The sequence below is a fragment of the Miniopterus natalensis genome, chromosome 7 (assembly GCF_054644295.1).
Source record: "Miniopterus natalensis isolate mMinNat1 chromosome 7, mMinNat1.hap1, whole genome shotgun sequence".
Lineage (NCBI taxonomy): Eukaryota > Metazoa > Chordata > Mammalia > Chiroptera > Miniopteridae > Miniopterus > Miniopterus natalensis.
In genome coordinates, this window is record NC_142087.1 from 15,355,926 (window position 1) to 15,426,130 (window position 70,205).

The 70,205-nt window shown below is 50.8% G+C and overlaps 2 protein-coding genes across 3 annotated transcripts in view; one reads left to right on the forward strand and one right to left on the reverse strand.

Moving 5' to 3' along the window:
• The first annotated feature begins 23,399 nt into the window (after positions 1-23,399).
• On the forward strand, positions 23,400-34,914 carry FAM110A (family with sequence similarity 110 member A). Of its 2 annotated transcripts, none has more exons than XM_087818827.1 (2): positions 23,400-23,530; positions 33,292-34,914. In XM_087818827.1, exon 2 carries the CDS (start codon positions 33,388-33,390, stop codon positions 34,270-34,272), a length of 885 nt encoding a protein of 294 aa, XP_087674953.1. In that variant the 5' UTR covers positions 23,400-23,530; positions 33,292-33,387; the 3' UTR covers positions 34,273-34,914. The 2 variants fall into 2 exon arrangements, with proteins under 2 accessions (XP_087674953.1, XP_087674954.1); XM_087818828.1 differs by lacking the exon at positions 23,400-23,530 and adding an exon at positions 23,540-23,695.
• An 18,733-nt stretch (positions 34,915-53,647) lies between these two features.
• Positions 53,648-70,205, reverse strand: part of ANGPT4 (angiopoietin 4) — a 31,397-nt gene continuing 14,839 nt past the window's right edge. Inside the window, exons 3-9 of the mRNA XM_016200592.2 lie at positions 69,370-69,491; positions 66,408-66,640; positions 64,135-64,250; positions 61,991-62,092; positions 60,379-60,545; positions 56,923-57,053; positions 53,648-56,255 (exon numbers count right to left, since the gene is read on the reverse strand). Of these exons, the coding sequence (XP_016056078.2) occupies positions 56,095-56,255; positions 56,923-57,053; positions 60,379-60,545; positions 61,991-62,092; positions 64,135-64,250; positions 66,408-66,640; positions 69,370-69,491 (1,032 nt within the window). The 3' untranslated portion in view covers positions 53,648-56,094. The remainder of the gene's footprint in view (positions 56,256-56,922; positions 57,054-60,378; positions 60,546-61,990; positions 62,093-64,134; positions 64,251-66,407; positions 66,641-69,369; positions 69,492-70,205) is intronic.

The following is a 70,205-nucleotide window of genomic DNA, read 5'->3' on the forward strand; positions in this document are numbered from 1 at the left end:
TCCCCAGAGAAAAGTTTGAGGAAGTGGTGTGTGGGCTGCCGAATTCAAGTGCAACCACGGCCAAGGCAGAAGTGAGCTGGAGGTAGAGAGGAGGGGCTGCTGGGACTAGAGAGGGGGGCAGAATTTCTCCCCCTACCTTGGCCAAGGCAGGTAACGTAACGGCTGCAAAATCAGTGGAGTGGAGGAGGGATAGGATCTCTTTCAAAGACCAGGAGCTCTGGCATGTGAGGGCAATCTGGCTGGGCCATCTGTCACCCCATTGATCTACAGGGTTGATTCAACTGATCTGGCTGTCTAGGTGGGTGTCACCTTCCTCTCTCACTACTGCCTGTGAGACTCTCCCAAAGCTGCGCTCTCTCTAGAATAGGATGACCTTCCTTGATAGAGGAGAGGACTGTTCTTTGGACAAGTGTGTACGAGTAGCTGTGTTCTCCTGCTAGATCCTCCAAACAAGCTCTCAAAAACCAAGAGCTCTGGTGCCACTTCCCAGCTTCCCACTGTACTGTCCAAGAAGACCCAGAAGCAGGTGATGGCTGCCCACTCCACCTGAGACCAGAATCTGGTGTAACGCAGGCAGAATGCCACTGAAGAAAAGCTGCATGCCAACTCAGGCAGAGTGCTGGTTACAGTTGGTGAAACAGTATGGAAGGAAAAATAGAACATTGTTTGATATTCCAAGGCTGAGGCTTCTAGATGCTCCTCAATGGCCATTCTTTCCTTCTTCCTTAGTTGTTACAGAGACTAGATTTTTTGGTTGGGCAAACAGCCACCAAGCTAAAGGACTACATCTCCCAGCCTTCCCTGTAGCTAGGCATGGCCATGTGATCAAGCTGAGGACAGCAAGGTTATAAGGGACTTAAGAAATCTTAGTGATAAGGGAATGCAGAGTTCTCTTCCTCTGTTCTGCTGTCTGGAACTCAGATGTGATGGCCAGAACTCCAGCAGCCACTTTGCACTATGGGGGATGGTGTGGGGCTGGATGGAGACAAGACCTCCTCTGAACTCTGTGGTACAGAGTGGCCATACCAGCCCTGTTCTGCCTGCCACTGAATTATTTTGTTTATTTAGTGTTGTTAAGTTGTAAATAAGCTATTTTGTTTGACACTCTTATTCTATATACAGCAAAACACTGCCTAAGTGTACAGGATGTATACTGACCAATTAGAGTAACCCAAAACTAATGAGTATATTTCTCTCCTTTACTGTTAATGACCCAACTAAAAAACTCAGATCCTGCCCCAACCAGGATTTGATACAAAACCAAAATCAAACAAAATTAGTTATTGAGGGACATCTTAAAGAAATCCTGAAAGGTTAGGAGTAAACTTGGGGGCAAAGGTCTGTCCCAGGCCTTGCCACCAGAAGCTGGTGGATGTAGAGGAGGCGATCGATACAGGATATGCCTAATAAATAGGGACAAGTAAATAATTAAAGACAGGAGGCGAGTGCGCAGAAGCAGGTTCCCTTTATCATCTGAAAAGCTATTAAACGAATGAGAAGTTGAGCAAGGAGGCCAGTTACACATTTACAAATATGCAGTTTTCTGCACAGAACCAGTCTAGAAATAGGACTTGCTATAGAGTCGTCATTTGGGAAAAGCAAATAAAGCTGGATCTCTTTCTTACTTCTTACCCCCCAACACCCACACCGCCAAAATCCATTCCAGATGGATCAAATGTTTAAATATGTTTTAAATTAAAAAACCAGTACAGTCATGCACCACATAATGTTTTGTCAACACTGGACCACATATGACAGTGGTCGCATTAGATAATGGAGCTGAAAAATTCCTATTGCCTAGTGACGTCTCAGCACAACATATTCCTCACGTGTTTGTGGTGCTGCTGGTGTAAACAAACCTCGTGCATTGCCAGTTCAATAAGAGTACAGCACACACAAGTATGTATAGTACATAATATTTGGTAATGATAATAAACGACCGTTACTGGTTTATGTATTTACTATACTGTACTTGTACGTCAGCAGCAGCCTTATCTCTTGATTGCATCATTCCTCTTGTGCGTGATTTAACATTGTGAGGTTTTGTACAGTAACAGGCTGCACATGCTGGTAGCCTGGGTGTGCACGTTATACTATCTAGGTTTGTGTCACAACAAAAAAATCACCTAAAACCACTTCTCAGAGTGTCCCTGTCATTAAGTGGCACATGACTAATAAAAATTCCGGAAGAACATATAGGTAATAACAGATTTTGCAAAGGCCCTGGGACAGAAATGAGCCTGGGCCAGTATGGCTGGAGCAGTGAGTGGGCTTGATGGGAAGATAAGGGCAGGCAGGACAGGTGAGGAGCCTGGACTTCACTTACGGGCAATAGGTCCCCCACACCGAAAGCCTAAATCCCCACGCCCCATGGAGCTGAGCTCTGGATTCTCATCTAGGCCCCACCACAGCTGTGTGATTTGAGGGAAGTGATTTGGCTCTTTGAAGCTCTGTTTACTTACCTGGAAAACAGTCATGGCCCAGCACGCCCCCTGCCTTGGCCCACTCTTGGCCAGCCACACCAAGTGCCAGGTGCTCCTGGACTGGGGGACACAGCCATCAATGGCAATGAGTGGGGGAATGTCTTGGGTGAGGGAACTGCATGTGTAGAGGCCTGGTTGTTTTCAGAGAACTAAGGAGTAGCTCAGAATGACTAATAGAATACATTGGGATATATATATATTTTAATGACTATCTCTGTTTTCTACTTTCTCTTGTTCATTCATTTAACCAATATTTGTCAGGTACTTCTGTGTGCTGGACAACAATTTCTGCTCTCAGGGAAGTGTGAGAAGCAGTCACTAAGCAAAATAACAGAAATGTCAAGCAAGTCAACCACTAATCAGGGCTATGAAGAAAAGTGAGGCTGGGAGGATTGGGCAGTCACGGAGGTTGGCTGGAATCACAAGTGGGGTTGTCCGAGGGAACATGAAGAAAGGGTAGGAGTGAGCCGTGTGAGGAGAAAGAGTAGTCCAGGGGGAGGGAACAAGGGCCCTGGGGTGGGGCCTCACCTCCATGTCCCAGAAACAGATGTTGGTGTTGGAAGAACAGCCAGGAGGCTGCAGCAGTGTAAGCGGAGATGGGCAGGTCACGTAGGGCCTTGTAGGCGAGAGTTGGGTGGGATGTTTTCTCCGAGCCAAAATCCTCACTGCTAAGCAGAGGTGGGACCAGCTCTAATTTAGTTTTTAACAGAATCATGTGGGGCCAGGATGGAAGTAGGAGTGAAACCTATTAACCTGTTAAGAAGCTGGTGTAGTAATTCAGGTAAAAAAGATAATACAGCTTTGCCAGGCCCTGTGCTAAGCACTTTACACACATTATGCATCAAATTCTCTCAACTGTCCCGAGGTAGGCATTATGATTATTTCCATTTTATAGATGACAAAACAGGCTCAACGAGGGAAAGTGATTTACCTGAGGCCACACAGCTAGTCACTTGGGAGCTGAGATTTGAGCCCAGGCCTCTTAACCAGCCTGAGTAAGGGCATTATGAAGAGGCTGCAGGGACCAAGCTGAGCAGGATTCTTTTTCACTAACCCCAGGCCTCCCTAGCACTTGGGCGGGGAAGGGGTACAGGCCCTAGAGAACCTGAGAGAAGCTTTAAGATATACCTGCTTCCTGGGGCCCCTTCTGCCATTGTGGGAGATCAGAAACCTAAGGCTTTGAATGAGACACTTAAGGCACTCCCATAACAGGTAGGCAAACAGAGAAGCCAGGAGAGCCCCAGGCAGGGGTGTCTTCTTTGCATTCTTGTATAAAAAGCTTAGAGTCCCACGCCCAAGGGATTCAGGGAGTGGAGGAGGAGTTCCCACCTGGGCCAGCACACTCTCAGTGTACGGCTGGACCATCTCCTCCCTAAGCAGGCAGGAAGGGGCCTGTCTGACCTTGACCATCAGAGCCCAAGCAGCCTCCACTCCTAGCATTCTGTTCTGCTCTCTACTTTATTCCTTCACAGGGTGATGGTGCAACAGCTCGTTACTGGAGTATACCTGAGTCCATCTGTTGAGTGATAGTCTCTCCCACATGGAGTATCTGTCTCTGAGAGCAGGGCCCTGTCCTCTCTTCCAGCGCCCAGGTGGCTATCTGGTTTGCCAATGCCTGGGCCACCAACTGAGCCAGCCTTAGCCACATGAGCTGAGTTGGGCAGAGTGGCCCTGGGCAGTGCCAGAATCTGACAAGGACTGGACAAGGGTCTGAGTCAATGTTGTCCCAGGTTTCAGGCAGCTGGAGAACTTGGCCCAGAGTCTTTGGTGAGTCCTGCAGACTCCCTCCCCCTCCGAGGGCCTCCCCTTCCCCCCAGTAAGAGTGGAGGGGAGGCTGACTTTGCGTCAACAGAACAGGGACACTGAGAGCATCAAAACCCACAACCTAGACGCAGAGATGGAGAAAGACAGAGACTGAGACACAGAGGGACAGGAAGAAAGCAAAAGCTAGAAGCAGAAATGGGCAGAAAGAAAGACAGGGACATAGGCTGGGCAAAAAGAGGAGCTGAGGTGAGGAGATGGAGGCCAAGGAGCAGCTGGGTGTGCTGGATGCCTGGCTGGTTCAGCCACCCAGCAGCTCACATCCACGAGCACCAAGAGGCCTTTTCCACCCCTCCATGCCTCCAAGTTCTGCCGGGGCCTCATCCAATTCAATGTTCTCATCTCACAGATGTGGGGAAACCGAGGCCCAGGGAGGAGGCAGTGCTTGCCCATACTCTATCCAGCCCCCAACCCTGTCTCCAGTCACCCAGGCCTGTGCTCATTGCTGGGTGTCCTCAGGCCAGATGGTCACCCTGTCCGGGCTGAAGTTTCACCAAAGGCTCTGAGGATGCCAAGGCCTGTTGGGCTTGAGTGTTAGGGAGGAAGTGGGGCGATAACAGGAGCCTAGGCCAGCCAGCTGGGACTGTGAGTTCCCTTCCTCTCTCTCCTCCCTCCCAGGGCCTGGAAGGGCTTCAGGCCTCCCACAGGACTGACCTTGGCTGGGTTCCCCTCCCCTCAGTGCCCATCCCAACTCCCAACCCCCAACCCCCAGTCTCAGTGCCCTGCTGGTGAGGCTCCAGCCCGGACCTGGCAGTTATATGGGCACTTAGACGTGAGCAGAGCAAGGACAATGGGCGAGGTACAGAAACTCACCAGGGCAGGGAGCCCCGATGCCTAGTGAGGGGCGGAGCTGGGAAAACAAGAACCTTTTCCCAGCCTGCTGTACCCTCCGCCAGCACGCTGCTGGTCCCGCCCCTTAGACCCCTGCAGGCTGCTGGCCATGGGCCCACGGAGGGGCGGTCCGAAGGCAATACCGGCGCGACCCCTGTTCGGCCCGGGCAGGCCCATCCCAGCCGCTCCCGTCTAACTTCCCCCTAACACTGCCGTCCAGAGGTCCCGAGAGCAGGGAGCTGCGGCCGGGGCGGGGAGGTCCGGGGGGCGCGCGGGGCTCCCGGTGTCCCAGCTCCCGCCCGAGCCCCACTGGTCAGCAGGGGGGCCCTTCGTCCCTCCGCGCCCCCCCCCCCCCCGCAGCCTGCAGCCCCGGGAAAGGCCACGGGCCGCCTTTCGCCCCAGGCGAGCGCCCCCCCCCCCCCCCCCCCCCCCCCGCGCCGGGTGCTCCCTACCGGCGGCGGCGCCCGCAGCCCGGGGTCGCTCCGCTCGCGGCTCAGCTGCGGGCCGGTTCCCCGCGGCTCTGGACGGGAGGGCGGAGGCGCCGTTCGTATTAACCTGTCCCCTCCCCCGGGCGGGCGCGCGGGTTCGGGGGCGGGGCTCCCGGCGCCGCAAGAGCCTACTGTGTGCGGGGAATCCGCCGGCAGCCCCGCTGGGTGCCGAGTCCTGCCGCAATGAAGGGCTGACAGTGTCCAGAGCTTACAGCCGTTCCAATTTCCTGGGGGCTGGTCTCCCAAAGGCAAAGGACCTGCCCTGGCCTTCGGCTCTGGCCCCACCCCCTGGCTACTGTAGTTTCTTCCCCACAGAAACCTGCCTGCAGGGAGCAGAAACTTCGGGCGCTTAAGCAAGTCCCCTGGACAGTGGGAGTAACGAAGCACCCTCCTCACAGGGCAGAAGTCGCCACAGCAGCCCCGGTGCCAGGACCGCTCCACGTGCATTTGGGAGCGATACTAGAAACATCCCCATTTTAGAGATGAGTAAGCAGGGGCAGAGCTGGTCTCTGATGCCCACTGACAAATACTACTCGGAAAAACTGTAATTGTTCCTATCTGATTAAATCTCTCAATAATCCTAGGCAGCAGGTAGGTGCTACTTTACAGATGGGGATACTGAGGCTCAAAGCGGTTAAACGACTTGTTCAAGGTGCTATAGCAGGTAAGTGGTCAGGATTCGAACCCAGACTCAAAGGGGGACCCACGTGGTATAAAATGAGCTGCACAGGGCCTGGCACTTAGTAAATGCTCATTGAATGTTGACTTCTACCAATAATTCTGGCTTCCTTTTTGCATCGCTGTCCAAGACAGGCATTTACTTAACAAGGAGTCCTTCTCCAGGTGTGTGCTTGGGATGACAGGTGGGCAGACCCTGGACCCCTCTCTCAGCTGGCAGAGGCTCAGGAAGTATTGGCAGCAAGCACTCTGGGTCACAGGGGCACACCAGTTTGCTTCTGGGGAGCCTGCAATGTTTGGTTTCCACCAGCAGTGAGGCAGCTCCTGACCCCAATCCCCCCCCCCCCCACTCCAACAGGAAGTTCTTCCTTAGGTGTGACCCACATCCCTGCCCATGTGGCCTCACTCTGACACTCTCAGAGGTACCTCTTTGCTATTTTTAATTTAAAAATGTATCTTTATTATCAACCTTCAACGACTCCTCTGTTGCTTACCAAATCAAGAAGAATGTCCGAGCCTCACATTTACGTCCTTCCTCAGCCGGGACCAATAAGCCCGGACGAGTTTATCACTTGTCTTTCTGGAGTGTAGCCTTTGCAACTTACAGCCAGAACTGCTTACCATTCTCGAAGTATTTATAGTACACCTGCCCAACAAGATTTCCCCACCAAACCTCCCCTTAGAGTATCCTTTCTGCCCCATTTCTTTCTGGCACAAGCCTGTTGTTATTTCAAAGCCAATCTCAAATGCCACTTCCTCCAAAGAAATCTTTCCTGATATCTTTATCTAATATAACCGGTATGTATCGGGAACTTAATACATTGTTTTTTGGATACATGAATGAATGAAACCCAACCAAAATGTTCTCTTCTTCCTTGTCATCTCCAGAAAATCTTATAGCCTTTGTTGTTGTTTAATTAATAGACTTTTAAACAAATAACGGTTTTAGGTTTACAGGAAGGCATCCTACCCACATTCTTTATACAGTGGGGTGCACCATTCAACATTGGTCTGAAGCTTGTCTTTTTTGGTTAATATCGCTTAGGGATCTTTCTATATCCTGTACATTGAGACCTTCATTCATTGACCAAACCTCTATTAAGAGTCAGCTGTGTGTCAAGGACGGTGAGCGGTGTGTGGGGTTTAAAATCGAACAAAGCCTTTGTCTTTGGAGAGCTGACATTCTAGGGGAGAGAGATGGGCAAAGCCTTTGTCTTTGGAGAGCTGACATTCTAGGGGAGAGAGATGGGCAAAGCCTTTGTCTTTGGAGAGCTGACATTCTAGGGGAGAGAGATGGGCAATAAACATAATAAGTAAGGAAATTACTTCGTGAGATAGAAGATGTGCCCTGTAGAGAAAAGAAAGAGGAGGGCGAGGGTGTAATAGTATAGTACGAAGCTAGGAAAATTCCAGGATGAGCGGAACAGGGAAACTGAGACTGATAGTTAAACAGCAGTTTGTGGCCACCTAGTAAATCCTATCTTCCCTAAACCAGAATGCTTGAGAGTAAGTGGTTTTCATTTTTCCTCCCCAGCCAGAGGGTAGATAGCTCAAATCACCCTACTCAGGGAGACAGATGACAGAAATCCAATTAGTGTCATTTGCTAACCACACTCAAGGACAGAAAAATTAGAATAAATCTCATTTTGGTACATCAGCATAAAGCTGAATATTCTATTGTCCTCCCCTAAGACCTCCTCTAAACACCCAGCCTTTAAAAGCCCTGAAAATGAAGATTCTCAAATTGCTCTCCCCACCAGGGGATCGTGCCAGCGCCATTTCCTTCTCCCCTCCGAGGGGACCCCATGGGACTTGCAACCAGGGGAGCAATGGGCAGTGGCGGCTCGTCCCGGCCTTACCCCGTGAACCTGTTTCCAAGGTCCCTGAATCTGTCTCCAAGGCCCTCTTCTCTCTCTGTGACTTCCCAGTGAGCCGAAACAGCCCAGCCAGGCTATCCTGTTACTTCTATGCCCTTCCTTGTTTCACTGTCATAAGTATATTTTTGCTGCTGCCAATAAATTCTTGCTTTCTTTTCTACACTTAGTCTCTTGATTGAAATCTTTCCCTCAAGAAGACAAGAACCGAGGTCCCCTCCTCGTCTGCCCGGCAACAGGGGGACCTGGAGTGGGGAGGACTGAGTGGGGCAGGCTGAAGAGTTGGGAAAGCCAGTAGCGACACTGAGGGGGCCAGAGACCCAGGCCCGGGAAGGGCTGGACCTAGACATGTTCCGTTACCCTAATGCGCCTGAATGAACTTAGTGGCTTCATTGCTGGGCACATGTAATTTGCTGTCAAGAACGAAGCTGCAGCAAACACCCTGGCCACCTGTTCTTTTGCCCACGAGGTGCAGATAGGTTCAGGAGCAGGCAGTGTCCTGAGTGAATTGATGGGCGTGTGCAAGAAACGTTCAGACCTTTTTGTGAGTTTATTTGAGCCAGACTGCCCACATATTCTGGGGAGCCAAAACTTCAACGGATTGAGTTTTGCACCCTGCTTTAAAGATTACAATCAAAGGGGGAGACGCAAGTGGGTTACATGAAATCCACTGGTGATAGATTAGGGAGATGGAAGAAAGCAAAGCGGGGAAACCTCTGGGATTGGATAAAGTAAAATGACAGACACACACTTCTTTTACATAGAAGACAGCCATAACAATGAGCGGATCCCTGGTCTCTGCACTGCTGTATGGAGGGCCTGGAAAAAGGGGAAATTACTTTGTTTTGCAAAGGCATGTGTTAATCAGGTGTGTTATCTCAGATGCAAAAGACTGCCTACCGGTTTAGCTAAGGTAAAAATTAACCTTTGTTAGGGAAAAATACAGGACAAGGCTACCAACCATACACTACTTATGTTTAAAAAGTTTTAATTTCAGACCATCCTTGGTGGTCACCTTAGGTCTCTGAGTTTGCAAGGCCGCCACGCAGGCCTGCCCTGAGCTTGTCAGGTTGAGCACGTGGCCCCTTTTCGTTCACAGGTGAGTGGATCAGGGGGCTGGAGGCAGAGAAACCACAGGCATCGCAGGAGCTCCAAACTCAGGAGATGAACCTTTCCCAGGGCATCTGGCGGCTTAGGACCTGCTCACAAGGGGTTGGTTGTGTGGGGCCTAAGTACCAAGGTGAGAGGAAGTGGCAGGTAGGAGGGAGGAGAGCAGGGGAAAAGGAGATTGGGGTACAGAGGGTTAGGGAGAGGGGCTTCCGAGGGTGCCTGCAGACCAGCCGGGGACGGGTTTACTTTCCATAAGGGCTCGCACATGATGCCGCTCCCCATCAAAGAGAATTTCGTCTCATATCCATGAACTCAACTCGAGTCCAGAGCAGAGTGGAGACAGAGTCACGGGATAAGTATGTACAGTACGAGGCCACTTGTATAGAAAAATAATCCTCATAAGGAAATGCTACATATTTTTAGTGGGGTGTGTGCCCGTGTGCCACATATACATCCAAAGGAAAAAATCTGCAAGGCTGGATTTCAGGTTGACAACAGTGGCTACCTTTGTTCAGGGAGTCCGGAACGGGGAGTGATCAAAGGAGACTTAAGCTTTTTTTTTTTTTTTTTTAAATAAAATATGTCTTTATTGATTTTAGAGAGAGGAAGGGATAGGGAGAGAGAGATAGAAATATCAATGATGAGAGAGTCGTTGATCAGCTGCCTGCTGCACATCCCCTACTGGGGATTGAGCCTGAAACCTGGGCATGTGCCCTGACTGGGAATTGAGCCTCAATCTCCTGGATCACAGATCAATGCTCAACTGCTGAGCAAGGACTTTAGCTTTCACTGAAATATTTCAGTTTTCTGGGAGTCTATAACTCTGATAGCTGTGTAATGTAAAATTAAAAATTACTTTAAAAAAAGAAACATGAAGAAAAAGAAATGAAACATCAAATGTTACCTTGTGTTGCATCAGTAGAGGTCTTACATGCAGCTCAAGGGAGGTGAAAGCCCCCTCTGCTCTGCTCAGAACACACCTGGGGCCTCCCCTCGTCTCCTTGGTTCTGTCTTGTGTAAAGACAGTGACAGCCCGAGGAACACCAAGGGTTGAAGGCAGGAGGAATCATGGTGCCATTTGGATGGGGTGCTGATATAGGAGCATGCCTTTTACTGAAGCTGGAAGAACTGAGCTGGGAGAGGAGCAGATTCCAGCTGTGGGTGTGGAAAACGGATTATTGCAGATAAACCTCTGCTGGGTGCTCTGGGGCAGGATTCTAGGAGTGAAGGATGGTGGAGATTCCAGTCCACAGGAGTTAAAGATTTCCCATCCAGCTAGGTAGGGGTGATATGGGCTAATGGGTATTGTGGGACTGCCTAGACCTGGAATGTGTGCAGCTGCAGGCATATGAAGCTTCCTAGGAATGTAGAAGGCAGTGGATGGACTTTCAGCATCCAATTTGGAGGGTTTGGGGGTTTCCCTGAAAGGCCCATTCAGCTCCGGAAAACAATAGCTGGGAGGACAGAAGAGGCAGCCTCTGAGATGGAGATTGGAGCACAAGGCCAATGGGCCTCAGTATGTGCAGTAATTTCAATAATCAGCCACCAGAGGCCGCCTTCTGACAGGGTTGAAAAAGAAAGCCGGTTTGGTCTGAAGGGGGAACCTGAGACAGATTCTCTTTCTTCCTTTATTTGCCATCTCTTTCAGTAACTATTGATTGAGATACACTGTGTCCTGTGCACTGGGCCTACAGCAAGGAACGTGGCCTCTAAACTGGACTTACCCCCCCTCCCGACTCTTTTTTTCTCCCGCACCTTACATGTGATCTTAGCAGATCCAGAACCGGGCCCCTCTGCACCCCTGCTCCGCCGCCCCACCCGGCCTCCTTCTTGTCCTGCATGGACTACTGCAGCCCCTTCTTCACTGGCCATTCTTCTACCACCCTTTCTCCCCTTTCAAATGTTATCACCTCACTCGCGGCCAAAAGGAAGCTGTTGCAGATAAGTCAGAGCCCACTCTACTTCTGCTTAGAACCCTCCCGACCCTTCCTGGTTCCTCCTCACCAGACCCCCTTACACCTGACCATGTCTCCCTCCCTCCACCCCTCAGTCTCTGCTCCAGTCACACTGCCCCCCTGCTGCTCCCTCAGAGGCAAAAGCACTCCCTGCCTCGGGGCCTTTGCACTTGCCATTCCCTCTACCTAAGGCTCTCCCCACATAACCATGGTCTTTATTCAGGCCTTTGCTCAATCTCATCCCTCAGAAGTGACCCTTAGTAAAGTAGCCTCATTGCTGTCACTCTCTGCTCCCTCATGCCCCTCCAGTTTTCCTTAATGTGCCCTTGATGGTGTTAGATGTTCACTCACGTATCTTGTTTGGTGTTTCCCACCAAGGGCAGCTAACAAGGATGGGACTGTGTCTGTTTTGCTCATGGCTGAAGCCCTGGTGCTGAGTTTGTGCCTCAGAGAATGAGCAAAGGAAATATTTGTTGACTGACTGAATGGAAGGGGAGAGCTTGCGGATGGGCGAGTGACCAGATTTGGGGGTGAGGGAGAAGGAGCTGCAAGGACTTTGAGATTCCTGCTTGAGCAGCAGGTGGAGGGGGCACTGCTCCTGGAGCTGGGGAGACCCGGGCTTCACTGAGGGAGGGGGCATGACTAAGGAGGGGAGAGTCCTGTCCTGCTGGGGTTGAGCTCACAGTGCACTGATTCCCTCGCTCCAGAGATCTCAGACTTCTGGGGCCCTGTTCCCTACCCTCTGCCTGTGACCCTGATTCCTGGGGGCCAGAGGCCTGCTTCTGACCCTTTCTGTGCCCTGGGCCTTCTCTTCACTTCTTCTTTCTTGGGAGTGTGTGTCCTTGGTCCTTAGGAAGGATATGAGCCCTGGAAACAGGGGACCTGGGTCAGGCCTGGGCTCAGTTTCCCTGCCTGTCCAAGTGAGGTTAGACAGTGAGAGGACAGATACCTAGGCCCCAGCCCAGGAATGGGCTGATGTGAAGGGGCTCTGTCCTTCTGCCCCCTCCCACTCCAGACACTGGCAGAGTGGCTCGGGGGCAGTAAAGCTGTCTCCTGCTTGGCCCCAAACCTGAGAGCAGGTGTAACGAGGAGGGGGGGTGGTGAGAGGCAGGGCCCAGGAGCCGCTCAGAGTGCCAGATGCCAGCACTGAGAAGGAGAATCAGGGTGTCCCAGGGGAGGGGCCTCAGACAGGGAAGGGATGCACAGGGCCCAGGAGCCTCTCAGATGCACGGCTGGATTTCCCTGCCCAGAAAGTTCTCCCTGCCTTGCCCAGACTTCCTCCATTCTTATTTCATGTTCACAATATTGGCCATTAGCAGGGTCTTCTATACTGATTGTTTCTTAATGTATTTCTTTACACCGGCTGACTTAGATTGAATTAGATAATTTTAGATACACAGAAAAATAGAGAATAACATTATGAAGTCTATTTCCAACACCCAGATTTAACATTAGAATTTTTCATATTTGTATCATCTCCTTCTTTCTGAGGTATTTTAACATGAATTATAGATATCACGAATTTTCACCCCCCTCATTCCATTTCTACATGTATCTGTTGGCCACTTGTATATCTGTTTTGGAGAAATGTCTATTCAAGGGTTGTTTCTTTTTTTGCTATTGAGTTTTATGAGTTTTTTATATATTTTGGATATTAATCCCTTATCATAGAATATGGTTTGCTCATATTTTCTCCCATTCCGTAGGTGGCCTTTTAATTTAGTTGATTGTCTCTTTTGCTGTTGCAGGAGCCTTTAGTTTGATGTAGTCCCACTTGCTGATTTTTGCTTTTGTTGCATTTGCCTTGGTGTCATCTGTAAAAAATCACTGCCAAGACCAATGTCAAGGAGCTTGTTTTCTTCTAGGAGTTGTATGGTTTCAGGTCTCATGTTTGTTTACGTCTTTAATCCAGTTCTAGTTAATTTTTGTGAGTGGTATTAGGATAAGGGCCCAATTTCATTCTTTTGCATGTGGTTATCCAGTGGTCCCAACACCACTTATTTTATTTTATTCATTAAATGTATTGAGGTGACATTGGTACTGACATTATGTAAATTTCAGGTGTACAACATTATAAGTTGAAATCTGTATATTCTATTGCACCAACACCATTAGTTAAAAAGACAGTCCTTTCCCCATGGAGTGTTTCTGGGCTCCCATGTCAAGTATTAGTTGACCACATGGGAGTGAGGGGCCTTTGTCCTCTTAATGTCCCAACCCCAGATGGTAGGGCCAAGCCGAGGGAAGCCGAGGCCAAGCTCCATGTGTGGGTTTATTTCTAGGCTTTCAATTCTGCTCCATTGATCTATATGTGTTTTTATGTCAGTACCATACTGTTTTTATTTCTATAGCTTTGGTTTTTTATTTTTGATAGCTTTGTAATACTGATTTATGTTTTAAAAGTTCTGCTTGAATCTTTTAAAAAAAATATTTTTATTGACTTTTTAGAGAGAGAGGAAGGAAGAGGGAGAGAGAGAGAAACATGGATGTCCAAGTGAGACATGGATTGGCTGCCTCCTGCATGCCCCCTACTGAGGATCAAGCCCGAAATCCGGGCATGTGCCCTGACCCAAAACCAAACCATCAACCTTTGAGTGCAAGGAACAATGACCATCTGAGCCACACCGGCCAGGGTATGTGCTTGAATCTTGATACAGCAATGTGAGAGAGGCATAATTAGCCTCATATTACATATGAGGAAGTTGAGAATCAGAAAATAAAATTTCTAGTGGTAAAGAAAATAAAAGTTCTGCTTGAGCTGGGTGAAGGGTGGATGGGGGAGAGAGGGCAGGAGTGGCCCAAGGTCTGATGCAGCATCCAGGCAGAAATGGGTCAGGTGAGGCTGTTTCATGCCCCTGCGCTGGTGCAAGGGGTCTGAGAATCTGGGCCTGGGATGTGGGCCTGGGGCTTCAGTGTCATGAGTGTTTGGACCTGTGGGATGGACCCCAGCAAGAGAGAGAGGGAAGCCGAGGCCAAGCTCCACAGCAGCAAGGCTCATTTGCATCTGGTTTGCATGTGGAGTGGACAGGTCAAGTTGAAAGCTGGAAAGGCCTGCTCCAGCACCTTGGGTGGAGGGTCTTGGCTGCTAAGTTTTCACAAAGAATCTGTCTCTAGGCTGTGACCTTCCAGTTCAGGAGGGGCCCTACTCCCCACCCCCAACTCCCTCCGGCTTGGCCCTACCATCTGGGGTTGGGACATTAAGAGGACAAAGGCCCCTCACTCCCAGAACCCCCTTCCTCTGCAAAATCCCATCTGTCAGGCCCAGCCTCTGACCTTGGACAGCCTAGTCAGCGCAGGCCGCAGAGTGGGGGGCGGGGAGAGGCCCCCAACCCTAAGGGAGACCCAAGCCTCTCCTCTCAGCCTCGGCCATCTGTTCTGGGCTGCACGAGGCTTCTGTCGCCTGCTCCATCTGATCCAGGCCGGTCACCTCCCCTTTCGGGGCCTTGGTTTCCCATGTGTTACATGGAGAGGTGGGACTGGGTGGCTTTTCCAGTGGCTTCTGTTCTACTTATGTAATTGTTGCCGTATCCATGGTCCACTTGTTCTATTAGTGACTTAGGGTTTTTTAAGTGAATGTACGTGCCTTAAACAGATTCAATTGAAAAGAAATTTCTCTAAGTAGAAATCCATTATCGTTTGCCGTAATTAGAAAAATATGGGGGAAATGATGGACTGGGAATAAAGCTATGCTATTAAATTCTAGTCTAGCTTCAAGTGAAAGAAGCAGGACACGTTTTTATGATATTTTAGAAAAGGCAAAACTACAGGGAAAGAAAACAGATCAGTGGTGGCCAAAGTAAAGTGGAGGGAATTGTCTGTAAAAGGGCACGAAGGCAGTTTTCCCAGGCAATGGAAATCATTTCTTGATTGTGGTGGTGATTACAGACTATACACATTTTCCAAAGATCATTGAAGTGTATACTGAGTTGGTGAGATTTATTGTATTTAAATTTACCTCCACAGACAACAATTTAAAAAGGAACAAAATATCCAGTTTAGTCCTGATTCTGAGGCCCCCTCTCTTTGTTGAAATGAGCAAGTATAAGGAGCAGGTAACTAACAGGGCAACACCAAACAGACCCTTTTCTTTGAGATGAAAAAACAGTGAAAGAATTGAAGATGAAATAACTTTGATTCTAGCATTATACTGTTGAATACAATAGTCACTAGCCTTGTGCGGCTATTTTCATTTAAATTAATTAAAATTTGATAAAATTTGAAAGTCAGTTCTTCAGTTGTACTAGTCACATTTCAATGTCTCAATAGCCACATGTAGCTAGTGGCTACTGTAGTGGATAAATACAGAACATTTCACCTTCACAGAAAGTTCTAGTGCACTGGAAGTGGAGAGCTGATGGGTCTCAGCTGGAGCCAAATCCAGCTTGATCCTTGGGCTTGTCCGCTCCCCCCCTGCTTCCCTCAGCTGCCTCAGTCTGTCCCTCACCCCCAGAAAACCCGGGGCACAAGCATGTGCGCTCTCTGCCAGGATTTGAGATCTCTCAGGAGCCCCCAAGGTTGTACTGGATAATCTCTGATATGGTCATTAGCATAGAGCACTGTCATCAAGCCAGATTCTGGCCAGGTCCCGTGCTAAGGGTTTTGCTGGCATCATCCCAGGGACTCAAGGTAACACCTTACAAGGTAAGTGAAATCATTCTTTCCATCAAAGATAAGAGAACTGAAAGTCCAGAGTATAAGGAACTTACCCAAGCCAGGCAGCGGGGGGGTGGTAGAGCTGGAATTGGAACATTGACAGGCTGATCCCAGAATTCCTGATCTTGACCTTAAACTTTTTATCTTTAAAATGTAAAGCCCTCCCTGTGGCCTACAGACTCTCAGCAATTTAATGCCAGTCTCTTCCTGTCTTTCTATTCCAGCCACTGGCCTTTTGGCTCAAATATATCAAGTTCATTCCTGCCTCAGGACCTTTGCCCATGCTGCTCCCGCTCTGCCATCCTCTACGCATTTGCATGGCTGCCTCTTTCTCACCCTTCATGTCTCAGCTCAGAGGACAGGCCTCCCTGGCCCTGCTATATTCAGCAGCCCCTTTTCCATCTTGCCTGTTTCTTTACTCTGCTTTATACTCAGTGATAACAGCCCCACTCTGAAAGCCCCATTTTTGATACATTCCAAGCCCTTTCTCAGATGGTTAGTCGGGGAGCACTCAGGAGGTTGGCTGGGAGCCATCAATGCCTCCATTTACCTAATAAAAAACCTGCAGCCTGCTCAGGGGGTGGAACACCACGTGGCAGAACAGGGGGTATCCTAGGTTTCTGTCTCAGGAAAGGGTGCTGGCTTCACTCTTACCCCTTGCTGGGGCAGGAGGTTGGAAAAAAAAAAAAGACAGAATCTGCCTTCAGTGCTCCCCAACAAAACAGAAAGGGGAGCAGGACTGATCTGGTCACAGGTAGGTCTATACTCTGATGGGGCATCCCAGGATTCAGAGCAGGTACTTTTAGGGGAACCAGGTGGGAATTTCACTCTGAGCTATCGTAACAGTGATTCTAATAGTAGCCATGATAGTAATCATGCTGTTGGTCATTTAGCATGTGACAAGGCCCACGCTGAATGCTTGGTGTCTATTATCTTGTTTGATTCTCATAACATCCCTAGGAAGTGCTGTCACCATTCCCAGTTTGCAGGGGAAGAGCTATAGCTTAGAAAGGTGGAGCCACTTTCCCACGATCACACAGGCAGGAGGGTGTGGAACCAGCATTTGAATCAGGGTTGCCACCCTGTACCTCGTCACCCCCTGAAATCCCCTTGGGAGGAGAGAAACAGGGAGGACAGGGGATGTGTGGGAGGTGACCTTTGAGCACTTTCTCAGTTCGGTTCTCAAATGTCAATTGAGTGCCTGCTGTGTGCACTGGACTGGGCACTGGGGTGTGGGAGATGGAGCAGGCCAGTCCCTCCTACATCTAAAATACTCACTGTTGCTCAGCCGGCGTGGCTCAGCAGTTGAGCATCGACCTGTGATCCAGGAGATTGTGGTTCGATTCCCACTCAGGGCACATGCCCAGGTTTCGGGCTCAATCCCCAGTAGGGGTGCAGGAGGCAGCAGACCAATTACTCTCATCATTGATGTTTCTCTCTCTCCCCCTCCCCTTTCCTCTCTCTGAAATCAATAAAAACATAGTTAAATAAAATGTTCACTGTTGCCCATATGGGGACAGCGGACCTGCAAATGGAAACATGCAACACAATTCCGTATGACCAGAGACTGTGGGAGCATGGAGAAGGGTCCCTGGCTCAGCTGGGGAGGGGACAGGAAAGGCTCTGGGGCAGTGACTTCCATAGGACATGGTGGAATGGGCCAGGAGAAGGAAGGGCAGGAAGAGCATTGCAGGCAGTGGGCACTGAGGGGAGCAGTGGGTGGTGGCGTGGAGGGGCAGCTCCAAGCAGCTGGGTGTTGCTGGAGCGGCTGCACAGGGCAGGGAGTTGGTCATGGAGGCTGTGAGGGTTGTTCATACATCCAGACCCAGAGAAAAATCTCCCTCCCTAAGCTGAGGGCAGGGAAAAACCAAAGAGAGAGGCTGGCCACTCCAGTCTGGTAATTAATAGAGTTTATTAAGGGAAACTTACATACGAGACACGTCTTGAGCTGCAAGACAAATTGGACCCCTGTGTAAGGGGGGGGAACAGTCACGGGTACTAGTCTGTGAATGCTGCCAGGTGTGGAAATTACTTTACACACTTGACCAAGTCAGGGCAACAACCTGTTCCGGAACCAGCACATAGCAGGAGTCAGGGGAGGGGTGTTGATTTGTATCAGAATGAACATCAACTGCAATCAGACTGACTCTACGAGGGGTTTGCAGATGGCAATCTCCGTTCCAGCCTGGGTTCAAGCTTGCAGGACAGACAAGTGGTCACGTCATGGAACAGTCTCTCCTCCACGGGCTGGCTCTCAGGGGGCTCCTCTTGAGCCGAGCCCTCCCCTGCTGGGCCTCCTGGCTGCACGCTTTTCCTGGAAATCCATGCGCCCCATGATCTCGAGGTGTTGGCACCTTGGGCCTTGAGGTTGCTCTGATCCTGCCTGGTTTAGGAAAAAAAAACCTTTCCAAGGACAGAAACCCAGAACCTCGATTGGGTTGTGTATTCTGGGCACCTTCCTAAGTCCATTGTACAGATGGAGAAATTGAAGCTCAGAGATAAGAAGGGCCCAGCCCAGGGTCACCCAGCCTGGCAAATGGGGGGAAGCAAACAGTGTGGCTGACCAGCAGGGTGTGTCCTCAGACCTGGAATATGACCATAGGAAGCTGGGCCTGAGTCTTTGGCAGGTGGAACCTGGCCCTCTGGAAGCACCAAGGTGGTTTGAGGGGCATGAACTGTGGGGAACTAGAGACTGAGGACAGTTCCTGTGTCCGGGCAGTCTGGTCCTAGGGTAGGCACCCTATACTTTAAAGGGGGCTCTAGCAGAGGAGGAAGTGTCCCTAGTCACATCCTAGAGACCCATCCTCGGGAGAAAGCATTTTCACTGTTTCTGTGGGCTGTTTATTAAGTGCTGTGAGGCATAGGGCTTCAGGGTTGAATATGTTCGGGAAATAGTAGAGTAAGCAAAGAGAAATGTTTCTGACCCAGTACTTCTCAGAGCCTTTACTGTGGTGATTGTGGGAAAAGTGGGCAAGAGAAGTGTGGACCCTGCCTTCTGGGAGCTCACAGTCACTGGAGGAGACAGACAAGACACAAGCACAGGGACCCACCAAGTGTCAGGAGGCTGGAGTGCTTTGAAGAGAAATGTGAATGATGAGGGGAAGCTGAGGGGTTTCCTGGGGAGGATGACGTTTGAGCAGAGACCTGAAGGAGGTAAGGGGGCAGCTGTGTCTGGGGAAGAAGGGCCTGGGCAGAAGGAACAGCATATGCAAAGGCCCTGAGGCTTGAGGATGCTCGGTGTATTTGAGAAGTAACATGAGGGCGAGTGGTTGGATCAAGTTGGGCTGAGGGGGAAGGTGGTAGAAGATGAAGTTGGCAAGGGTCAGCTTCCAAAGGCTATGGTATTCAGAGCTTGTTGGGGAGTCCTTGGAGGGTTTGGGCAGGGGAGTGACACCTGGGGACATGCTGCCTCATGAGTTTATACTGTCAAGCAACCTCATAAGCAGCAGGAGCAATAGCCCTGGGGTGCTGAGAGTCAGTCAGGGTGCTGGGCCTTTCACAAGCCTGGGAGGTAGGCATGGTTAAATCCCATTTTTATAGGTGAGGAAACTGAAGCTCAGGAAGATGTGCTTGTATCTACATAGTAGGTCTTAAAAATATTTCTGGAACAAATAAATGAATTGGGAGATACATTATTAAAAAAAGCTTTCCCTGTCACTCAATATTCTTCAAAACCATCATTTTTAATGGCTGTATGGTATTCCATTCCAGTCTCATTCACCATTCCCATTGCCCTGTAGCCAGGAAATTAAGTTGTGGGTTTTTTGTGTTTTTTTTTAAAAAAATTAATAGCAATGCTGTAGTAAATATATATATATTTTAAATATGTCTTTGTTGATTTCAGAGAGAGGAAGGGAGAGAGAGGGATAGAAACATCAGTGATGAGAGAGTCATTGATCTGCTGCCCAGACCGGGAATCAAACCCCGATCTCCTGGATCCTAGGTCGATGCTCAACTGCTGAGCCGTGCCCGGCTGGGCTGAGTTGTCTTTTAATTCACTGCCTTATTTTATTCTCTCATAGAGTATCCTTAATGGTGTTACTTATTTTTAAAAAAATAGATAATATAGTTCTGGCCAGTTTGGCTCAGTGGTTAGAGTGTCGGCCCATGGACTGAAGGGCTCCGGGTTCAATTCTGGCCAAGGGCACGGACCTCGGCTGCAGGCTTGGTCCCCGGCCCCAGGCCAGAAGCAGCCAATCACTGTGTCTCTCTCACACCGGAGTTTCTCTCTCTCCCCCACTCTCTCTGAAAAGCAATGGAAAAAAAATATCTTCCGGTGAGGATTAAAAAAAAGATAAGACATTTATAAGGTACAAAATTCAAAAAGTATAAAAATTATTTTCTAAAATGCTTTTCTTCTTTCTCTAGTCCCCAGTCAGCCCAGTAGCTGGTGGGTCCTTCCAGAAGAGTTCAGATGTAAGCAAATATGTAGAGAGAGAACTCCCTTTCAATGAAAGGAAACAAAACAAAGTACAGCTATGGGGTGCACAGAAGATAGGGAACTAACATCTGAGGCTGATTTCATCTCGGTTTCGAGTGGAGTGAAAAAAACACAGCCAAGATCAGGGTGCTGGAGGAGGCATGGAAACAGCTTCAGGCCTGTGCACAGGGCACTGTGTTATTGCTGCTCACGTGCTGGGTCAGGATAAGGTCATAATGATCCTCCCGCTCCCTCTGATCTGGGCACACTAATGACAGCTTGTCCACCTTATTTTCACGGGCTCTCCCTCCCCACCCCTACATGGTTAGGGAGGGGTAGGACTGGGGTGCTTTCAGTCTCTCTGAATTGGCACAAGTACTTAAGGAACCCTTGGAGATAGGGGGTATCACCAATACGCTGTTGGCAGGTGGCGATGCTCAGAGTTCTAAACTCTGAATGTGCCCAAATGATCTCTCTCTTTGTGAGGCCTAATTTGGAGTCCAGGGGAGATTCTTTCTGCCCTCTTTTTGCCTCACTTTTTTACTCTGGGAATGAGACTCAGCATTCTTTTAAAAATTGGTTTTAGAGAGGAAGGGGGGGGGAGAGAGAGAGAGAGAGAGAGAGAAAAAAATGTGCCCTGACTGGAAATTGAACCCACGACCTTCCGGTGCACTGGTTTATGCTCCAACCAATTGAGCCACACCAGCCAGGGCAGAGGCTCAGCATTTTTATGTTGTTTTATTTATTTTAAGCTCCAGGGCATGCAGGGCAGAGGCAAGCTTTGAAGATGCTAGGGCCAGCAGGCTCTTTATCAAGGCATCTCAAATATCTCCCAAGCCCTGATTACAGGTGTAGACCTTAGAGAAGAATCTGAACACCACACCATTGTCGTCATTCCTGACCCTAAAATGGGGAAGCTGAGGTCTAGCAATGTGTTCACATGGTTACATGCTTTAGTAAAATCTGCCAAATCAAGGCATTTTAACCTCACTCTGTTAAAACCACCTTCTCTTTTCACTCTCACTTCCCCTGTGTTAGATGATGTAGGAGTGAGTGCTAGCATTTTGGGGATCTGGCTGAGAGGACTGTGACATTTCATTTGGATTTAGTGGTTTTATTTATGTTGTTTCCAGTCACTTTTGTGAATAAATTATTACCAACTGACATTCCAGGAATGCCTCTTCCTAGCACACTGAGCTGACTCAAGAGGTACTGTGACATGAAAACATGAGCCAGAGGTTATATCTCAATACATACGAAGGTCTTACATGTTTGTGGAAAGTATTATGGGGGTTATTCATAAAAGTAATATTATTTTTCTGGATTTTGTAATGTTTGTGGAATTTGTCATTTGTCCTGATTTCTTTTATCTTTCTAACCTAATAATCTTCATTACTTAATTTTATATTTGTAATTTTGTAGTTCTTTTCTTAAGTAAGATTCTCTAAATTGTATAAGCCTCAGGAAGTACAAAGTCTGGATCTCCCCCTTCTCAGTTTTCTCTGTATTTTAGGATCACAGGACCCTCATTGCCTTTCCTCACTGCTACTGCCAAACAGGCCTTGCACATTTACACAGGGAAATAACAAAATAGTTAAGAGGACTTCTGCTGGATCCAGACAAACCTTTGTTTTCTCATTTATAAAATAGGAATAATAGAATCTATCTTCTCAGATAGTAATAAAGTCAAGTGAGACAAGGTGTGTGGGGCCTCAAGCACAATCTAGCAGAGGGCACAGTTAGTGCCAGGTTTGATATTTAGCTGGTCCTCACAGATAGAGCCAGATGCCCTGTTTTCTGACAGTAGCTGTTCTGATTTGGTAGGTGCCCAGGCCAGAACACCCAGCTGTGAGCTATTGGTATATTATTAGCCCCCTCCCCTATCTACCCAAGGCATTTACTCAGTAAGTGCTTAATCATTGGCAATCCAATCCAAGAATTTGAAAGACACTAGCTGGAATAGAAAACCGAGGTTGGTTCTAAATTGAGCAATGCCCTAGACTCAGTGACTCACAGCTATGAAATTTCCTCATCTCTAAGAGCCTTTTGAGTTAACTTAATATAATCCTGTTAAAAAAATTTTTTTGACATGTTTAAATGTTGGAAATTTGGAAAATCCACAAAAGCACAAAGAAAAAATTAATTGCAGTTATTATGAGTATACATCTATACATGTGATACAATTATGTATTTAATGCATACTTATGTTGTGCATAGTGCTTTGAAACATACTTTTAAAAAACCCAACACTTTCTTAGCCTGTTCTTCATACTTTAAATATCTTTTAACTACACCATTTTTAATGACCGCATAATATTCCCCATCAGTAAGTGGGGATAATTAAAGGTACCCATCTCAAAGGGTCATGCCATGAGCACTGACAAGAGTTATGTCATGTAAAAAGCTCAATAAACTTAGCTCTTCCGCAGAATGGATTTATATAACCACTCCCCTTTCGCCGAGCATTAAGGTTGTTTCCATTATTTTGCTATGATACATAACGCTGGGCTTTATAAGTCTTTGCTCCTATCTTTGGTCATTTCGGTAGTAAATTTCAAGACGGCTGGGTTTGCACATTTTAAAATGAACCCATTCGTTGCGCTGTTCAGGGTACAGAAAGGGAAAGGTGCTTGCGCGGGCTCATACGGCGAGTTAGTTGCAAAGTCGGGACCAGGAACCGGCCCCGGGACCCTAAACGGTGCCTCATGCAGCTGGGAAGCAGGAGAGAGTCCGGGCTGAGCGTCGAGGCAGCCGGGCTACGGCGGCCGGGGCCAGAACCCGAGGCCGGAGCGAAGGGGCGGGGCGGGGCGGGGCGGGGCGGGGCGGGGCGGGGCTGCCGAGTCGCCGGCTCACGGCGCAGCCGAAGTTAAACGGTCGCCTAGCAACCCGGGCGGCGCGGCGTTCGAACGGAAGCGAGGAACCAATCAGGATGTCCGGAGCAAACCATTTCCGTGGCGGGGGTGGAGGGAGGAGGCACGCTCACTTCCCCTTCCTCTGCGCCCCGAGACCTTCGTTCCGGTGGGCTCCTCGGGACGGCCACGTCCCCCCGCTCAACTCGGGTGCGGAGGACGGCTCCGAAGAGGTCGCGGCGGGTCCTCCCGCGGGCCTGGCCCCCCGGAGCGGCGTTGGGCGTGGCCATTCCCGGCCGGGGTGCGAGCTGTCAGCCTCCCCGAGACGCGAACTGGAAGAGCCGGGAGTCACCTAGGGTGGGCTCCAGGTGAGGGCGCGGGTGGTCGGGGGCGCGAGCTTGGTCTGGGGGCTCCGTTCACCGGGAGCCTGCAGTGTGTGTCCTCCCCGGTCATACCTGCGGGGAGGCGGTGGAACCCATTTCACAGATGAGAACGCTGAGACTCAGAGAGGCGCGGTCCGGCGGAGAATCCAGGTCAGGACTTTCTGCTCCACCTCGCCGTCTCTAGCCTGGGTAGATCTAGATCTGCTGTGAGAGGGGCAACTGGTGGTCACTTTTTCAGCCTCCTAGCAGCAGGGACACGGCCCATGGAGCCCTGGGTGGATCACCTCCCTCCTGTCCCTTCCCACACCATCTTTGGGTGCCTTCTCTGGGTATCTGCCTTCTCCAGCACGCTAGGGCTTGGACTTGGGCTGTTCCTCTCTCAGAGGGCCGCTCCGGGAGTTTAGGGCGGGACTGACATTTCTGGGCTAGATGCCTCGTAGGCAACAAGTGCTCTGATCCTGGAGTCACTGTTGGACTCTTGGGAATCTGGCCCAGATTGGGGGAAAGGATCGAGGCAGCCCCTCAGAGGAAGCCACTAGTCACCAGGGCCACTAGAGAGTTTGGAGTTGGGGGTGGGGCTAGGACTCTTCCAGGTGCCCTTCTGACCTAGACTATGCCCTGCCTCCTGGAGACCCCCCACCCTCACCTCCACCCCCAGGTTGCTATTGTTGGTTTCCTTTTGCAGGTGGGGAAACTGAGGTTCTAAGAAGATAAGACCCTTGCCCAAAGTCACACAGTCAGACTTGGCACTGCTGCAGTTGGCTCCCAGTCTGTCTGGCTTCAGTCTTAGAATCCTAGACACTCAGAATCATAGCATCTGAGAGTCTTGGATTTTTTCATGGGGAGTTATCTTCTCCTCCAAACTCTCCTGGCTCTGGGCATAAGAGCTCTGGGAACTCAGAAGAAAAAAAGTCTTTTATTCATTCTTTCAACAAATATTTATTGACTTCATATGCCATATGGCCTGCCCTCCCCTTGTCTGTTTTGTAGCAGTTGCTCCATTTGCTATCCTCTATGTATCACTTTTTAGTGAGTTTATCATCTTCCCCACCTGGAATTTGATGCTAGGAGGGGGTTTAGGATGAGGTAAGCGAGGTACTCGCCTCCAGTGCAGAACTTAGGGGTGCCAGCAACCTCTGTAATCAAAGTAACTAAAGCTGACATTATTGACCATTTGTGGTGTGTTCTGCTGGCTGAAGACAACTCATAAGGCCTCTATGCAGCACAGCCCCCCATCTCTGTCACAATTACAAGTGCATCCCTCAGTCCAGCTGTTCCACTTCTAGGCAAAGTGATGTAGGTGCAGTTATGCTGCAGCGTGGCGTGGAAAAGGGAGAGACTGGACCCAGGCTGAGTGGCAGCAGTAGGGGCCGATGGGCTCTTTAGGTACTGAGGTGGCACAACACATATTAGTCAACATATTAAGCGTATTAATAACATTATAATTAATATATTAACATATATGAAGAACAACATATTATTGAGTAAAAGGAGCAAGGTGAAAACAGTACACACAGTGTTTTGCCATATGTGTAAAAAAAAAAAAAAGAAAGAATGTATGTCCATTATTGCTTATATCTGCCTAAAATCTCCCTGGAAGGACACACTATCTGGTTACAGTGATGTCTGCAGGGAGGGGAATTGGGTAGCTGGGAACAGGAGTGGGAGGGAGTTTATTTTTACTTCATTCCCTTTATAGCTCTTGAATTGAGCCATGTGTATATATCACCTGGTAAAAATTGTATATCTATATATCTGTATCTATATATCTGTCTATTAGATTATATATTTAATCAAAAGACCACTGCCCTGTCTGTGATCTGTGACTGACTTGCTGTGTTACTTTGGGCAAGTTTCTTCACATCTCTGGTCCAAGATAAGAAGCTATAATGGTGAGCTCAGGCCTGGACAGAGGGCAGTTCAGGCCAGGAAGTGGCCTTGGCTATGGATCTGTCCCAATCCACACTTTCCCCATCCTTGTGCCAGGTCCTTCCCTAAGGCTTTGCACATGGTATCTTTCACACTCTCTTCACTGCAAGCGCCTTTGTCCCCATTTTGCTACCTCAGGTGCAAATGGAGACCCAGAGAATTGAGTTGATGGAGGCGGGCCTTCAGTGGGCCAAATAGAAGATTGCTGCCTTAGGTGACTGCCTCCGCATCCTTCCCAGGGCCTGCTCACCTCTGCCTTCCTGAGGTTTGTGCAAGGCCGCCTTGGACTCACCTCTGCCTTCCTGAGGTTTGTGCAAGGCCGCCTTGGACAAGGCTGACTCTGGGCAAGGCTGACGCCAGGCAGGTCAGGGCACGAGTGTCTAGGGAGACTCCAGAAATAGCCTGGAGCCTGGGGTGGCCCTGGGGGATGCCCAGCTAGTCAGGTGTTTCTGACCCTGACAGCTGGGCTGAAATTGAGCTGAGGCTACCCTACTGGCCAGCCCCCTCCCTGCTGCTTGGAGCCTTCCTGATCCTCCTCAGAGGCTGGTGAGGGCCTCCCTGTCTCCACCCAAATCTCGGCTGGGCTTCTGCTGAAGAGAAGGAGAGAAGCAGGTGGAAGGAAGGGGTGGGGGTGGGATACAGAATGTCATGGAAATTATAAACATCAGAAACTATACCTCCTGCCCCCTCAGCAAAGAATGAAAATCACTAACACCTCTTGAGCACTCATTGTGTGCTAAGTACTTTATAAGTATGAGCTAATTTAATTCCCTCAATGCTATGATGTAAGGTAGTTACCACTGTTATTATTTCCACCTTACAAAGTGAAACTGAGCACTAGAGAGGTTTATTAACTTGCACAAAGTCACCTAGAGCTGGAATTTAAATCCATGAAGTCCAGCTCCAGACTCTCTACTCTTTTTCTTTTTGTAAAATGTATTAAGATAAAATTGACCATTTAAACCATTTCTAAGTGTACAGTTCAGTGTCATTAAGGACCTTCACATGTTGTGCAACCACCACTACCATCCATCCCCAGAGCTTTTGATCTTTCCAAATGGAAATTCTATATTTATTAAACACTATGCCCTATTCTCCTCCCTTCTAGCCCCTGGCGCTCACTGTTCTAGTGTCTGTTTCTATGAACTGGACTACTCTAGGTACTCGTATCATTGGAATCATACAATACTTGTCTTTTGTGTCTGCTTATTTCACTTAGCATGTCTTCAAGGTTTACCTATGTTATAGAATGTGTCAGAATTTCCTTCCTTTTTAAGGCTAAATAATGTTCCATTGCATGTATATGTAACATTTTGTAATCCATTAAGAATGACTTGGGTTGCTTCCACCTTTTGGCTATTGTGACTAATGCTACTATGAACATGGGTGTACAGATATTTGTTCAATTTCCTGATTTCTATTCTTTTAGGTATATACCAAGAAGTAGAGTTGCTGGATCCTATAGTAATTCTATTTTAAAATTTTCACCTAACTGCCATACTCTTTCCACAATGACTGCACCGTTTATATTCCCAACAGTGCACAAAGGTTCTAGTTTCTCCACATCCTCATCAGTGTTTGTTATTTTCTGTTTGCTTGTTTTTTGGATTTTTTTTTTTTAATGGCCATCTTAATGGATGTGACGTGTATCTCATTGTGGTTTTGACTTACATTTTCCTAATGATTAGTGATGCTGAGCATCTTTTCATGTGCTTGTTGTCTGTTTGTTCACCTTCTTTGGAGACATGCCTATTTAAGTGATTCTGCACTCTTGGATTTATAACCTGACAGGGGTGGGTTAACATCCTGGGCTGACAAAGGCATAACCCAGGAGCTAGGCACTAGGGCATCTGGTTGGTTGAATAGTTATCACAGCTCACACTTTGGTGGCATTTGTCATGCACAGGCCTCATGCTGGGAAGGAGGCACTGTTAGGAGTCCTGTTTTACAGTTGAGGAAATGGAGGCATGGGGAAGTTGAATAACTGATCACCAGTGGAGCTGGTTCCAGAGTCCATGCTACAGAGTTGGCCAGGGAGATGGAATGGAAAAGGATGTAGTGTTTTGAAGTTTGGAGACAGAACAGGGCTCAGTTAGAAGTGGCCAGAGCCCACCTTGAATGGGGGTGACTTGAGGCTGGAGGAGGGGTAGGGGAAGGCCTGGGGCAGGGTTGGGGGTTGGAAGGAAGCTTGGTGCTGAGGAGCCTTGGCCTTTGAGGTAGCTTGGTTCCAGCCCTTTGAGGTAGCTTGGTCAGTGGTATCCCCTTTTGTGTTTGGTCCCTGGAGGAAGACAGTATGAAAGAGTGGGATGGAGTTCCCAGCCCAGTGGGGGAGATAGGAAACAAGTGACAAATAAGTGAACATCTGAAATGACAGGGGGTAATAAGTGCTTGGAAGGGAAGAGACCAGGTGAGAGAGTGGGTGGGTGCCTCAGAGTGGTCAGGGAGTTTTCTCTGAGGAGGTGACATTTGAAGGAGAAGAGGTTCCAGGTAGAGAACAGATGGTACAAAGGCCCCGAGGCAGGAAAGAGCCTGGTGTGTTCAGGAGCAGCTGGGAGGGCTGTGTGGCTGGAGCAGAAAAGGTTGACTATGAGGTGGGAAGGGAGAGCAGGGATTGGATCTGGGAGGGCCTGAGGGCCAAGTGGAGAATTTGGATTTTATTCTAAGGTGATGGGGAGCCACAGTAGTTTTAAATAGAGTAGTGATGAGATCTAATTTCTGTTGGGAAAACACTGCTATTATTGCCCCTATTTTATAGCTGAGGAAACTGAGACCCAGAACCACAGCCAGGGAGTGTTTCCTAAGGCAACTTCTCCCTCTGGGGTCCAGAGAGGGAGGCTGTGGATTCCTTAGGAGTCCCTGGATGAGTGGCCAAAGCCCAATACGGGAGAACTGTTCTCTGCCTCTCCCCAACACCCACACTTGAGTTCAAATCCTGGCTCTGCCATTTACCAGCTTCGTGATTTCAGGCAAGTGTTCCCACTTCTCTGTGCCTCAGTTTTCTCAACTGTAAAACAGGCGTAATAGTAGTACCTATCCCACAGGGTTAGCATATATAAAGAGCTTAGAAGACTGCCAAGTACAAAGAAAGCACTCAGAAAAATTCTTGCCTATTTTATTCTGAAAATTGTTACTGCTTTGCTTTCACTACTATTCGTGTCCAACTGAACCATCTCCCACCCCATTGTTGCCTCAGTGGAGGGCCAGGCAGGGACCCAGCAGGCCACTGTGGGGAATGATGGTCTTGTTGCCTCCCCTCAACCCTCTAAAATCAGGACCCAGGGCTTGGAGGGGGCCTCAGGGCTGACTCACTCCCAGGTTAGAGAGCTGTTCCCTGAGCCACTTCCTGTCCCCTCAGGCCCTGCACCCCAATTCTGTCTTACCTGTCTCCAGGCACAGACATGGAACTGGGCCTTCTTCAGCCTCCCCAGGATCTGAGGCTGGGGGCGCTTCCTTCTCTGGGCCTCAGGATCGCTGTGGAAACTGGCCTAATCAAATGTGCACCTGAAGTGGCATAACAGGGCTTAGGCTGGTACTACTGTCTCCTCTGAAAATGGGGATTAAGTAGTTCCCCGGGTGTGTGTGTTGTCCAGAGATTTAAATAAGTACAAGTGCCTGGCACTCAAAAATTATAGTTATTATTACTATTATTGCTGTTGTTACTAATGTTTACAGCTTGCTCAAAGCCTCTATAGGCACTCTCAGGCCCTAAGAACTCACCCTGACCTGGCCTGGAAGGTGGGACCCTCCTCACTTGACAGAGAGGTTGAGGATCAGAGAGGTTGAGCAGTCTGCTCAGGGACACACAGCTAGAAAGGGGTGGCATTAAGGTAAGGCTTGGTCTGGAGGGAAAGTGCCCAGGTTGGACTCCTCGGGGTGCCTTTGGGCAACTGATTCAGCCTGTCCCATCCTCAGAACTCCATTAGTCAAGTGCGGGTGATAGTAGAGCTCACCTCATAGGAGTTGTTGGGAGGGTTAAGAGGGTTAATTGACACCAGGAAAAGCACTCTCACGCCCGGCACAGTGAACACGCCCTGGCGGTCACTGTGGCTGTGGGGAGCCCGACTCGGTTTTTCTGTCTCCACGGGGGCACGCTTGCGGAGTGGGCCGCGGGGGCTGCAGCGGATGGGCCAGCGCAGCTGTGGAGCGAGAGCGCCCTGGCTCACGGAGGAGCTTCCTGGGGTGGGCCCTGGGCCCGGGCCTGGCGCGTCTGGGCTCGGGTCCTGGCGGCTGCAAGCTTTCTGCTCACTCCTTTTCGGGTTAATACCTGGTCGACGGGTTCACCTGCTCGCGGCCGGCCGCCGGAAGTTGCGCAAAGCCTGTTACCTGAGCCCCGGGTGGGCCGGGCGGGAGGAGCACGGCGCGGCGGCGCGGGCGCAGCCGGTACGTGCGGGCCGGGCCGGGCCGGGGGCGCCGGGTCGGGGCAGGGGCGGCGGGGCGCCCGTTCCTCCTGGGGAACGCGCGGACGAGGCGGGGGCTCACCTTCGGCGTGGATGGAGCCGGCAGACAGCGTGTCGTCAGCGCCCTCACTTAAGAGCAGGCCAACCCGGGCTCAGAGAGGGGTGACCAGCGGCCAGAGCCACACAGCGCGCCGGCTCGCGGCCTCCTCCGCCCGGGGGAGTGCCAGGATTGCTCCGAAGCAGGGCAGGGCAGAAGCCGGGCCGGGACCCGAGCCCCCCCGCCCCCTTCTGAGGCTGCTTTCAGGGAAGCCGGTGGGGAGGGGCAGGGTGGGGGTTCATGCCCTGGAGATGCCGACCGGGAGGGCCCGGGGCCGGCGCTTCTGAAGCCATTTGTGGGTAGCGTTTGAAATCCGTGGGTGAGGCGCTGGGTGACGAGAGGAGGCTCGGAGGCTCAGGACGAGCCCCACCTGGGGACCGCGACCCTGGCTTCCACTCGCAGGAGCCCCCGCACTTCCGTTTGCCCGCCTGTGAAATGGGGCTTGTGCAGATCCGCTGAGGGGTTGGCCTCTATCCAGCGCCTCCCGTGCGCTTCCAGCCTAACAGACCCTTCCCGAGCGGGCTTAGGGACCCCTGCGAGGCGGGGAGGGCGGTCTGCGGAGTTGGGTCTGTCCAAGAAAAACTAGGAGCCGGGTTCGTGGAGAGCCAGATGCTGAAGAATGTGCTCGACCTGTTTATCTCGCCATCCTCCCGGTGACCTGGAGGTCTATTTTTAACCGCGTTTCACAGATAAGCAAAGCGAGCCTGTAAGAGGCGCGGCTGCTGGCACTCCGCGCGCGGCCGGTGGGTGGCCAGGCCCGGGCAGGTGGGCCTGCGGCGCCTCGCACCTGCCCGGGGGTAGGCCCGGGGCGACAGGTCGGGCTAGAGAGGGTGGGGGCCGGAGCGGGGCGCGCGGGGCTTCTGCCCAGGCCCTGCCCATCTGACCTCCTTCGCCCGTGTTTCCCAGGTAGTGGGACAGTGCCCGGGAAGCGCCGCCGCCGACAAGTTGGACTGGTTTGGGAGGCGGCTGGTCGGGGGTGGGGCAGTGTAGCTACTTGGACAGGGCTCAGCGAGGCTGCCTTTCCTATCAGACCCTTCCCTCCTGAGGTCCCCCGGGGGTCAGCCCTGAGTGGGGCAGCCTTCCTTTCCCAACTACTCCATCCCATCTACCTGGGGAGCCCTGGCTCTGGGCCAGCAGCCCCCAAGGTTCTGTTCTCAACTTGCTATTGCAGCAAAGGTCCCAGACTGGGGTGGGGGGCCAGATGGGAGGGTGGAGGTGCTGGCAGGTAGCTTCCAAACGTGTTTTGTTTGCCCCGAGCATGCAATACTTTAAAAATTATTTTTATTGAATATTGCTAACATTTAAGAATCTAGAATTTTCCTGCACGTCTGGATTTCCAGCTTCCTAGAATATTCTACACTTACCACCTTGGACCCATTGCCCGCAGCAGACTGGGTGTGCCCCTCTTTAGTTTATCCCTGGACCGGCCATTCACATTTGGCCCCCTTGGGCATTTTAAGTCAATAAAACTATATTGAATATCTATTATGTATTGAGAGCAATATCTTAAAACTTACGTACTCTGAACAAAACAGATACCCCCTGCCCTCATGGAGCTGGTATTTTAGAGGAATGGGAACAACCGTAAACATAATAGACAAGTAACTTCAGCTTCATATGATGTGGGTCTTATTTACCTGCTCTGGGACCTAGGTTGGCCACTTCTCTGAGTCTCAGTTTCTCCATCTGTAAAATGAGGTGACAGTGACCCGTCTCACTGATTACAGGAGAGGACAGTGTCAAACGTCAGCACACAGTAGAGATCCCTGCCTCCCCACCCCAATCTAGACTTTTCCCTCCTGGAATTCTGGATGCCTAGGTGGGTCTGTCCAATACATTCTGCTAAGGATGGGCATGTTCCAGTCTGTGCTGTCTATTGTACTGTGCTGTCGTCACATATGGCTCGTGAGCACTTGAAGTGTGACTAGTGTGATTCAGGAACTGACTTGTAAATTTTTATTTAATTTAAATTTAAAGCTAAGGTTGTAGCTATAGTGGCTATTGAATTAGACAGCACCACTCTAGATGGTCTGAACTGTACGTCTTCTTGGTTATCACCTTGACAAAGTCCGCCTCCCCCAGTGGACGGGTGAGAAAGTCTACAGGTTTTCTTCTGGCCCATCTGCAGGGAGGCTGTGGGGGCACTTTGTGGCCCCAGCCCTTACCTGGAAAAAGGGACAGGGATGGCCTGGTGCCTGGGATACAGGGCTCTGATGCCTAAGTGTCATGTGGATACTTGTGCACCCAGGTGTGGGCACTCCTGCCTATGGGTGCCCATGCTATGGCTGCTGACAGATCAAGAGTCTGCTGGGTAGCCCGGCTGGGCACAGCTCAGCGGTTGAGCGTCGACCTCGGATCCAGGAGATCACGGTTTGATTCCCAGTCAGGGCACATGCACCGGTTGAGGGCTCGATCCCCAGTAGGGGACGTGTAGGAGGCAGCAGATCAATGACTCTCTCATCATTGATGTTTCTATCTCTCTCTCTCCCTCTCCTTTCCTCTCTCTGAAATCAATAAAGTCATGGTATTTTTCTTTTTTAAAGCCTGCTGGATGCCCCCCAAGCAGGGCTGTGTGATCTTAGGCATTTCCAGCCACTCTTGGAGCAGCACAGTTTGGGACTGACGTTTCCCTGTGAGAGGTGTTCATGGAGCCCCACAGTGGAAGCCGATGGTGCCTGTGCGCCACTGCGGCGGGGGGTGGCGATTTTCTACCCCTCCCCCACAAGCTCTGCGCTGTGCCTGGGGCCTGGCATGTCTGGGCGGGTGCATGGCACAGAGCAGCTTCCTGTTTGGGTAGGTGAGGCGTGGAAGTGGCACCAGGCTCCCTGTGGGCAGTCCAGATTGGGTTGGAGCCCTTTCTCTTGTTTGCCTAACCCCAAGACTCCTGTGGCAGCACCGCCTGGCTCGGAGGCAAGGAGTAGAGCCACCAACTTGCTGGATTAGCTTAATCAAGCTCATTGCCTCCCTGAGCTTCAGTTTCTCCATCTGCAAAATGAACTGTTAAGGGCACCTGCTGAGGTTGAGCCGGCCGGTGCCCAGCACGCAGCTCGGAGCCCGCTTTGCCTCCTTTGAAGTGTGCCTTGCCCTCTCTGTTCCGCTCGGGCTGCGCGCGGCTTTCTCCCGGCCTCAGCTGGGCCTTCCTCGCGGGAGGGCAGGGGTGTGGGCGGAGCCTCAACCTCAGCGGGTGCTTCCTGCCTCCTGATTGGCTTTCTGTGAATCAGAGGCGTGGCCTCGGCGTTTAAAGGGGAAGGCGTCTTCGGCCCCTTCAGTCTTTGCTGAGCCTTTGTCTGAGGTGCTCAGCCTCTTTCTTTCCTCCCCTGCAGCCGTTGCCGGCATCCAGCTGCCAACTTTCTGCCTGGATCGCTGTCGCCTCATCTCTCCAGGCTCCTCACACAGAAGCCTTGGGGTATGTAACAGCCATGCCCGTGGACATGCTGCCTCCTGGAGCCCGGGACACCCCTGCCCTACCTTTCCGCCTGCGGACCAAGGTCCCGGGCTACCTGCTGTGGCGCCCGGCCGACGGCGGAGCGCGGAAACCCAGCGCGGTGGAGCGGCTGGAGGCCGACAAGGCCAAGTATGTCAAGAGCCTGCAGGTGGCCAGCACCCGCCAGGAGCCTGTGCAGCCCCTGCTGTCCAAGCAGCCGCTCTTCAGCCCCGGGACTCGCCGCACGGTGCTCACTTCCAGCCGCCGGGTCCTGCCTGGCCCCTGCCGCCGGCCCCAGCTGGACCTGGATATCCTTAGCAGCCTTATCGACTTGTGCGATAGCCCCGTGTCCCCTGCCGAGGCCGGCCGTGCCCCCGGACGGGCAGAGGTGGCCCCCCAGGACCCCCCCGGCGCCTCCCCACGCCCGCCTCCCAGCACGGCCGCGGTCCGCCGCGTGGACGTCCGCCCCCTGCCGGCCTCACCTGCGCAGCCCAGCCCGGCCCCGGACACTGCCGCCTCCAGCCCGGCCCGGCCCCCGGGCGTGCAGCGCTCCAAGTCGGACCTGAGTGAGCGCTTCTCCCGCGCGGCGGCCGACCTGGAGCGATTTTTTAACTTCTGCGGCCTGGACCCAGAGGAGGCACGGGGGCTGGGTGTGGCTCACCTGGCACGGGCCAGCTCAGACATAGTGTCTCTGGCCGGGCCCAGCGCCGGGCCGGGCAGCTCCGAGGGGGGCTGCTCGCGCCGCAGCTCCGCCACCGTGGAGGAGCGGGCGCGGGAGCGCGTGCCCTACGGCGTGTCGGTGATCGAGCGCAACGCCCGCGTCATCAAGTGGCTGTACGGGCTGCGGCAAGCGCGGGAGGCTCCGGCAGCCGAGGGGTAGGCCCCTGCTGGGCCTGGCGTTCGGCACAGGACAGCGCTTGGAGAGGGAATTGTCTCCGCGACCTCTCCTGCACCCTTTCCCTGGCTTGCGGCAGACCAGAGAGTGCCGCCTTTTGGGAACTTGGTATGGGGGCAAAGGCTCAGAGGCCGGCCAGCACCCATCTGGCAAGGACTGACCCCTGAGAGAGTGGCCTCTTGACCTTGGACCACTCCCTATTCCTCACATGGAGGGGCTTTGACAGAGTGTACCTCCGCTTGGTTCCTCTCACGGTTTGGGGCACTTAGCCCTCCGCCCTGAGAGTGAGGGACCGAGGATCTCTACCAGGCCTGCCTACCCAGTGGCCCTGTTCCTTCCTTCCTTGGCCTCTGTCCTTTGCTGACTTTCTCTTCCTTACTCAGTGGGCCCTGGTTCCCTGGGAACTCACCCTAGGGTGGGGCAGGGAAGAGTGGTCTAGCCACTGTTATTCCAGGCCTTGGCAGCCTGGCCTAGGTGGGTAGACTACAGGAGGGACTGGTAGGAGTCTACATTGCTCTGGCTTCCCTCCCTTTGGTTAATAAACACAAATGCTTGCTTTTCAAAGATTGGGTCATCAGACTCTTCTGTGTTCGCAAGGGGAAGGGGTGGGAGAAGTCTTGGGGTGGGGCCTTCTAAACCTAGTAATAGTTTACCCCAGGACCCAGTGGCGCATGAGGTCGGTGGTTGGCCTGGTGTGAGGGATCCTCAGGGAGGCTGTTGCATTTTCTTCATAAAGGAAGAAACTGGGCCTGGGCACTGAGTGAGTCAGGATAGAGCTGGGACTGGGACTGGGCCTTTCCCCCAGACCAGGAAGGGGAACTGCAGGGAGAAGGCTGACATGGTCATGGACCCTCCCGACCATGAGTGTTCTGACTTCCCCACCTCCTTCCCAGTCCCCAAGGGGGCAGGAAACTCAGAGAGGGCAAACTCTGAACTTGAAGTCCCATAGGCCATAGACTTGGGGGTTGGAAGTGGGAGTTCTTGGAGGAAGAGGGACTTGGCTGGACAGCACAAAATGAGTGGGCTTACCTCCAACTCTGGGTGACCCTGGACAAGTCAATCTCCCTCTGGTCCTCAGTGGAAGAGTTGGACAGCACAGTCTTCTTTGAGTTGGGGGAAGGGGAAGGAAGTGGCTGGCACTGGGCTTTGAGGTCTCAGTTCCTTTCTGTCTCTCTCCAGGTTAGTTACCTGTTAGGAGACCTCACCTTGGCTGGTGGAGTAGCCAGTGCTAGAGCTAGGGGCACAAAGGATGAAAGCCTGGGTGGCTTCTGCCTGCCCTTGGGTGGGAGAGGGGAGGGGCTGGGTGGTGCTTCCTTTCACGCAGGCAGCCTTGGCTGCAGCACTCAGAAACAGGAAGCTCTAATGGGGGCCCTAGTGACAGGTTTGATGTAGGTTTTATTTTAAGCATAAAGAGGAGATTTCCGCTGGGAAACATCCAGGTCAGTCCAGCTGTCTGTCTGTCTGTCTGATAGTCTAAACCAGCCCCTGGGGGATTGGGCTAGGCTCAGCAGTTCAGGGAAACAGGGGAAATTGGGTTATAAGAAGAGGATGCTGTTAGAGCCCATGAGAATGGAGTTAATCCCTTCATGATACAGATGAAGAGCCGAGACACAGGGAAGGTGATGAGCTGCCCACAGGTACCCAGCAGGTTTGATAATGTAGGAGCTGGGCCTCCTGGTCCCTATGTTAAAAGAGTGATGAGGGCAGGTGGATAATCTGGGCAGGCTCTGCAGAGATGGTATCCTTTGAGGTGTCAAAGACCAGCCCCTCTGGGCAACCTGGTCAGAATTTTGTGCTAAGTGTTGCCCTTGCTGTGACCTGCCTGCCCCCAGAAACACAAGAAGGTGGGTGTTTTGGCTCATTTTACATGTGAAGAAATTGAGGCTGGGAGGCCCCTTGTTCCTGGAGGAGGCTTAAGTGCTGGGCTCAGACCCTTTACACTCATCCTGTCACTAAATCCTCAAGATGACTTTTTGAGGGTCGCCTTCGAAGGTCATCTCGTCTTAGAGCAGGAGAGGTAGTAGCTTGTGGGCTGCCCCAGAGCAGGTCGGCCCTCTGGCCTGCGGATACCCCACATTCAGTGGCACTCTGGCTCCGTGATTCTTTTGACACATGCCTCACCTCTTCCCCATCCTGGCAGCTTTTCCTTCTGGTCACTTTATTGAGTACCTACTGGATGCCCAGCAGTGGGTAAGACACTGCTGGGCCCTGGTCTTGGGATGGGGAGGGGACAGGCAGCTAAACAGTAAGCACATAGTCGTATATTGTGGAGCAGGGATCTTTAGGGACTTCTGCCTAATGACCAGAGCTGTTCCCAGGAGCTGGGCCCGGGGGAGCTGAGTAGGGCATTGGGAGGGTCTGTTGGGAAGGAGCGGGAAGGGATTCTTAAGAGTGGGGAAGGGGCCAGCCTGAGCTTTGACTCATGCAACAGAGGCTTCCTAGTTCCGGAGGGCTTCCTCTCTGCCAGGAGCTTGGAGACGACTACCCTTCCATGTGGGCATCTGTGGAGGCCGCAGCTGGGGCTTCGGCCATTTCCCCAGCCAGCCCTCCAGCCTTGCCAGCCTGGCCCGCCTCGGGGACTGTGGAGACAGCCCCTCTATTGTTCTGCCTCCAGTTGGAGTGTGGGGGGCGATGAGTAGCAGCCGCTGCCTTTGAGCCCCTCTGAGGGCCTGCAGCTGCTGCCTGGTCCCCCGGGGCTGCCTGGCCCCCGTCGTAGCTCCCCAGGCCAGACTGGCCCCAGCTGCCTAGCCCCTAATTAGTCAGGGATGAGATCTGCCCCCTGATCTATTTCCCACCGCCTAATTATATACACGTGGGCTTGGGAGACTGGCAACCTGGCTGCTCACTTCTGTCGTGAAGGTGTAATGGGCCCCTGGGAAAGGCATCCAACCCCACCTGCCAGAAGACTTCCCTTTACCCTCCTGGCAGAGGATGGGGTGTAGCTAGAGGGCCTTGTGACTGTCCCTGGTGAAACGGTCCTGGTTCTGCTACTGAGGCACTCAAGGAGATCAGGGAAAGAAGACCCTCATCCTGCCTGACACTGGGGGGAGCACGGAGGGACTGAAGACTTAGGCTATAGGAACCCAGGGTAAGATGGGGACATGGGTGAGATCATGGTAACAGCTGTCCCTGCCAGATAGACATGCATACGGGAGGGCTTAGAGTTGTGTGGTCCATCCAGGCCCAAGACAGAATGCCCCAGTCAGGTTTTTAAAAGTTTAATATTATTTTTCAGATAACATTCATATATTTCCTCTAACACTTTATTGAGAAAAATTTCAAACTTAAAATTTGCAAGGATTATACAGTGAACACATGTGTCTACCTACTAGGTGCTCAATTCTTATTATTTGCTAGATTTGCTCTATCAGGCATCTATCCCTTACCCATCTATTAAGACAGCTTATCTTTTTGAAGCTTTTCAGAGTTGCAAACATTAGTATGCTTCCCCTTAAAGTCCCTTTAGCGTGTGTATCATTAATTATAGTTCAATAGTATTTGTTTAGTTCTTTTATCTTTTTCTGGGAGGTACAATTTACACACAGTGAAATGCACAGATCTTAAAGGTACCCTTTGCTGAGTTCAGACAAAAACATACTGTACCCCATCCCCCAATCAGGATACAGAGCAACACTATCAATGTGGACAGCTCCCTGGTGTTTCTTCCCTGCCAACTCCTGTCCCCACCTCATGGGTATACCTACATATCTATATAAATTAAATAGTACTAATAAAAAAACATTCTCTTGCCCTGTCCTTCTCACTCCCAGCTCAGCTCCTCCAAGCAATCACATTCAATTCTTTTAACAATTTCTTCTGGTACTTTTCTTCATATTTCTAAGTAATGTGCTTTTCCTGCTGCTTTTGTTGTTGCTTTTTAATTTTAGGCAAATATTGACCTACTTTCTGATCTGATGTGTTTATATATGGCTTCTGCAGCCTGACTGCCTGGGTTGAATCCCCAGCCCTTCCCCTGACTGGCCATATGACTTTGGGCAAGTGACTTAACCTTCTAGTACCTCAGTTTCCTCACTTGTAAAATGAGAGTAATCCGAATGTATAAGATGCTGGATTGCTGTGAGGATTCACATAGAATGTGCCTAGAATAATGCACATTACCCAGTGAGTGGTCAAAATTGTTTCTTTTCATCATTATTACTGTCAAGGAAGATTTAACTGTTCTCACCTTCCTCTCCTTTCAACCTACATTTGTCACAATTTTCCATTAAGTGATACTTAGTGTTATTTATATTATAATTATATAAGAATTGTTCCCTGCCAAGCCAAATCACATATTATGGTTACATTTCCTTTCCTGTGAAACTTGTTTTTTTTTCTGGAGTTACTACCTGCTTAGCTTTTTATTCCCTTAGTGCCCTTTTAACTCATCCTTAATTCTCAGAAATCCTCGATTTCTTCATAGTTACACATGGAAGATAATTTATTGGTTCCAGTTTCTTTCCTGTAACCCTTCAAATGCTTTTTAACAACCTCCACTTTTTTTTTTTTTTTTTTAAATCCTCACCAGATGATATTGTTTCCATTGCTTTTCAGAGCGAGTGGAAAGGGGAAGGAGAGAGAGAGAGAAACATCAATGTGAGAGAGACACATCAACTGGTTGCCTCCCACACTTGCCCCGGCCGGGGCTGGGGATCAAGCCTGCAACAGAGGTACGTGCCCTTGGCTGGAATCGAACCTGGGACTCTTCAGTCCATATGTCGATGCTTTAACCACTGAGCCAAACTGGCCAGGGCAACAACCTCCACTTTTAATAAAAACAGTGGAACCAATTTTAAAAATAGAATCTCAAGCAGGAGGACAATTTGTAAGACAAGCATTTGTGAGCGCCACTGCATGCCCCTGCCCATGTGGGTCGCTCAGAGGGATGCAAACGGAAGCTGTGGCCCCTGCTGCCAGGCCTCGCCGGTTACCCATGGGAACCCCTCAGTACTGCCCCTCACTGGTGCCATCCTGTGGCCCATTCTCTACCCCTTGCTTTACTCATGCGTTCATTCGACCAAGTCTGCCTGGCCCTTCTCCATGCTTGGCGCTGTGCTGGCCAGTGCTGGGGACATGGAGCTTGGGCAATGTCGACTCGCCCATTTCCACGTTAGCTTTTTGTTGCCATGTAAGCAGCCAGGAGAGTGATCCGAATAGAGATGTGTGGGGTTGGGTGATGGCTGGTGTGCGGATGTGACCTGTAAGGGCGTGTGAATCTTTGTGGGTGCTGACAGATTTTCAACAGAAGGCCATTTGCGTACGTTTATGTGCATATGCATATGTGTACAGGTCTTGTCTGCACAGTGTGTATTTGCAAGGTACGTGTTTCAGTTCGTCTTTGCTGCTTAACAAAACACCCTAAACCCAGTGGCCTAAGAGAACAATTATTCTATGATTTGGCATTCTGGGCTCAGCTGGGCAGTTCTTCTGGGCTTACCTAGGCTCACTCTTGTAGTTGCAGTCAGTGGACTACAACTGGGGGCTGAGTGGTTTTGGAGGGCCTCCCTCATGTGTCTGGCAGTTGGCAGGCTGTTTGCTGGGGTGCCTCAGTTCACCTCTATGAGGCTAGCTTGGGCTCATTCATGTGGTAATCTCAGAGTCCCATGTTCCGCAAGAGAGGACCAGCTCCAGTGCCTTGGTTGTAATTACAAATGTCCCAGACATGACATGGCCAAGTCAGATTCAAGGGATGGAGAAATAGTCTCCATCTCTTAGTCATATTGCAAAAGGGCAGGAGTCCAGGCATAGAGGGATCATTCCAGCTAGTTTCCAGTTGACAACAGCCTATGTGTGCCAGTAAAAGTATTAGGGAAAATTCCCAGCTTGGGAATCAGGAAAACCTGAATTTTCTAGTGTTGCCACTTACTTGCTGTCTGACCTTAGTCAAGTTGCCTCAGTGCTCTGGGCTTTGTAAACTGGATAAAATTGAATGAAATGAGATCTTTATAAAGTGTCTATGATATTCAATTGTTCATTAATGCAACACATATTTATTAGGGCCTAGCATGTGCCAAGCACTAGTTGCACCCTGAGGATATGGTAGTGAAAAAATGAGCCAAAACACCTGCCCTCGGGAAGCTCAGTCTAGGTTTCAGACAGATAGTAATTGATCATCCCAATTATTTTGTGGTCACTAAGATTAGGTCCTGGGAGGAAGGAAGGGTTGCTGACCTAGTCAGGGAGGTCTGGAAGCCTGAGATATCTGAGCTAAGATGTGAAGGATAGGTAATAGGGGATAAGAGTGGGAAAAGATACCAGGTTGAAAAAAGAGCATGTGCAAAGTCCCTGTGGTGGGAGCAGTAGATTCAAGAACAGGGAGAAGATGGGTAGAGCCAGACCTGGAGCATAAGAGCCAGACTGTGTGGGGTTATGAGAATCTCTTAACAATTTGAATGTCCATCTTGCCAGGCAGCCTGAAATAAAACCCAAAGGTCTAACTGCTCTGTGAGGCCCTCATGACCCAGATTCCTGTTACTCCACCCACCTTCCCTTTACCTACACTGTACAGCCTTGCTGCCTCCTTGATGTTCCAGGAACACACCAGACACATTCCTATCTCAGGCCCTTTGCATTTGCTATTTTCATTGCCAGTATCCATCCTGCCCCACATATCTGCATGACTTGTTCTCTCACTTCATTCAGGTCTCTGCCCACATGTCACCTCCTTAGAGAGATCTTTTCTGGCCCACCCATTCACTGCCCTCCCCAGCTAAACCATCTGCATCCAACAGTCACTAGTTCCCTACCCTGGTTTATTCATTAATTTTTTGGCTAGAGAAATACACATCACCCCCTAACTTACTGTAAACAAAGGCCTCATTATCAGTTTCCTGTCTGTGTCTCTTACCAGCAATGTAGCTCCAGGAGGCAGGGACTTTCTTTACTTTAGGCTGTGTCCCCATTTCCTGGGAACTGTAGGTGTTCCATAACATTTGTTGGATGAAAGAATGCGTGAAAATGAATGAGTGAGTGAGCAAATGGCATGCCAGAAGGAACTGGCTCCTGGAAATTAGAAGGTCTGGGTTTAAGCCCTTCTGTGACCTAGATAAATTGTTTTCCTTTCTGTTCCTCGGTTTCCCCAGCTGTGCTATGAGGCATCTGTGGTCTCTAGGTTGGTTCTGGGTTTGGAAAGGAAGTCTCTAAGTAGTGGGACAGGGCTTGGGGGAGGGGGGAAAGGGAGCTGGGGCCCTCTCCCTGGCCCTCCTGGGGATGAAAATAGCCTAACCCAGGCCCTAGGTTGGCCCCTTACTCTCACTGTGGCATCCAGCTGGAGCCAGGGGGCTCTGTCTGGAGCCTGCCAGCCTGGCGCTGGGCTGAGATCAAGGCTGCCTGACAGCTGGGCCCTGAAGTCCTGGGAGGTTCTTAAGGGCAAACTGGGCCTCTTGGGTGTCCCCAACCTCCCTCCCCACCTATCCCTTCTCCTTCAGTGTCCACTGGCTATATAAATCCCTTAATCCCCTACACGCCTGCAGCCTTTGCAGCTTGCAAAGCTCTTTCTCAGTCCGTGTCTAATTTCACTCTGCATGGTTGCTGTTTTACCAGTAGGGACACTGAGGCTCAGAGACAGCTGCCTCATTGGAGGTTACACAGCTAGGAAGTAGTGCAGTTACTATTGGTACCTGGAGAAGGGCCCAGCCCTTCTCTGCCAGTGTGTATGTCTCTCCCTCTCTCTCTCTCTCTCTCTCTGTGTTTGTGTGTGTGTGTGTGTGTGTAGGGTGGCATGACCTCAGTTGAGCCTCACTACCAATGCCCTCCCTTCACCACTGGCCCCCTGGGTGCCTGGTCCCTGACAGGGTGTGGCGGTTAATAGCTTCCTGGGTTAAAATCCCACCTTTGCTACTTCCTGGATGTTGCAGGGCATGGTGAGGACACTGGCTTTTACTCTGAGAACCCATGGGAGAGTTCTGAGCAGAGGTGGGACAGGATCAGACTTGTATTTTAATACCAACCCCCCCCAGCCCCAATCCCTGGCTGCCAAGTGGAGAGTGGGGTGCAGGGGGTCCCTGTCTCAGCAAACTGCCACCCTCTAGGAACATGGGCTCAGTGGGGCCAAAGTTCCAAGTTTTCATGAGAATCAAGGTCTCAAAAACGTGCCCTGGCTGGTGTGGCTCAGTTGGTTGAATGTCCTCCAGTGCACCGAGAGGTCAACAGTTTGATTCCTGACCAGGGCAAATGCCTGGGTTTTGGGCTTGATCCCCAGTAGAGGGCATGCGGGACACAGCCAACTGATGCTCTCGCTCTCTCTCTCTCCCTCTCCTTTCCTCTCTCTCTGTAAAATCAATAAGAACATCTTAAAAAAAAAAAAAGATCTCAAAAACATTTAGTAGCTTATTCTCTCGGTACACTGGAAGATAACTGTAGGAAGGTAACTGTTTAAGTGTCAGATACCCCATTCAAAGGGTATAATGTTATTTATTACACTATTGTTTGTATCAGCAAACAGCTGTAAATGTCCATCCATGAGAAGTGGTTAAATCAGCTGGGGCCCAGCCAAGCAATGGAATTCCACGTAGCCTTGATGTGGAGTGGCGAGCGACCTGGTTCAGCAAACAAAGCAAGGTGTGGGATGGCATGCCTGGTGTGCTGTGTTTGCGGAAACCAGAATGTGTGTCCACACACTCTTGTGCTGGCGTAAGAGGTCTTTGGAGAGTTACACGGGGAACCTTACACCCTGGCTGCCTGTGGGGGACCCCACTGGATGGAGCCAGGGGTGGGAGAGGTCTCACTTCTTACTTTTTGTACCTTTTGAATTTTGAACCATGTGAATCTATGCAGAAAAAGATGTAAAATGAAGTGAAATAAAGTAGACAACAAGAAATGTGAAACAGACAGACTGACACCAGGCAAGCCAGCTGGCCCAGTCGGCTCCCTCCTCTCCCCCCGCCCACCCTGGGGCAACCACGGACCACATTCTAGCCTCTGCCCAACTTGGTTTTGTGGCTCCACCCTCTACGGTAATATTTGGGTTTCCACATGCACAGCACCCACAGGAAACCCCAGCCAATGGGCATCAGGTTCCGGGCTGGGCCTCCTGCCAAGGTTGGTGGTAGGCATGAAACAGCCCCAGGAATGGTGTTGTCCAAATGCCTGGGTGATGACACAGCCCCAATAGAAGGCTGACACTTCCCACAGTCTCACAGGCCCTGCTGGTCTGGTGTTTGTCTTGCAACCTCCAGGTGGGCGTATGGACACTTCAAAGCAGCTATCCCATCAACTTACTCTGAACCTTCAGGGCCTGAATCCATCCATCCATCCATCCATCCATCCATCCATCCATCCATCCATCCATCCATCCAACATTCATTAAGCACCTGCTATGTGCCGAATACTCTTCTAGGCACTGAAGGTGCAGCAGGTAACAAAACACGTAAAATCTCCTGCTCTCGTGGAGTTGACATTCAAATGGAGAGAGAGGCAAGACCTATCGGAGACCGGAAATGCTGTGGGGAGAAATGAAGCGGGGGAGGGAGGCAGGGGACACTAGGGTTTTCCCCCTTTTTATTGAGGTATAATTGATAAACAGTAAAACTGACCCATTTTAGATATGCAATTTAGTGAGGTTTGACAGTTGTGTACATCTGTGTGTCCACCACTTCAGATAAGTTAGATTATTTTTATCAACCTATAAAGTTCCTTCAGGCCCCCTGGCAGCCAATCCCCACCTCCCACCCACTTCCCATCTGGAACCTAAGGGTCAGTTTTTCTTCACTGTCTATTGGGTCTGTCTCCTGAGGTTGATGCAAGTGGAGCCTGGCTTCTTTCTCTCAGCACAAAGCACTGACCATTCAGCCCTGTTGTGTGTTTGCTCATTGCTATTGCTGTGTAGTGTCCCATGGTATGGATGTCCCATTCTTATTTATTCATTGGCCTGCTGATGGACCCTGGGTTGTTCCCACTTTTTGGCTACTGCAAATAAAGCTACTATGAACATTCGTGTACAACTCCTGTGTGCACATATGTTTTCATTTCTCTTGGGTAAATGCCCAAGAGTGGGAAGGCTGGCCCTAGTGGTAAGTGTATGTTTAACTTAACTAGAAGTGGGGATTGTGCCTTTACATAAGGCAGTCAGGGCAGCTTTCACCGACCAGGTGACATTTTGGCAGAGGCCGGAAGGAGGCGAGGGGGTCTCGTGGAGCTTGCATCTGCAGGGCGAACTGAGGGGAGGGGCTGTACCTGGTGTGTTTGAGGAGCAGTGTGGAGATCAGTGTGGCGGGAGTGGAGTGAGCAAGGGGGAGAGGGCCAGGAGGTGGGGTCAGAGCGTAACAGGGATGAACAGTGTAGGGCATGGTAAGGACATTGGCTTTTACTCTGAGAACCCATGGGAGGGCTCTGAGCAGAGGTGGGACAGGATCAGACTTGTATTTTAATACCCCCACCCCCACCCCAATCCCGACTGCCAAGTGGAGAATGGGCTGCAGGGCAGCATGGGAGGAAGCAGGGAGGTCAGTGAGGAGGCTACTGCAACAGTCCTGGCAGGAGAGGAAAGAGCTGGGCTGGGGTGGAGGCGGTAGGGGGTGAGGAGTCAGCTTCTGGATCTACTCAGAAGGTGGAGCCTACAGGGAAGTATTGATGTGGCAGGTGAGGGAAGTAGGGACCTGAGGTGGCTTCTAGGAGTTTAGAGTGATTTCTAGCCAACTGCCAGCAAGGAAATGGGCCACTCAGATGGGCAGCCACAAGGAACTGAACTTTGCTGACCACCCGCATGTCCCTGAGCCTCCACAGAGGAGCACAGCCCAGGCCACAGCTTGTTCTCAAGACCCTGAGCAGAGAACCCAGACTTCTGATCTAGAGAAACTGTAAGATTGTTGTCTTCAGTCACCAAGTTTGTGGTAACTTTTTACTCAGCAGTAGATGACTAATACAGGCACCCTAGAATCCTACAATGTCAGAGCTAGGGGGATCCTCAGCAACCATTGAGTGTAACCTCCTCATGTACAGTTGGGGAACTATAGCCCAAAGAGCAGGTGGGATTTGAACCCTGGTTCCTGCAGGGAGGTGGTGTCAGGCAGAAGCTGCCCCGGCCCTGGAGGCTCTGCCAGGCCCAGCCTCTCATCTCCTCAGAGGCTGTAGTACCAGTCATTCTGCTAATCCCTCCCCTGTGGGGGCACTGCCCCACCCCCCAGAGAGCCAGTTTCTGGCCACCCACTGAATACCCTCATCTCCGGGGGGGAGCAAGCTCAGGCAGGCTCCCGGCAGGCCCCCCTCCTGGCTCCCCAGGTGGCCAGGAGGTAGAGCCCTCGCCCCCACAGCAGAGCATGGCCCAAGGGTGCAGGAGCCAGACCTGGCAGAATCTGGGAGCTCAGGGGAGAGGAACAAAGGTCAGGAACTCAGGCTTAGGTCAGAGGGACGGACCCCAGCTGGCATCCCAGCCCCGCCACTCATTAGCTGCCGGGCCCTGGCCTCGGGATCCCTTCTGCTGAGCTGCAGGGCCCACGCCTGGTAACAGGAGCAGGGGTGCTCTCCTTCAGGCGGCAGATGAGTAAGGTATGTGAAACTCCGGACAGGAGCTCTGCCAGGACGCAAATGCATGTCCCCAACCTTTCTTTTAATGGGCTTCCTTTTCCCCATCTGTTAAGCGATTTTCTACCCTAGATCTGTTTTGGGGACCCTAACAATTGACCATTTTAGGGTTCAAATTCTAGCTCCATTTCCTACTAGCTGTATGATCTCAGATAAATCACTTAAGCTCTCTGAGCCCCAGTTTTCTCACCTGCAAAATAGGGCTATTGATAATCTCTACCATTACACGAGAGATGCAGGTCAGATACCCAGCTGAGTGCCTCGGAAAACGCCAGCTAGCTTAATCACCATCATCACCATCACCGCGAGCGTGGGTTAGGTTGTACCTGCTGGAAAGGGCAACAGGGCAGAGCCTCTCAGGGCGAAGGAAATTTGGTTTCCTCAGAGACAAATGTTTGTGGGCCGGGAACATTTCTATTCCCGCATACATTTCTGGGAAAACAAAATTAGCTCTTTTCTCTCAACCCTCTGGCCCTGCATTCATCTGCACCCCTGCCCGAGTGGCACTGTGCTGTAAGAAGTAAAGCTGCAGGCAGGTTTTGGAAAACAAAAATACAAATTTGTTCCTCTCCCAGGTCTAGGAACTACCTCCTGGTTTTCTGTACAGGGATGGCAATTGCTTGTGCAAATGGCTGGAGGTGGGAATGTGTGTCAGACACACATTGGGTGGGCGTCACTACAAGGTCCCCACTGGCCAGGTTTGATTTATGCACGCTGTCCTCTGACCATGGCTGGTTCCCTGGTGTTGACAGATACCTGACTGCCGGCTGCGCAGGCAAGAGTCTCTCCTGGGAGTCTGAAACTCGAATGGAGGGCACACAGGCAGAGAGTGGTTAGGATGCTTCATCCAGGCCAGTCCTGGAGAGGACAGCCACAAGCTCTGCCACTGAGCCCCCAGAGACCCCCGAGGAGGACTCTTGCTAAGGGTTTGCTCTTCTCTCATCCCAGGAACCACCTTCCATAAATCCACTGATGGGCTCCCTGGGTAGTAACTTTCTGGTGTCTGCGACCCAACTCCCCTTTGTCGATGTGATGATTGGGAGGGCAGAGCATTGTTTGGGGTTGAGGACAGACTGTGTGATGGAGCAGTGACCCATCTGGTCTGCGTAGGCACCTGTGGGGTGCTTCTGTGCAGAAAGAGCACTTGGACTCCAATCTGGTTCCCTAAGACCTACCGCCTGTGTGACCTTGGGCAATTACTGAGCCTCTGTGTGAGCCAATTGGATGGAACCAAGGGCTCCTCAATGAGCAGATGAGGAAACTGAGGACCACTAACTTGTGAGGTAGTTTGTTATGTAGCAAAAGCTACCTGCTACCCAAACCACTTTCTTTTTGCAAGTCTGCTATTTGAGTTTTCTGTTACATGAAGTCAAACCTAATCCTAAATGAACAAAAATTTGTCATTTTGTTTCAGATTTTAGCTGTTTGGAAATTATAAGTTTAAGGAGCCGAGACCTCATTTAATGAGTGTATACAAATAAGTAATTTTCTGTCCATGCCTTCCAGCCTAAGACCACCAGGAGCACACCTAGTTAAACAAGTCGGATTTATTACTCATGGCAGTGATGGAATGCACGCCCTAGGGAACCATGGGTGCTCAGTAAGAGGGTGTGAGAAAGGGCTTTTTATAGGATTTGGGCTTGTGTTAGGTGATTTTGAGCTCACAGAAATGGGGTTTTCCTCTAGATTGGATGCTGTGAGGCAGTGGGAGTAATTACATGGTTGGGATCTTGATAAGTCTGCTCTATAGAGAAGGCAGAGCTAGGCTAAGCTGTTAAGTGGTAAAGGGGCAGCAGTCACTAGATGAGCCAGGACGGGGGATGTTTGGTTATTTTTGTGGCTTGGAAATGTTCATGTTTTATGTTCAGACATCATTACAGAGTGGGCTTGTTTTTGTCTTGATTCATGAGTCACAGAGTGCCTTGTCTGACTCGGGTGATCTGCAAAATTGTTTATGTTCAACAGGGATCAGCTCTTACCTGTGGCAGACAATTTGTAGCAACACCCTGGCTTAGCTGGTCACTATGCAGACCAGCTCCTGAGTGGCAGAGCTGCTTTCCTTTCCCTGAAGCTTAAGTCTTGCTACAGAAGGGGACATGAGTCCCAGAAAGGGTGAGTAGTTAGCCTCAGGCCACACAGATATGGAGTGGTTGTGCATTATGAACTCTGTCAGCTGTCTTTACAGCCCGTGGGCTGCTGTGGCTGCTGTGGCCTCGCTCTCTGTATTCCGCACATGCATGTGAGTATCCCGAGGCGGGTGGCAGGCCCATGGGTGCGTGGATCTGTTTCTGGGTCGGGGTATGTGTAGTGCATACTGTAGAAAAGGGGACCACAAACCCTTGCTCTCTCTGGGCCTTGGTCTCACTTCTGGGATCACTTGGGCTCTGGGGTTGAAGGGCTGGGCTGGGGCAGGACCGAGGGGCCAGGCAGCCTCATTGGTAGCGCCTATGTCCAGTCGATGCTATGTCTGAGGAAATTTGGGCATGAGGAGAAAATAGTGACTTGTATCTTGTCTAATGTCTAATTTAATAACATTTTTTTTAGCAGCTTTATTGGAGTAAAATTGACACACGATAGATGACACATATTTAAGGTGAACCATTTGATAGGTTTTAACATATGTATATACCCCTGAAACCCACCTCAGTCAAGATAATGAACATAGCCCTGGCCGGTGTGGCTCAGTGGTTAGAGAGTCTGCCCACACACCAAAGGGTCTTGGGTTCAATTCCTGGTCAAGGGCAAGTCCCTGGGTTGCAGGTTCGATCCCAGTCCTATTGGGACGTGCGGGAGGCAGGCAATCGATGTGCCTTGCTCACATCAACGTTTCTCTCTCTCTCTGCCCCCTTTCTCCCTCCCTTCCACTCTCTCTAAGAAGCAATGGGAAAAATATCCTCAGGTGGATTAACAAAAACCACACACAAGCAAACAGGATGGTGAACGTATTCATCGCCCTTAAATGTTTCCACCTGTGTTATTTAGAAGACGGCATTGTCTCAGGACTGGGGCTCTGGGGGCTCTAGTTCCTCTGTGATTTCCAGAAAAGATGAGATTAGTTGTCCAGCACACGTCGCCGCACTGTGGCTCAGTTATTAAGCCCAAGGAAGACCTCAGCAGACACCTGTGCACCCCCTGCTGACTTCTGAAACCCCTCACAGCCACGCCCTTGTGCCATGTGTGCTTCTTTAAGCTGCAGGCGACAGAATCTCAACTCAAAGTTGTTCGAGCAAAGCAGAACTTTATTCAAGGACCTGAAAAGTTCACATTGAATCAGTCAAGTGCCCCTTCACTCAGGCCGCTTTCTTGTCCTCCCCATGGGCAGGCTCTCTTCTCCTCTGGAAAATGGGATGGCAACAGCCTGTGGGGTGAGGCTGGTCAGGCAGGGAGGGGTCAGGCCCCCGGGCTTTCCTCTTTCCTCTGGAGTCAGTGGCAGGAGCAGTCTGGGAAGGAACTGTAAGCATGAGAATGACCTGATTATATCTGGGTTCTGAGGAGACCACGCCAGCCATGCTGCAGAACCAGAAAGATAATTAAAAAAAAAAGTCTTGCTTGAAAAACTCTTTCTTTTAAAAGAATCACAATAGAGTTGGCACCAGGCAGCATTATGGGCACCTTTTTAAGGATCTCATGTCTTCCCACAATTCCCTGAGAAAAATACATATCAGTTAAGATTTTAAGTCCCAAACAACAACGGCTTAAGGAAGATAAAAGTTTGTTTCTCTATTGTGTAAGGTGGTCTGGGGCTGGCGGAGCTGCTCCACCATCAAAAGAAATCCGAGCTCCTATTGTCCTGCCCACCAGCCCAGTGTGTAGCTTCAGTCCTCAAGCTCACCTCTGGTCCAGGCTGCTGGTGCTCCAACCATCAGGACTGCGCCTCAGATAAGAGGAGAGGAGAGGGGGAGGCGAACGGGGGCCAGCGCCCGGTCGGCCAGCTTCCCCATTTTCCTGACCTGACATTTCTTCTAACATATCGTGGCCCAGGACCTGGTCACATGCAGTACCTTAATATCAAGGGAGTCTGGGAAATGTGATCTTTATATGGTTGCATTGCTACCCCAAATGGTGTGTGTGTGTGTTTAAAAAGGCTGTGCATTCTTTGACACTCTTTCCATCAAGAGGTGAGGCCTATGACCACAAACCCCCGGAATCTGGGCTGGGATCTGTGACTACTTGGACCGTAGAATCGGATGGAAGTAGAGCGTCTATACTGCGATTTTCCATGCCAGGTCATAAAAGGCCACGCAGCTTCTCCCTGTTTGGCATGAAACCAGGGCCAGCTTCATGGGTGTGTGACCTATTTAAGTGCACATGACCCTGTGCCAGAGGGTTCTTCACTTATTTTAATGCTCTGCTGTGGTCTTGGAATTTTTTATGATTTTATCTTTAAATGTGTGTATTGTAAGAGAAGCCTGATGGGACAGTGAAGATGTGCCTCTGCGGAAGATACGTGCGCACTAGTTCCTTGCCCCTCTATTATGTGCACTCCCGATGCCTGCTACACGGCTTCCATTAACACGCTTATCTTGCACGTGGGGCCCCATGCTCAGAAGGGTTCTTCTTTTAATGCTCTGCTGTCACCATCTTGAAATTTTTAATTTAATCTTTGAACTTGTGTGTTGGAAGTGAAGTCCGATGGGGCAAAGGCTCATTCCTTTGGGCAGAAGGGATGCGCACGATATGGGTGTCCCCCACTCACATGCAGCGGTCACAATGCCCCATGAGCGTAGAATCGGGGTGAACCCATAATGCACGGACACTCAGGGAGACTCAAAGTGGGTACAAGGGAAGCCTGTGATGTCTATGGTTAAGTTGGGGCACAGTCCAAAGAGGCCGTGCTTTTTGGTTTGAACTAGAAGTTCCTTTGGTCACAGAGAAAAAGGCAGTGGCATTCTAAGAAACACAGACAACCAAGGAAGCTTTATCATATCCTCTCTTATGTTACTTTCCTGTGTTAGCCAACCACTTACACTAAAAGTGATGACATAGAAAGGGAAGCATAGGGCATCCCATTGTTCCCTTTCCTTTCAGTCTTCCTTACTCATCAGTACGTAGGAAGTAGAGAGTGTTGATAGAACGTGTGCATATCAGGAAGTGAACTAAAAGCAATTTGGTTAGTTTGGTGCAGCATTTCCACTGTTCTGGTGAGAGTGAAATATACACACATGCATGACTATAAAATACCAGTGATTCTACGTAGAGTTAAATGCTCTTACATGTGCATTTAATACCATCATTGCACAATATAAAGATGAATGGTAAAACTCATGCACATAATTTGAATTTTAAATTTTTCTTACAACAATTTAGCAGTAAATAAAAAAACCCACCATGACAGGTTGAGAGAGAGAGAGAGAGTAGAAGAAGGGAAAAAGCTTTATATTTCAGTAACCACACTGGCACTTTTTTTCCTACTGTTTGAACAAGGGGCCCCACATTTTTATTTTGCACTGGGCCCTGCAAATTATGTTGCTGGCCCTGTTGGGAATGCTTGCAGTCAGGATGCTTCCTCTTGGAACCCAGTCTTCATGTTGTGAGGAAGCCGCATGGAGAGGGCATGTGTAGGCACTCTAGTCAACAGTCCTACCCAAGCCCAGCCTTTGAGTCATCCAGCTTAGGTGACAGAAATAAAGCCTCCAGATGATTCCATTCCCACTTCTCGCGGCCTTCCCCAACCCCATCCCAACTTCCAGACACCTCCATCCATCTGGGTCCTCCAGCGGAGGCCCAGCCCTCACAGAGTAGAGACAAGCCATCCCCTCAGTGCACTGTCTGAGTCCCTGGCCCACAGAATCTGTGAGCAAAATGAAATATATTGTTTTTTGCCACTAAGATGGATATGCAGAAATAAATGTATCACAGTTTGTTCACTTGGGCCAATCCCCATCTTTTGTTAACACAAGTGAAGTTGCACTAAATGAAGTGCATGGTTATACATAGTGAAGGCAGAATTCTAGAAATGAGGGTTACGGTGTCAAAGGGTAAATGTGTATGATTTTTTTTTTTTTTAGCTATTGCCAAATTCCTCTGTAAACTTAATTTTTCTCCAAATAGCTTTCTTTGTGTTTGCAGTATGTTTGTATTTGTATAATGCCCACTCTCCAATATGCCCCACGTACAGAGAAACATACGTAGAGAAAAATGCCCAGACAAAGGTACCACTTGATGAATTCTTCGAACAAAACTCGGGTGTGTAACCCTCACGTGTGTCAAGAAATAAACACTCCTAGCACCTCAAAAGCTGCCCTGGTCCCCCTTCCCAGGGAACACTCACTTCCATGGTATGAGTGGATCATTGTTTATCCACTTTCCTCTTGACGTTTCCAGGTCGGAGCTAATGTGTGCTGTACTCCGTGGCTGCTGTATGGTCTACAGAACCTGTTGCAAATTTTAAAAACAACGTGGTTTTGGCCAGCCTGCCCCTCTAGTCTGTTAAGCTCTGAGTACAGAACTGGGGATGTGTCTCTTGTTCACTGCTCCATCCCCATCGCCCATCCAGGCCTTGACCCAGGTGGATCCTCAATGCGCAGTGGCTGTGTGAGTAAATGAACAAGTGCACGAATGACTGCGCCAGGCCTGGATGTCCCCATCACATCGGCCTCGCCTCACTTCCCTGTGGCCTAGATCCCAGTCTCCTTACTGTGCAGACGTGGAAAGGGAGGCTCCGGGAGGGCTCACAGGAAGGGCGGGAGTGTGCTGGATACTAAAGGCCTTTGGACTTCCCTGCCCTCAGGCCACATGAGAACATCAGCTGTGTGTCCCCACATTAGTCTAACATAAGAAAGTAACATTTATGCTGGACATAGCCTGGACCAGACTCCATTCTCTGAAGGGCTGCGGCATCAAATGATGCTGCTGGTGTTGCCAAGGCAACGCTGATAGCTTTCTGAAGCGTTTTTAAATGGGAGAGGTGATGGCTCACACAGACATCGAGAGGTGGAAAATCTGGAAAAAGGGGTCAAATCCCCCAGCCACCAAGACAGTCTGTCCTGATGCTGGCTGCTCCTCCGCTCCCTGCAAAGGGCCACCTTCCACCTCACCCATGGCTGTGGTCTCGGGTGTGCACAGTGAACTCTACCCCAGCGTGGAGATTACCTTTGCTAGGAACATGAGGAGATCTCAGGAACATTGTGCTCTGTCCGTCTGGCTCCATCAGCACCTACCAGCTGCCAGTGGGAAAGACAGACAGGTCTTGGAGAGCTTTCCAGAAAGTTCCTTCAGCACTTGATATTGGTGGAGGCGACACCGCTCCAGCATTTTTGTGGTTGGTGCCAAGATGCCTCCAGAGAGCTCTGGACAAGGGAGGCAGCTTATAGATACATGTGCACTGTAGGTGGTGATTGGCTGTGCCGCCTTAAATGAAACCCTTTCCCTCTCTGAGCTCTAACTTCTTTATCATTAAAATGGGGAGAACACTGGTCTGATGTAGGGAGAGGTCACAAGGATTCTGCATTGGAGCCTGCAGATGCAGGTGTCCCAGAAGCCAGTTCTTATGAGCTGTGGGCCCCAGGAGACCCAGCCAGGGCCAAGACCACAGCAGCCATGGCTCCCGCAAGGCCTTGTGCTGCCCGGAGTCCTTCAGCTGGTCTTGTCTGCAGCCATAATGAGTCAGCATCATTGTCAGGGGGCTGTAAGATGTCCACAGGCGTTCTCTCCTTATTGCGAAGATGGAAAATGGAGATCAGAGAGGGCCGGGGGCTGTTCCAGGGACAGAGCCAGTACAATGAAAGGGTCTGACATTTCCTGAGCATGTCCTTGGTAGTATGGGGCAACCTGGGAATGAGCTGGAGCCTGGGGCCAGGCCTTGGGGCCAGGGAGAATGGGAGAGGAGGCAGAGATGGAGAGAAAAGAGATGATGGAGAAAAAGTGATCACTGGTTCTTGCCTTCCCAGCATCGCTGCTTCTGGAAACAACATCTGTTTCCCCTGCTTGTTCCTGTGACTTGGGTGGGACTGACCCCACCCCCTGATTCCAGGCATGATCATGTGACCCCAGTCTGGTCAGTCAGAATCACAGTGATAAATGCAGGAATGAACACAGGACCCGTCCTGGCTTGAGAGAATCATGCTTTTGCTGGGACAGGGGACCTCTCTGTCTTAGAGATGCTGAGCTGGGGGGACATGAGTCAAGGGCTGGTGGGGTCCTCTTGTCAGGACAGAACATGACTGGGATTGAAGTCAACATGGCAGATGGCAGAACCGAGAGATGAAAAGGGACATCACCTGAGCCCCTGGATCTAACCACACCTGAATCCACTTCTACACTTCTTGTTATGTGACCCAATCCACTCCTTGGGGAAGGTTTCTGTGCCATGCACTGGAGAGACCTGGCTTGGAGGAGGAAGGCAGGTGAGAGGGAAGCGTGGCTATTTAAGAACAGGTGTCTGAGGGTAACGCAAATCAGCTTCTTGGCCATTTTGGAGAACTGGAGTGCAGACAGGAATTTGGGCCTTCACCCCTTCCAGAGGAATCTGTCCCTGGGGCCTACAGCTTTGCCCTCATCTCTCCAGCACACAGCAGTATAAAAATAAATGCTGTGAACACAGCAATAAATGCTTATCTTACCTGGGTCCGGGAGAAGAGATGACATGCACTAGAGTTCGATTTCTCACCTCATTCACCTTTTGGGAAATAATATTTATTAGGCACCTGCTTCATGCCAGGCTTTGTTCAGAGGTTGATATACATGGTCTCATCTCCTTGCCACAACCCAGAGAGGAGTGAGTGTCATCACCTCCATTTCACAGACAAGACAACTGAGGTCTTGAGAGGCTGAGCCATGGGTCTCAAGTCCAAAGAACTGGAGCAGGTCTGTCCGACTCCAAGTCCTGCCCATGGTACCACAGTGTACACAGTAGGCCTCACTGGGACTGAAGAAGGTGACATGTGATTGGGGTGGTGGCAGAGTGGCTGTGGTCCCTCTCTGACCTTGTTTTCTGAAAGAAGCTCATGAGGAGCCCCTGGTCTCCCAGGACCTCAGCTGTAACATCATGTTGGATGGGGCAGGAGGAGAGGGCTAGGGGTTCTGGCTTAGACCTGGGAGGATCTGGACCTGGAGACTGATGTCCTGCCCAAGGCAGTGTGGACAGTTCCTGGCAGTGCCTGTACTTGAGCCAGGGTTAGATGGGCTTACAGGGAGTGCTGAGGGAAGCCCTAGGCAGAGAGCTGGCTTCCTGGGGCCAGAAGGAACCTTGGAGAACACTTGCTCAGAGCAGACGGGAAACTTAGTTCTAGACCCTTCTTCAGGGATGGTGTGTGTCTCTTTTAACCCAAAGTTCCTTTCCAGTTGTGGTTGGAGACTGTTTGAGACCTTCACTGTGGCTTTTGTAGCCAGAATGGATGAGTTGCTGGGGTTGCGGGATAGTGCCCTGGGGTCCTCATGACACTGAGGACAAGCTTTCTCCAAGGGCATCCACAGCCCAGAGAGATGCTCTGGAATCTACAGGGCCCATTTTCAAATAAGTAAATTTGGAGAAAGCTGCCCACTGTAGCCCCTTCATGGGCAGTCACAAAGTACATGATCACATTAAAGGCTCTGGCAAGTCCTGCAGCTAAGAATGCCTGTTGACATTGATTTAACCTGGTGCTTCTTTTTCTCACTTGACCATTGGTACTTTGGGATCGGAGTCTGAGTTATTCTCTGTGGACATTCTGGGACATGCTGGGGGTAAAGAAAATCTCTCTTAGATCTCCTGGAGCCCCTGAGAGACCAAGGCTGAGCTCCAGATGCTGGGGCCTAGGAGTGGTGGACAGTGTGGGATGGAAATAATGATTCCTATTATGGGATAGATGCAGCCCCTTAAGACTTGAACAGAGAGTTCAAGGACATCTCAAGGCTGAGAAAGCTTGGAACAGGCGATGGCCTTCCCACCAACCCTGGGGACAGAATATGGGTCTCCATCTGAGCAGTTTCCTGCCTGCAAATATCTCCCCACCCTCCTGAAATGCTACCACTAGACAAGTATTCTTTTGAGGAGCCAAGTTGTCTGCTCTCAGCTCATTCAGGGTATTTTGACCCTCAAGCTGGCAGGGGCCCCTGCCAAAGACTGGAGGGAAGAGGAAAGAGGGGTTCTGCAGAGACAGGAAGCCCCAAACGCCCACCATGTCACAACTTGAGGGTGCCAGGGAGGCAGCTGACTCTTGGGAACTCCTGGGGCAAGGAGGGCTGGCTCAGGAGATCCAGGTGTCCAGGCCCAGGCCCTGGCGCTGTGTCCTGTGTTTGGGTCCAGCTTGTCCAGGGAATACTAAGTCCTGTCTCCTCTGTAGGTCCAGCCTCCATGCGTGGCTGCTGTTAGATGCCAAGGGGACGCATCATCATGCGAGTGGCACGCAGAGAGTAGGCGGGTCCCTGGAAGTAGTGCCAGCGGATGCCGTTGACCTTGCGCAGATGCTGGCCAGCTTGGTAGTAGATGCCGTTGAGGTTTGAGAGGCCGCAGGCATCAAACCACCACCCTGGTAGAGGGGAGGAAGAGGCTTTAAGGAGCTGGAGGCCCACCAGTGGTTTGAGTGCAGCCCCCTACCCCAAAGACTAATCAGGCTGTTGCCTCCTCCAGGAAGCCTGCTCACAGGAGACGGGGCTGGGTGGAAGTGGGTATGGAGGGTGGGAAGGAGACTCCCAGACCCTCTGCCCAGCCTGGAGCCTCTAGAGGGTGGCACTGGGCTCCAGCTGCCCCTCTTGGCCCCTCCACCCCTTCTTTCCCCTAATCCCTCTAAGTCCCTGCCTCCCTCCCCCGCCATCTCTCTCTGTGGGTTTCTAATGCTCTCTGTCATTCTGAGTCTTTAACAGCCTGGGGTTGTCCCGTTTTTCTCTCTGATGGTCTCTGTGCTTGTCTGTCACTCTGTGGGTCTCTCTCAAATGTGCTCAGCTCTCTCTGATGGCTACTGTCTCTGTCTTTCTGGGTCCGTCAGTCTCTCACGCACTGTGTTCCTCTCTGTCTTTCCCTGCCCCGCATTTCTCTCTCCTTCTCTCCCTTTGTGCTTCTGTCTCTGTGTAGCTCTCTGTCTCTGTGCCAGTTCTGGTATTTCTCTCTGTCTCCCTCTGTCCTTGCCTCTTTGTCTCAGGGCGTCTCTCCTGTCTCCCACCTGTGGGTGAACGGGGCTTCCCTGAACCCGCACCCACCTCCAGACAGCATCTGGGCGCACTTGCAGTGGCAGTTGTCATTGTCTGCATCGCGGGTGCTGAAGTTGGTGCCCTGCAGGATCAGGCCACTCTGATGCCCCGCCGAGCCGCTGTACCCTCTCAGAGCAAGCCTGGAAGCCCGGGGGTGGTGGGAGAAGGGCCCAGAGTCAGGTTGGGCCTGGCTGGGGAAGGGGCTCAGGTCTGGTTGTTCAGAGGGGGAGCCCCTGCCTGGGGTCTGGGCCATCTCCCCTCCTGGGTGGCCCTCCCCGCCTGCTGCCTCTCAGGGACTGAGCACCCGCTGTAGGCCAGGCCTCCCTCGTCTCGCTGAACCTGTCTTACACTGGAGTGAGCATGATCGTGATAACAATAGTGAGGACAGTGGCTAACATTTCAAAAAACATCTACCATACCATGTGCCAGGCATTGTTCAAAACACTATGCATGGGTTAGCTCATCTCATCTAATCCTCATGACACCCAATTATTCCCATTTTACAGATGAGGAAACCAAGATCCCAAGAATCAAAGGGGCCTGCCCAAGGCCTCAGAATGAATGAGGGTGAGAGCCAGATCCCAGCCCAGTGGGGCATGACTTGGGAGCTATGTGCATTTTCCTCCCAGCTGATCATTTGCAACCCCAGCCCCATCATACCTCCTCACATCCACCCACCTCCTCTAGGAAGCCTTCCCTGACCACACCAGCCCACCTGGATCTGTGCCCCAGGTGACCCCCTACCCCTGTGACTTCCACATCTGCAGCCAGCCCGGGAGGGTTTATATTTCTCTGCCAGGCTGAGTCTCAGCTCTGCCACTTGCCAGTTGCATGCCCTTGGGCAGACTGTTCAGCTCTCAGCTTCAGTGTCTTCATCTGTTAAAGTGGCAATGACAGTATGTTAACAGTGCCGACTTCAATCAGCCGTTGTGACCTGATGACTTCAGTGTGTGATGGGAGCAGAGCAGTGCTGGCTCATGAGAAATGCTCAGCACAGGTAATGCCGCTTGCTGTCTGTCCTGGTGCTCCCGGCCCTTGGCACACAGCCGGCCCCGGCTTCCACTTAGCCTGGGTGGAGAATGCTGGGTTCTTGGAGCAGGGAAGGGACTGGACTGGCCACTGAGATGAGAAGCCAGTTGGGGAGCAATTAGGAAGGTCCTACAGGAGAAGGCAAGTGGACAGCAGATGTGGCCAGGGCAGCTCAGGAAAACTCTGGTTCTCCCTGGCTCAGGGCCTGGGAGGTTTTCCCAGTGGGACCCCGAAGGAATGTGGGGCCTGGGTATATGGCCTGGCTAGGTCCCTGAACTTCCTACCCATGGGCTCTGTTTGTGTTGAGGCAGGGGCATGGCCCTCAGGGTCCAGGTTGTTATGGCCAGCTGTGAAGCTCTCACTGTGCCTTAAACATGCCACCTGGGGCTCAATTAACTGGTGTTGCAAACACTCTGCCAGAGGCCTGTCTGGCCAGGGACTCCCAGGGAAGGGACAGGCAGGCTGATCCACCTGCTACTATGGTCCTGGCTTTTCCTTGCAGCCACTGAGGGCTCCTCTTGAGGGCTCAGTGATGTCACTTCAAAGCCAGGCTCTGGGCACAGGCTAAGGTTTGGAGTCATACTCAGTCTGAGGCTGTGTGAAATCAGGGCTGGACAAAGCTGATTGTTCTCACGGTCACTCCAGCAGCACTGGCCTCTCTCCTGTACCCAAGTCCTCAGCTCAGGCTCTGTCTCTCTTCCTCTCCCCTTTGGGAGCCGGCATAGGGATCTGTGATCTCTGGGGGACCCCAAGTCATGGACCAGGAAACCCCACTTGACCTATTGTTCAGATGCACTTTGAATATGTTCATAGCTTAGTCCTGGGGAACCCGAGCAAACACACGAACCTCTGGGGATCCCCAAGTTGGACATATCAGGAGTGTCTTCCATGTGTCTGTGAATCTGTGCACGAGTCTATGTATCTGTAGTGTGAGCATTTGGATACCATCTTCCTGCCTGGTGTATATTTGTGTGTCTGTTTTGGGTCTGTGCTAGGATATCTACTGTGGTTCCAGGGTGTGCTCTGGAATCTGCCTTTGCTCCTGGGGTTGTATGTGTTTACCTGTGAGGGCTTCTGTGAGGGACATTTGCACGTGTGTCTGGGTGTGTGTCTGTGCTTGTTTTTGTAGCTATGTACTTGGGTGATATTGTGCTCTGCATGGACCCCAGGGGTGTGGTGAGCCCCTGCATGTGTGCTTGCTTGTCTATCTTGGACTTGTAATCAGGTCGGGTGGGTGAGCGCCTCTGGGAGGCATTTGCCTGGTTCTGTGTATGTCTGGTGTCTTGTCTGTGCCTCCCTCCTTTCCCTCCCCATGGGCCATTTTCTCTTCGGGCTCATGCATGCACCCCAGCTGGGATCCAGAATCCCCCATTATTGTGACTAACAAATAAGGGCGCCCCTCCCACCCCTAATGCCCATTCCCCAGCTGCTGACTGCCAATGTATTGCTGCCTCTGGGCTTCCCTATGGGGGATTCTTCCAACCTCACCAGCTGGCTGATCCTGTATGGTGGTGGCACAGGGACCAGCGTCTGTTCTGTCACTTTCCTCTGGTCCTCCTTGGCCAGTTCCCAGCCCCACTGTGCTTTCCAGGGTCTCTACCCCAGTCGCCTAAGCTTTTCCTGAACGAGCAGGGATTCTTGTGATGATCTCAGTGGCCTTTGAAAGAGCCTTGCTCAGGCTTCAGGCATCTGTGGCCAGCTGAATATCACTCTCTCTCTGTCTTTTTTCAGAACATTCCCACTGCCTGGGATGTTCTTATTTTCTCTTTATCTGGAGAATGCCCACTCATTACAAGCATCCCCTCAGTGCCTCAGTTTCCACATCACTAAAATAGGTACAGCAATGCTTACCTCAGAGTGTTGTGGGAGGTTAAATAGGGTAATGTGCCTGGAACATGGTAGGTGCTCAATAAATGCTCATTCCTTTTCCCAGAGCCAAGAACGAGGGAGGGAGACCTTGATGATTTTATAATATGCTCACATTCAAGCTCACCTTGTTGTTAAAAAGCAGAGGTGCAGAGAAGCCCAAACCTTGACTCATCTAAGATCACAAGGTAAGCAGGAGCAGAGCCAGATTGAGCCCAGGTCCCCTGATTCCCAGCCCAGGGGTCTTCCCATCTCTCCCTGCAGCATAGGACAGGCTGGGGAAGTCACTTCTCCTCTCTGGGCCTCTGTAAAATGATTGCCTTAGAGTGACTGACCTTGGAAGGCCCTTCCTGCTCACGAGACGGCAGCATCAGCAACATTGTCTCCACCTCACTCAGTGGCTAGGATGTGCTGAGTGCTAACCAGCTGCCTCCAGATCCTGTGACGTGTGCCCAAATTGGGGACAGATGGTAGGAACAGGAAACGCCCAGGAACTGACCCTTGGTTTAAACTCTGTAGCCACTAGCCCAGGGTGCCCAGCCCACCCACCAGCCTGGGCCCCGAGCCCACCTGTACAACTGCCCCTCGCTGCCCAGCTGGAAAAGCTCATACTGGGCATGGGCCTCTTTGCCTTCCCAGTCTTGCAACTCCACACGCAGAGAGTAGGCTCTCTTGCTGGTGAGCTGGTGCACCACCTCGTTGCCCAGCCAGTGCTCCCCAGCCGGGTTACCGAAGCCCTAGGAGGAGAGGATGGTGAGGGTGGGCTGTATGCCGAGGAGGGAGGCTATCCTCAGGCTGAGAGCTGGGCTGGGCCAGGTCTGGGGCCACTTATCCAAGACCGCTTTGGTTAATATCAAGTTCATGAAGTACAGTGTGGGCAGACTTGGGCAGAGGGGAGCTCCCCAACTCCTAGAGCAAAAAGACTAGGACTTTGGCAAATGCAAAAGCCAGTTTAAAATGATTGAATTAGCTCGGCTGGTGTGGGTCAGCCTTTGAGCATTCACCTAGGATCCAGGAGATCATGGTCCGATTCCCAGTCAGGGCACATGCCCGGGTTGTGGGCTCGATCCCCAGTAAGGGGTGTGCAGGAGGCAGCCGATCAGTGACTCTCTCATCATCGATGTTTCTATCTCTCTCTCCCTCTCCCTTCCTCTCTCTGAAATCAATAAAAATGTATATTTAAAAAAATTAGAGATTTTAATCAACTGCACAAATGGTAGAGCAGACTTCATTCAGTGACCTGGAAGCCACTGTAAAATTTCAGCAACATAGAAACGTAAAGAAAAGGGAGTCACGGGTGTCCTAGGGTGACAAGAAACCAAGGTCCTCGGCCAGAACAACAATTCAGCACCACGGACAGGGCACGCCTAAGCCCCTCCCCATTTCAGTCTCGTGCCGCTGATTAGTTTAACGGTTAATATGCAACACACTTTTGTGTATTTCTGCATCTGAGCACCCTGTATCTCTTGGCTATTTTAAAGACTGCTTAAAACTCAATAGGTCCAAGAACACTCATAGCTTAATTTGGTATTTATTTTTAAGTATTTATCAAATGGACAGCAAACAGGCACGAAAGATAGTATTATTGCCTTTCCTTGTGGGTATCTTTGTTCATTTCTTTTGCTTTTGAAAACTTTAAGAGCTTTTCAATCAGCTTGCCCAAAACCCTTTATTCAAAATTTAATTTAAAAAATTGGAAGACAACTGAGCACTATTTCTCATCTTGTAAAATGCACATGGTCTCTGAGCCAGCAATTCCACATTACAGGACCTCTCCTGCAGATGCGGTCACATATGTGTAAAAGACAAGAAAATGCACTTAAGCAATGCAGCCAGGGGTGGGAGAGGGAGATTACTATTTTTCTGTTCCCTTTCTTTGTATTCTTTAAACTTTTTTTAAAGCAATGTATATACATCATCTTTTCTAAAAATTAAAACAAAAAGAAAGTTAAACTTTCATTATTAAGATATATGTTAGAACTTGCAAAAAGAAGGTTCAGCTTCAGTGCATGGAGTCCCTGAAAGTGAATGTGCACTGAGAAAACTGGTTTGAAGGTGGTTGGTTTTAGGTGGGCTGATTTTTTCTGGGAAGAGTTAAAGGCAAATCATTCCCCTGTTCAAAACCCGCCTCCCACCCCAGGTTTCAGGGCTGAAAAGCCCCTCCTCAGGGCAGCAATGTTACCTGTTTATAATCTTTCCAGTTCCGCTGAAAATTCACGCTGCCATTGAAACGGCGCTGGATGAGGGTCCATCCACCTCCGATGGCATCCAGGTCACAGAAAACCTGAGGGAATTGGTGAGGGGAGGGGGTTGGGAGCCCTTGAGGCAGCCAGAAGCCAGGTATGGGCCCGCTCAAGTGTGACCTGATTAACAAAACCTCACGTAACAACAGGTGAGCCTGGTGGTCAAGGGCATCAGAACAATCCAGGCTCAAATTCCCCACCCATTTTTCTAGAGGGCAAGTGATGCCCTCTCAGAGCCTTTCTCTCCTCATTTGTAAAATGGGATATTAATGCCTTAACCTCCTTGTGCCTCAGTTTTTCATCTGCAAACCGGGCTTGTTGTGAGAATTAAATGAGGTGAATCATCTAAAGAACAGAGCCTGACACATACTAGGAACTAAATAAATGCAGCTTTTCACTCGCTATTATTGCAGGGTTGCTGTAAGGATTAAACGCTAATAGGCTAAAGTGCTTGGCGCACACTATAGACTCAAGAAATGCTGTTCCGTTAAGTGGACAAATGTTTTCTGAGCACTTCCTATGGGCCGGGCTCCATTCAAAGCACTGGATGCCAATATGGGTAAGACAACAAGAGTTCTTTCTCTCAAAAAGCTTACCATTGATGACAATCACATCTTTTGGTCTAACCTTTGTTCATATATTATTTTTTCCAATTCATTAAATGATTAATGTCCAGTGAGGACAAACTTGGTGCCTAGCCCTGGGTGAGAAGAGTCAGAGACAAATCAGATATAAATCGACCCTCGACGTTGACTTGGTTTGGAGGAGGCTAGGATAGTGCAGGCAGACTACTGATGAAAAACATTGGGACAGTTACAAGGAGAGCCCTCAGAAAGGAGTCACTGGAAAACCTTGGAAGGCTTCCTAGAGGAGGTAGCATTGGAACAGGGCTTTGGCTAATAATGTGCCTGCCAGGTAGAGATGAGTCTGACATTTCCAGTGGAAGGAACAGCAAGAGTAGAGGCTCTGAGATGGTAAAGGCCTGCTCAGTGAGAGAAGACAGTGACATCTGTTGTGAGGGTAGCAGAGGGTGCAGGAAGGAAAACTGAGGCCCAGAGAGGGGAAGGGACTTGCTCAAGACTAGTGAGTCTAAAGTAAAGCTGAGGTTTGAGCCCAGATCTCTTGCCTCCCAGGCCAGCTCTTCCTTCTCTATCAGTGTCCCCAAATTTCAGCCATTCACATCTTCCTAGATTCCACTAAACCTGAATTTATTTAATTTCATATAGAATATTTACTTTAAAAAATGGTATCTCCCCTTTTTTACTTATATAATTACTTAGGCTAAAAAGACATCATACTGTAAGTGGAAAACTGGTAACATAGCCTTTGTTCAGATAATTGTAAAAGAAATATAATAAAAAAAATAGTGTTATGAAATTCTAGCTAGAAATTGAGAGCCTGATCTCTCTTTGTTAAAAGGGGAGTCTGGCAGGTGTGTTAAAGACAATCTGGAAACAAACTGAGCCATTCAGATATATTCAGAAGGGTTGAAAGGAAGTGGGAAAGGGAAGCATGAAGTGTGAAGACTGGTGAACTGTTCCCCATACTCTTCCCCTACTGGGCCTGGCCCCCAAGCCCTCCTTCCTGACCTCCACACTTTCCCTTGACTCCCCTCCCCATCTGATAATTGGACCTCAAAGCTCAGGGCAACCTTAGGAGCCACTCATTGAAGACAGTCCCTAATTTCCCACGTGGAACAGAGAGCCCCCACTCCTGCCTTCAACTGACTATATGTAAACTAGAAATAAACTTCTGTGTGTTAAGACCCTGGAATTTCAGGGTTTGTGTGTTACAGCAGCTAGCATTACCTTAACCAACACAGAACTATTTCCTGCGAGTCCAACTTAAAAGCATCTCTGGAGAAGAGGCACGAGAGGGATGCACTTCCAACTTTGGGAACTTCTGCTTCAACCCCATGATCTGACCCCTGGGTGGGTAGGGGCTCCAGAAGGAAGGGCTGCCCCACCTGTTTTTGGAATCTAAGATGTTGGACAGGCCTGAAGTTGATGGGGGAGGGGGATTTGTCTGTGAGGCCCTTGGCTCAGTACCTCTGATAGCCTCAGCCCCCAGGGAGCCCCCTAACCTTCCTGGGCTCTGTCATATTGGCCACATGGATGGTGTAGACGCCACTGGCATTGGCCCCGGAGCGCTGGATCTCTGCACAGTCCCGGAACACCTGCTTAGCTGCCCTCATGGAGGCTGCAATGGGACAAAGCAAAACAACTGCAAGTGAGCTAAGAAGAGAGGGAAGAGGCCAGGTGGGTGCTCCTGCCTGCTCTGTGCCAGGTTCTGGGTTGGGAGGTGCTGGGGACAGGGAGATGAATCAGACCTGGGAAGGTTTCCTAGAGGAAGTGACAGTGAGCTGGGACCTGGGTAAGGAGCAGGAGTTGCCCAAGTGGCTAAGGAGAGGGTGTTTCAGGCAAAGGGAACAGCATATGCAAAGGCTCCAAGGTGGGAACAGTTCTGGTGTATGCAGGGAACAGGGTGCTGTGTGGGGAACTGAGTGAGGCCAGGAGGGGAAATGCTCACACCATGAGAACTGGTCTGAGGCCAGAGAACGTTCTGGTTGTTTTTCAACCTGAGAGGAGTAAGGCAAGGCTGGCTCAGAGAGGGTCACCAAAGAAGGACACATGAGAAGAGATTTGTCCTCGGAGCTCCCTTGGGTGGGAGGCGCAGAGTCCCCTCCACAGTCCACCCCTCCAGCTGGATATCCTTGCAGGCCTGGAGATGGGCCCCTCATGATGCCCCCGCTGGCAGTTGACCATTGGTCTTAAGAGCCCATGTTTCTTCCCTCAGGAGAATATTAATGACTGAATCGCACTAGCACCCTGGAAGCCTCAGGCCTGATCTGAAAAAAGTGACTGTTGACAAGTAGACAGGGATTCAAATTCTTCTCTCGGCCTCCTTTCAGTGGGACCCAATTAGAGGTCTGAGCTAAGAGTCCACCAGAAGCCAATCTCTAGGTAGGTGGTTACCTAAGGATGGGGCAAAAATTCCAGATGGATAGGTATCCTCCCAATGAGGAACCAGGAGGCTACCAGGGGCAGGACTTCCTGTTTTGACCTCCTACTTGAACCTGGATCCCAGGTCCTGGAGCTGGGGCACCTGTTAGAAAGAGGTAGTTTTTCCTAGATCACAAATGAAATGACTAAGGCCCCAAATCCTCCATGCATAAACATTCCCCGGGCAGGGTCTCCATGGCCTCAGCTCTCGGCGCCCTAGTGCATGGGAAACTGCAGCCCAGCCAAGCCTGGGGAAGCGCCGGCCCAGAGGTGAGCAGGTCCAGGCCCAACTGTACCCAGCCAGGCGAGGGCAGAGCTGGGAGTTGGTCTTAGATTTCCAGCCAGCCTTCCCAAGGCTCTGTCTGCTATTGTCTTCCTCAATCAACGACGTGGTGATAACAACAGCAATAATAACAATGAAAGTGAAATATCCACTATGCATTGTGGTGTTTCTGAGCCAGGTGCTGCTAGGGGCAGTTTGGGGCCAGGAAAAATATTTTCGGGGGTATAACAGTAAAGATGGGCTGGTATTGATATGCTACATAGTTTGGCCCCGGCCTGGGTCCCTTTGAATCTCTAGGCCGGTAATTTGTACAGCTTTGTCCCATTTCGGTCCTAGGGACTGTGCTCAGCCCCTTCATGTGCATGAAGTTATCTGTTCTCTGTGCAAGATCTCTGTGAAATAGGTGCTATTATTCTCATTATATAGGTGAGGAAAATTGAGGCTGTAAGACATTAGATGACTTGGGCGCCGTCCCAGTGCTAGTAAGTGAAGAAGCCAGAGCTTGAACTCTGGTCCATCTGACTGCAAAGCCCCTGCCCTTCCTACTACCACCTCCCCTTGGGTCTCCACCACTGAGCCCACATAAGGCCCAGCAAACAGACCATGATGACGAATGCTGCTTCTGATTCTGTGCATGCGTCAGGGGTTTTCCTACCTGTGTCTTTGTCCTAACCTGAATGCCCTGAGTTCTCCACCCATCGCCAGCCCTCCACCTGCCCAAGACAAAGCAATGAGGGGGTGGGGTGCGGGTGGGGGTGGAGTGGGCAGGCTTCCCGCTAAGCTTCAAGGATGCCTGGTTCCTGTGCCTGTCTCCGTCCAATCTTTCATTCACACCCGTGACTAATCCTCTCAGTTTCTCCATCTAGACATTGAGGAGAAACAGCTCTGCACTGCCCTTCCCGGTGACAGTGCAGCCGGAGGACAGGGCCTTCGGGCAAAGGGTGCCCAAGGTGAGGCGTCTGACACAACTTTTCTGTGGTGGCTTCCAGGCCCCAGAATGAATGGGAGGGTAAGCAGGGTCTGTGCCCACCCCCTCCTGCCCTCCTCCCACACCGGGCCTACCCAGCTCACCCGGGCCCTGGGCCACCGCGTGCACCAGGCGCTGCACCGACTCCAGCAGCTGGCGCTGCTGGCTCTGCAGGAGGCTGGAGTTGCTCCTGGCCACCCGCAGGCTGCGCTCGAGGTTGGCGAGGGCGCTGTACTGGCCGCTCAGCAGGCTCTGCAGCTGCTCCTTCTCCTGGCGGAGGCTGGCCAGCTCCTCCTGCTGCTGTGTCTCCAGGGCTTGCACCCGGGTCTCCAGTGCGCTGCAGGGCGGGGTGCACAGGGGTGAGCCTGCCATCCCCACCAGGCAGCCACACTTGAACACTTTCCCTTGGTCCCCGGGTGACTCCGAAGTACAGACTGGCTCTGAGGCTCACAGAGGTAGTGTCCAGCCAGAGTTGCAAAGCCCAGAGGTCCGTGGCACAGAATGAGGAGTGGAGGAAAGAGAGACTCAGCCCTGGAGTAAGATGGATTTGGGCCCAGTTGAGAAAAGAGGTGGGGTGGGAGGAACATGCCAGCAACCAGTAGCCACGATTAAATCCCAAATCTGTTCGCCCTTGGATCCAGCAGTCGACTCTCGGGAAGTACCGTCCGGGGAGCAAGGGCAAGAATGTCCGCCGGGGGATTTGTCGTCAGAGTGTAAAACGAAATAGCCTAAATGCCCAACAGCCAAGGCTGGTTGGGTCTGTTCTGCTTGGTGTTCCTGGGAATATTCTGGAGCCACGAAGAGGAAGACGGCAGAACCACTTGCACAGAATTGGAAAGATGCCTAGGATTTGGTGAGGAACGACCCTGGCACCCCAATGCCTCTAGTCTAACCCCACAGGTGGGAGAATAAAAAAGAGAGAAAGAAAAAAAGTATTAATGAAAATGCAGAGGGTTGCAGGTGAACTTACAGGAAAAGGCAGGGGGAAACACGGAAGGACACAGTGGTGCCTGCGTTGTAGAAAAGGTGAAAGAAAATCCACTGAGCGCTGCTCCTTCTGCAGGGCAGGTTTGAGTGAGTGGAGGGGAGAAAGCGCCTGGGTGTCGGGAACCAGCTCTCCCTTCCTTTTGTACAGGTCTCTGTTGCCTGATGATCTAAGCACGAGGCATTTTTGTAATGAGTTGGAAAGAAGTGTTTAAAAAGAAAGAGGCTTTTGACTCAGCCTTTCCACGTGGAGCATTTTATCTTACAGATTTGCTCACGAGTGCGCAATGAGACATGGAAAGCCATTCATCGCATCGTTGGCTGCAAGTGCAAAAAACTGGAAACAACCTCAGTACCCATTAATTGGGGATGTGGAAATAAATGCAGGGACAGCCATACAGCAAACAGGCAGTTGGAGAAGAGAACGAGCGAGGCTGTCATGCACGCATAGGACCATTTCCAGAATAACTGGAAACAAACAACCCCCAACACCAAGGTGCAGAAGAGTAGAACGCTACGTTTGGGTTTAAATAGGGCAGAAAGGAACTATTCATTCATATTTATAAGAAACCTAGACTATCAGCTTCTAGAATGTCAGCTCTACTAGGACAGGGATTTTTGTCTATTTGTTCACTTCTCTAACCCCTGGGTCTAGAATAGTACCTGACACATGGTAAGAGCTCAAAAAAAGAAATTCCCCCCTCCCCAAATACTGGTTGAATGATGGAAGGGCACACAAGAACTAGGAACAGCAGCTACCTCTGCTGTGGGTGGGCAGGTGGCTGAGGGAAATGGATAGGAGGGAGAGATTTTCTTATACGTGAGGCTATGCTGACCCATTCTCCAGACTAAAACACTAAGTCCAGCTGAGGCAGAAGGAATTTCCCCTGGATCCCAAATTATGTTGCAGGAAGAGAGGGAATGTGGGCACACTCAGATTCTAGAACTTCAGCCACCTCCATGGGCCAAGAACTTATTGATGACGTCCATCTTCACTCATTTCTAGGTACCTGGTGCCAAGTTGGAGTGATGGAAAGTGTCCCAGTTCTTGCCCCCCCCTTGGAGTGGGAGAATAAGAAAAAGAAGGTGACAAACTATCATTACTGCACCCAGATCGGAGGGAGCTGGGCGATCCTTGTGGCCTTATCTTGACCCATCATGTGAGCAGCAATAACACCTCGCCCTGTCTGCAGGCCTGTGGCTGCCTCTGTGTGTGGGTTCTGCCTCCCCCAGCTCTCTGACTGTGGCTGTTTTTTCTTTATTCAGCTCGAAACTGAGATGAAATCAGCCTTGGGTGTCTGTCTTAGCTATACCCCATGACTCTTTTTTTCTTTGTAATTTAAAGGGTGTTTCTCTCATGTGTATTTGCTTATAAACACAGAGACTCTCCACCAGTGCAGACAAGAAATTGGTAACCGTGGGTGCTTCTGGGAAGGGAAATTGGTGAATGACATCAGATTTTTTTTTTACAAGTAAGTAAATCAAATTAAAATTTACAGGGCAAATTATATGGTATGTAAATTGTAGCTCAATAAAACTTAAAAATTTATAAAATAAATAAATGGAGAAAGGAAGAAAGTAAGAAAAAGGAAGGAAGGAAGGAAGGAAGGAAGGAAGGAAGGAAGGAAGGAAGGAAGGAAGGAAGGAAGGAAGGAAGGAAGGGAGGGAGGAATCAGGGTGTCCTGAACTCCAGGAAAATGCCTGTCCCCTGTCCCCAACCAGGGCTGGATAACCAGGCCCTGTACCTGTCTGGCCCCCAGCTCCAATCTCAGCCCAGCCCCAGTGTCCACCTTCACTCTAAGTTCAGTCTGGTTTCCAACCCTAATTTTTGTTCTTACCACTGCCCTGACCCAGTCCCAGCTCTAGCTCCAGCCCTAGTCCCCAAATGATCCCTTACTACAGTCTTAATCTAGGCCCCTAGCTCTGTCTCCAGCCTCTGTCCCAGGCACTAGCCCAAGTCTAGCTTCCAACCCTGGCCCTGGCTCCAGCTCAGCCCTGGCTCCCATGCTCACTCAGGTCCCAGCCCAGCCCTGGCCTTCAGCTGCGCCCTAGCCCCTCTCCTGGCCCGGTGCCAGAGCCCACCTGTTGTAGCCCTGCAGCCGGTGGAGCTCATGGCGCTGCAGCAGCAGCTGCTTCTCCAGCTTGTTGGTGGACAGTGAGGTCTCCTGCATCTGGATCTCCATTCTTGATGTCTGGTTCAGTACCTGCCTCCGCAAGAGGGGGGTGGGGAGCTATGTAAGCCCTGCAGGAGGCCTGCCCAGCAGCCGCCCACCTGCCCACGGGCTCTACCATTCCAGAAACTTGCTGATCTATTTTCACTCCCCCAATAGTTCCTGTGGTTGTTCACGCACTCACTCGCTCACTCACTCACTCACTCACTCACTCACTCACTCACTCACTCACTCAGAGGCCCTAACTGAGCTTATGATCCGCTTGCTAAATTTGCTCTTCCCATCACTGCACATGGCAGCTCCATTCCTTCTGCTGCTCAGGCCCTGGAGGAGTCACCCTTGACCCCCCCACATCTAACCCATCAGTGAGTACCACCAGCTCCATCTTCCAAATGGCTACCTGACCACTCCCCTCCCCGTCCATGGACCCTACTCTGGCCCTGACCTTCGTCATCTCTGACCCTGTGTCCTGTGCTGTCTTACTCATAGGGCTCCCTGTTCCTGCCCTTCTCCTACAATCCACTCTCTGCTCAGCAGCCTGAGGCAGCCTTTTAAAATGGGGCCCCTCTGCTCAAAATCTTCCTGTGGCTCCCACATCACTATGAAAAAGTCCAGTTCTCGCCATGGCCTGCAAGGGCCTGTGAAGCCATCTGCTCCTGACACCTCTCTGACTCCTTGCTCACCACTTGCCCCCTCACCACTCCAGCCACACTAGCCTTCTTGATGTTCCTGGAGCTTGGCAGCCTG

What these genes read in the sequence shown, in the direction of transcription:
- FAM110A (XM_087818827.1), top strand. Translation starts at nt 33,388, where the DNA reads ATGCCCGTGGACATGCTGCCTCCTGGAGCCCGGGACACCCCTGCCCTA.